Source organism: Mytilus californianus, unplaced genomic scaffold (genome assembly GCF_021869535.1).
Source record: "Mytilus californianus isolate M0D057914Y unplaced genomic scaffold, xbMytCali1.0.p SCAF_3, whole genome shotgun sequence".
Classification (NCBI taxonomy): Eukaryota; Metazoa; Mollusca; class Bivalvia; order Mytilida; family Mytilidae; genus Mytilus; species Mytilus californianus.
This window is the reverse complement of record NW_026262679.1, coordinates 22,994,363-23,066,451: the sequence shown is the minus strand read 5'-3', so window position 1 is coordinate 23,066,451 and position 72,089 is coordinate 22,994,363. Positions and strand designations below refer to the sequence as shown.

Sequence of the window (72,089 nt, the reverse complement as noted above, 5' to 3'; positions counted from 1 at the left end):
ACTGTAAGCAGCAATAATGTTCAGCAAAGTAAGATCTACAAAAAAGTTTATATGACCAAAATTGTCAATTGACCCCTTAAGGAGTTATTGCCCTTTAAAGACAATTTTACACAATTTGTTCATCAAGTTTGCTAACATTTAAAAATCTTCTCCTCTGAAATACAGCTGAGCGATTCAGGCTCTTGAGAGCCTCTTGTTCATATTGAATACTATAACTTTTTGGATATTTAGACATATTAAGTAGATGTTCATAATATCCACTTGAAATTTTATCAGATGACTTCTGTAGTTAGTTATGAGTCTTTGAAGCATGCTCACAAAGGTTCTTTTATTGATATCATTTTCATACTGGTCAAAACTTTTTTTTGCTTTGACCAGCTTTTGAGGAGATATTTTCAAAGAATTAATAAAAAATAACACAGAAGTTTACTTTCTAGCTCATCTAGCCCAAAGCATCATGTCAGGCATTGTCATTACTAAAAATCATTCTAATCTGAGAAACAATTTCAACATCTAAACGAAATCTTTTACTTATGATACTGACGATCCACCACAAAGTAATATAAATAGAACCATACAAATAGTAAGCAAATACATGTTCTCAGATAACATCTCCCATATAAAAAAATCACATTATGAAAAAATGAACCTATTATGTGTTCCTCTCCTTGCTACAAAATGTATCCAAAATCAAAGATGTGGAACATATTCTATCATAATCATTTGGTAATTAATGCAATTAGTGTCTCTTCCATGCCCGTGTTGAACATAAAAAACTAAATATTAAATTAACAACATACCTAATGTTCAGGTTTGTTGTCATTGTGCAGCACAGTTAATACATAGAAAACATAAAACATAAAACATAGAACTCTTTTTGTCATATAAAACACTGTCATACATCCAATCATACTATCCACACTGATCTGTGTCCACACTTGTTTCTTAAAAAAAAATATAATTTCTTCTCATATTTTATTTTAAATTCTATCTCATAGATTTCTATTTATTCACAAAATTGTGTTTTTTCATGAACAATCTATGCAAATTTGTGCAATTTTGCACGACTTGTAGCTTGGAAAATAGTTACCCATACCAGAGACATGTATATATGTCTCTGCCCATACTATTTATTATATTTTTAAAAAAAGCATAGTAAAATCTTCATTAAGGCAAAGTACAAGAAAATTCTATCTGAGGAAATATATACCGCTAATCCACCTTAAATAATTTTCAAGAGCATTTTACGGAATAAGCATTATTTTTTAAGATAAAGAAAAATGCCCTAAAAATTTATAGTATACAGAAATTAAGGACGCCCATCCAGACCCTAATATATATGGCAAGCCGTTGAGGAATTTATTCCCTTTTTTTAATATTGATTTATATTAGAAAATCATTTTTCATATTTAAAAATGATATGATTTTCTAATATTCTAATCAAAATTCCCTAATGACAGCAGTGCTTATTATAAATTATAAGAACTTAATTTGCAAGATAATTTAAGTCAATATAGCATCATATTTTTTCAACCGCTCGCTCAACAGGGGGAGAAAGTGATGATGCCCCTAAACGCACAAATGAGGTTCACTAAAACCAAAGATTTTGACGGAAATGCAACAAACTGGAAAGTGGTCTATTAATGTGATTTCACGGTCTTGCCAATCTCTTTGTATTTATGTCTCTTGTAGAACTAATTAAGTGTTCTGGTGTTCAAAAATTTTTGCTGTTTCTCAATATCTATTATATTAGTATTAAAAAAATGAAAACACTGTAATTTTCATGCGTCTGAAGTTCTTTTCTGGAATAACCTTCTTAAAGAACGCTCAAAGCTAAATATTTGAAAGCCAAAGCTGTATAAGAACCAAAACAGTTGAGCTATTATCACCAAAATGGACCTATTTTGGGTTGATACCACTGCATGTGGACTACCAGCCCCCAAGGGTATCAGTAATCAATACTTGGGTATTGACATGATTATAAGGAATCTGATGTTCAGTAGTTGTCGTTTGTTGATGTGGTTCATAAGTGTGTCTCGTTTCTCGTTTTTTTATATAGATTAGACCGTTGGTTTTCCCGTTTGAACGGTTTTACACTATTAATTTTTGGGGCCCTTTATAGCTTGCTGTTCGGTGTCAGCCAAGGCTCTGTGTTGAAGACCGTGCTTTGACCTATAATGGTTTACTTTTATAAATTTTGACTTGGATGGAGAGTTGTCTCATTGGCACTCATACCACATTTTCTTATATCTACTAAAAATAAAAGCCAGATCCTTCTAAGGTCATCTTTTGTCTCAGGGAGTTGAAACCTAATAGTTTCTTAATAATTTTATAATTTATAAACAGACAATTTAAGAAAAGTTTGTTATAAATCATGTCAATACCCAAGTATTGATTACTGATACCCTTGGGGGCTGGTAGTCCACATGCAGTGGTATCAACCCAAAATAATAAAGAAAAAATTTCAAACTGGATTGTCCTATTTTTTTGAAAATTACATAGAGATAAATCTGAACTATTTACTCTTGCTAGCTGCTTTAATTATTGAAAGTCAAGCCAAAAAGTGCATTTTACCCTAGGCCTATGTTCTTTCTTAAGCATCAGTGGCCAAGTCTTTCTAAACTAGATACTCTAAGAAGCATTCAGATAAAGTCTGGTAAATTTGGCCTTGTAATTTCACAGGAGATTTTTTTTAAGGTTAGGATGGAGGATGTTAAGTGTTGGTATTAAGCTACTTTTCAGCATTTTTTGTGTATTTTGTATGAAAATGAATGTTGTTTTTTTTGTTCAACTGATACACAATACACAATCAATAGGCAATACATAATCTGTTCCTTGAACTGCTTTTTCAAATCAACATGTGACACAAGTCCCACAACATACATGTACACATACTGGCCTCTAAAAACACTGCAAAGGATCTCATTTGTGTAGAGATCACAATGTAGCACAAAAGTGAATAAAAAAACCATGAAGGACCTAAACAACGTGTTTTTATCCCATATGTATGCAGTGTGCGTCTTTCGAAATATTAACTTGAATCCATTTATACAATTTCTACAAGTTCATAAGTTGTGGCTATCCCTTTTGTCTCGATCAGAAATAAAATAGTCATAAACTAAACTTAACTGAGTGATTGAAATAAAATCATGTGAAACACTCCTAATTTCAGAAACCTCTTTCCTGTTACTGGCATTTGCCGTCCAGATTTAATCTAGATTTTTAGATCTAATACCAGGTAATTGAGCAGATACACCTGCATGCAGAAAAAAAAAACAGTAAATGAAATACCAAAATTAAAAATGAATGAGTGAATGATTTCAGAGGAGTTGCGATGACAAGAACAGGACTGACTGACGAACGGACAGACAGACGGACAGACGGATGGGTCAAAAACATTATACCCTCCGCAACTTTTTTGCGTGGGGTATAAAAATCAAAATCTAACTTGACCTGTACTTTTATGGTCCATGACATTCTCAAATAAATTTCATTAACGAGACTTATAATTCATATAATATTACTATAACTTCTATAATCCCTTAAATATTTAGGCTTAAACAAAACTAACAATATATTCATGTTCCTGATAACCCAGACAGCTCATCTGGACACCAGATTTTAATGATTTTTAAAACAATATCCATGTATACAAATTGTAAGCATATATACATAAAAGATAATCATAAAAATTATAATTGATGAAATGCTTCTATGCTGTATTTCAAGTTAAATACTAAATAATGACAAAATCTCTATCATCAACAATCTCCCTGCCAGGAACAACCATGACAACCAACTAAAACGAGTGAACTTGGTCAAACTTCTTTAAAAACTGAATTTGTAGTGGGAAAATGTTGGAAACCTGAGTCCAAAACCTAATGCTCTAAAGACCGTCTCAGGAAGTATACTTTAGACAGTATAAAAAAATGTATAATTATTAAGAACAAAACAATTGATAAAAATATAAATTATATTAAACTCAGCTAAAAAATAAAAGAAGAATGTGTCTGAGGACACGATGCCCTTGCTCAAGCTTTGCAATTTTAAAAATTGAAAAAGGAGCATAACTCTAGAAAAGTAAGTGACTCACTGCCCAAATTTGCAACTTTCCAACTGATAAAGGGGCATTACTCTTAAAATTTAGTGCAGTAACAAAAATGGGACAAAAGGAACAACAAAAGCACAGAAGGACTTCCTTTCCCTATGGCAGGGGCATAAAAAAACAAAAAAAGTCGGAAAAGATATATATTTAACAACGGTGAAAGCCAAAATATACATTTCATTTTTTCTTTTTTTTTTAAGATTCTCCATCCTTAACTTCTGGAAGTGTTTTGACTAGACACGGACCATTATTAATATATCTAAAAGAGTAGGTCTTCAAATAAAATTGGTCCATTTCAATTCATTTTCAAAGTACCAATTAAATCTAGCCACAGGGGAAAAAAAATAATGAATACATGATTGAATCTGAACTATGAACTCAAAACAAAACTATACATACCAAAAACCAATTCAGTATCAATATGCATGACAAAAAAATTGTCAAGAATGGACATGAGTAGAGCTACCTGAATATATCCTTTGGTTTTAATGGTAAAAAAAAGAGAGATTTTAAAATTCAAAATAAGTTATCTATAACTTACAATCTTGTTGAAAATGGAGAATCTTTACACTATTTGTTTTTTTGTAAAAAATTATAAACATTTTCTCAAACATACACAAAAATTGTCTGAATTACATTCTTTACTGGTACAGTCACCCAATCATTTTCATGCAGCCACAGTTAAAGTTACCTGAAAAAGAAATATTCATTCTTAAACATATCTGTCAAAACTATGTGAAAATAATTGAAACAATATTTAATGCAAAAGAATAATTATCTGGGCATTACAATTATGATGCATATAACATTTCTTTACCTAGCTTTAAAGTGACTCGTGGACATAACTTTTAGACTACCAGTCTTTGTTGGCAAAAAAAGATGAAAAACAAGTCGTTGTTTGTTGTCTATCATATTTGTTTTGTTTATTGTTTTATCCTATATCAAGTCATTGGTTTTCTCATATGAATTATTTCACATTTTGTCATGTTGGGGCCTTATATAGCTTACAATATAGAATAGGTTTTGCTCATTGTTGAAGACCATAAAATGGCATTCTATAGTTGCTAACATCCTTGTCATGTGGTTATTGGTTGATTAATATCTCGTTGGCAATCATACTACATATCTTAATTTCTATATAGTGGGATTAATTTAGATAAAAAAAAAACAGAGAGAAGATATCCAAAATTCAAATCTTTGACTTCCCTTACTTGTATCTTGATACCCCCTTCCGAATTATACATACACTTATAACATGAATAAACTGTTGTCACAGAGATATGTCTCAATTTTTTGTAATTTTGATTATGCAAATGTTGAAATTAAAATGGCAATACTTAACAAGTTAGGCTAATATTCAAAGTCAATGAACCATGACTGAAGTACATGGCTAAACCATCTTCATGTAAATGAGATGCGCCAATGCTAATACAACTGCACACCAAATATCATTGACTTATTAAAAGTTGTTCCCTTTAAACAAACCTAAACACAATCATTAACTTGTAGTAAACTATGTAAAAGTTTCAAAGTCAATGAACCATGAAGAGCGGGTGGAGCTATATAATCTCCATGGAAACGATACTTATAAATGCCAATAAATTTGCATACCAAATATCATTAACTTAACATTAGCAGTTCATCTTAAACTGATCTTATCACAAACTAATATATGTAAACTAAGCAAGTTTCAAAGTCAATAGGCCATGACTGAGGGGATGGGGCCAAATATTCTCCATTGAAATGAGATGTGCTAATGCTTATACAACTGAATACCAATTAACATTGGCCTACCACTAATAGTTCCTCTTGAACTGACCTAATCACAAACTAATACATGTTAACTAAGCAAAATTTTCAAAGTCAATAGACCATGACTGAGCCAAATTATCTACATGGAAATGAGATGTGCCAATGCTTATACAACTGCATACCAAATATCATTGACCTACCCAGGGACTTTCTATACTAACGGGACTGGTCACTTATAACGATGTCTATACAAATTATCAGACTGATCTCTGCCGTAGCTGATGTCACGTGACTTTATAGCAAATCATTTCCCATTTACGGAGTGTTCTTCATAACTATATGTTCAAGTTTAACAAAAACTCGTTTTTATGAAATTTTATACATTTTGTCATTGCAAAATGTTGTTTTTCAAAAGATTTCTCGGATCGTTTTTTAAATATTGATCTTTGAACTTTGAGGTATTTGTTCGTTGAATTTTCAGTAGCCGCCATCTTGTTTGATAGGGTAAACCATTTTACACACGTGGGATGTTCTTTAAAACGATACGTCTAAGTTTAATAATTCATCATTCTTTCAAAATATTTTTTGTCATCGTAAATGGCTATTAATCAGATTTTATATTAACAACTAATAATAATTATATAATTACAATGAACTGTAAAATACGCAAATCACTACTAGCATCGTATATCAGAGGTAGAAACTAAGTTTACTGTTGGGTGGTAGCTTTAAACAGGCGGCTTAGTAATCAGTTAAAATCAATAGAGACGAGTCCCGTTAGTATAGAAAGTCCCTGACCTACCACTAATGGTTCCTCATAAACTGACCTAATCACAAACTAATACATGTAAAATAAGCAAAAGTTTCAAAGTCAATAGACCATGACTGAGGGGGCAGGGCCAAATAATCTCCATGGAATTGAGTTGGCCAATGCTAATACAACTGTATACCAAATATGATTGACCTACAACTTGTGGTTCACCATAAACTAGACCTAATCACAAACTAATACATTGTTGACACCGCCACCGCCGCCGGAAACAGCATACCTAAGTCTCGCTTTTTGACTGTCAAGCGAGACAAAAATCTAGTGACATGCTCTAAGTTGAATAGTTCATAAATCTATGTACTAATTCTCTTACCAAAAACGTCAGCTCCAATGGCCATTCCCAACCTCAATCCTTACGGACAAGCTGTGATGTTAACCTGAAATATAAAATGCTTCATCATCAAAAATTGTTTAAACTGATCATTGTTGGTATACTTATATATATTTAATATAAACAATGGTAGTCTATAAATGTGTAATAGATGTTGAGAACATGTGTATAAATTGTGTAATTATAAATCGTCTAAAGCTATCCAGCAACCCAGCAAACTTTTTATGTAATTACATCAGATCCTAAGATTTACTTATATAATGGTAGCTGATAAACGAAAGAGTAGACTTCTGACCAACTCCTAAAAGCCTAGAGAGAATTTTCCAAAGAAATTTTATAATACATTTGGTTTTTTTTTTCTCTTCAAAACTGGAATAACATTCTGGTACTTACCTTCCTTTTAGATGTATTAGACCCCAAAGTTTTATAATCCAACACCATGAAAATCATGTCACAGAAAGGTTACCTAAAAAGGAATTAAAATGGATACATTATTATATATTTTATAAATCCATTTCTGTCAACATTAACATTTACTAAATATTGTTTTGATTTCTTACTACATGTTCACAATAGTATAACATCAACACCTAAGTTTGTAAAATTAATATATAAAGATGGAAAACTAAAAGGAAGTCAAAGAATAATGATTTGAATATCAACTGCATTAAAATCTGCATATTTTACAGAGTTATCTCCCATTGAATTAACAAATCTTGGAAGCTCTATTCCAATCTCAGGATTTACTCTTGCTATTTTTTTCAGAAAATCTTGTTAATATACTTGGTACAAATTGTTTCTTTAAATATTAAACTGGTAAAATAATTCTCGGTCGGGTAGATGTTTTCACAATTTTTAGTTTTCAGTTTTCTAACTTGGAAAATATGTTCTCACCATTCACAATGCTACTGTGAGAAAAACATTTATAATGTCTAATACAGTTATCTTTTAATTTTTTTTGTTTTAATTATCCTGATAAGAATTCAACTGGCCAATGTACATGTAATGGTGTATAATATCATACCATTAGTATTTGCAAAACTTTCTTAAAATGGTGTTGATACTTTATAAAGGTATTTAAGTTGATTTCTTCTGTTTGTTTTATCCCATTAAAATCAATAGTCAATACCATATTTTATTTCTTTAAGACAAACAATTACACACATAGGACATATAAAGACCATCAGAAATAATAAATACAGTATTGTAACCTATATATCTCCGTAAGAACTCTGTAATGGAAACAAATAATAAAGATTAGTGATGTTTGAAAAATTGTTGTCACTTCTATCAAAGCAGGCTCTCTTAAAAGCTTACAGTAGATTTAGCTTCATCTGTGATAAAAATAAAATATATAGAGTATAGAGTATAGAGTATAGAGTTATGGAAATCTATATGCCACTCTTCCTGGTCTGTTAGCCATATTCAAGGTCGACAACTGAAACATCCTCTCTAAGCTGAATCTGCAAAAATCCAAAATTACAAATTAAACATCTGTGAGTGAACTGAAATGAAATATAAATATACTAGTCAACAAAAGTAACGATACACAAGTTTGAACTCTAATTTATCATAAAATATAATAAAATAGGAAAAACTGTTAAATTATCCAATGAAAAACATTCATTTGCAAAGCAAATGCATATGATTAAAAGAATCTGACCAAAATGGAAAGTGAGAAACTACCATGTTATATAAAACAGGGGTCAAATTTATTTTGCGGAACATAGATTTTATTACAAATTTATATTATTGAACATAGATGTTCCTCAAATAGTCAAAAATATCAAAGAGACTTAAGGGCTACAGTTCCACAGCTACCTTACCATCAGTTCTTTGAAGAAACCTATATAAAAAATAAATATATATACAACAATATACATGAAAATATATAAAATGAAATAAATCAACCAATCTTACTATTTGGTGCAGAACCATAGCTCTAAATTAGGTCCTTATGATATACATGTACTATAAAGACCGTAGAGCTATGGTTCTGCAGCTACCTTACCATCAATTCTGTGAAGAAACCTATATAAAAAATAAATATATATACAATATACATGAAAATTTTTAAAATAAAATAAATCAACCAATCTTACTATTAGGTGCGGAACCATAGCTCTTAATTAGGTCCTTATGATATATTATAAAGACCTAAGAGCTACGGTTCCGCAGCTTCCTTACCATCAATTCTATGAAACAAGAGTGCACACGCTGAAATGTCTCGCCTTCTTTACTAATCATTGATATTATGTTGATAGTCCTAAATATAAAGCTTTATTACAACTGTCACATCAACTTAACATTAACCAAGTAAACTAAACATTGACCAATGAACCATGAAAATGAGGTCAAGGTCAGATGAACCATGCTAGGCAGGCATGTACAGCTAACAATTCTTCCATACAACAAATATAGTTGACCTATTGCTTATAGTTTAAGAAAAACAGACCAAAACACAAAAACTTAACACTGAGCAATGAACCTTGAAAATGAGGTCAAGGTAAAAAAAAAAACTGCGTGACTGACAACTAGATCATAAAATATTTCCATACACCAAATATAGTTGAACTATTGCATATAGTATTAGAAAAAACGACCAAAACTAAAAAAAATAACTTTGACCACTGAACCATGAAAATGAGGTCAAGGTCAGATGACACCAGCCAGCTAGACATGTACACCTTACAATCATTCCATACACCAAATATAGTAGACCTATTGCATACAGTATAAGAAAAACAGACCAAAACACAAAAACTTAACTATAACCACTGAACCATGAAAATGAGGTCAAGGTCAGATGACACCTGCCAGTTGGACATGTACACCTTACAGTCCTTCCATACACCAAATATACTAGACCTATTGCTTATAGTATCTGAGATATGGACTTGACCACCAAAACTTAACCTTGTTCACTGATCCATGAAATGAGGTCGAGGTCAAGTGAAAACTGTCTGACGGGCATGAGGACCTTGCAAGGTACGCACATACCAAATATAGTTATCCTATTACTTATAATAAGAGAGAATTTAACATTACAAAAAATCTGAACTTTTTTTTCAAGTAGTCACTGAACCATGAAAATGAGGTCAAGGACATTGGACATGTGACTGACGGAAACTTGGTAACATGAGGCATCCATATACAAAGTATGAAGCATCCAGACCTTCCACCTTCTAAAATATAAAGCTTTTAAGAAGTTAGCTAACGCCGCCGCCGGATTACTATCCCTATGTCGAGCTTTCTGCGACAAAAGTCGCAGGCTCGACAAAAACCTATATAAAAAATAAATATATATACAACCATATATACATGAAAATATATAAAATGAAATGAATCATCCACTCTTACTATTAGGTGCGGAACCATAGCTCTTAATTAGGTCCTTACGATATATTATAAAGACCTAAACTACAGTTCCACAGCTACCTTACCATCAATTCTTTGCAGAAACCTATATAAAAATAAATAAATATACAACAATATACATGAAAATAAATAAAATGAAATAAATCTACCAATCTTACTTTTAGGTGTGGAACCATAGCTCTTAATTAGGTCGTTATGATATATTATAAAGACCTAAGCACTATGGTTCTGCAGCTACCTTACCATCAATTCTTTGAAGAAACCTATATAAAAATAAATAAATATACAACAATATACATGAAAATAAATAAAATGAAATAAATCTACCAATCTTACTATTAGGTGCAGAACCATAGCTCTTAATTAGATCCTTATGATATATTATAAAGACCTAAGAGCTACGGTTCCGCAGCTACCTTACCATCAATTCTTTGAAGAAACCTATATAAAAAATAAATATATATACAACAATATACATGAAAATATATAAAATGAAATAAATCAACCAATCTTACTATTAGGTGTGGAACCATAGCTCTTAATGAGGTCCTTATGGTATATTATAAAGACCTAAGAGCTACGGTTCCGCAGCTACCTTACCATCCATTTTCTGAAGAAACCTATATAAAAAATAAATATATATACAACCATATACACATGAAAATGTATAAAATGAAATAAATCAACCAATCTTACTATTAGGTGCAGAACCATAGCTCTTAATTAGGTCCTTATGATATATTATAAAGACTTAAGAGCTACAGTTCCACAGCTACCTTACCATCAATTCTTTGAAGAAACCTATATAAAAAATAAATATATATATACAACAATATACATGAAAATATATAAAATGAAATAAATCAACTAATCTTACTATTAGGTGCAGAACCATAGCTCTTAATTAGGTCCTTATGATATATTATAAAGACCTAAGAGCTACGGTTCCGCAGCTACCTTACCATCAATTCTTTGAAGAAACCTATATAAAAAATAAATATATATACAACCATATATACATGAAAATATGTAAAATGAAATAAATCAACCAATCTTACTATTAGGTGCGGAACCATAGCTCTTAATTAGGTCCTTATGAAATATTATAAAGACCTAAGAGCTACGGTTCCGCAGCTTCCTTACCATCAATTCTATGAAAAAACCTATATAAAAAATAAATATATATACAATTATATATACATGAAAATATATAAAATTAAATAAATCAACCAATCTTACTATTAGGTGCGGAACCATAGCTCTTAATTAGGTCCTTATGATATATTATAAAGACTTAAGAGCTAGGGCTCCGCAGCTACCTTACCATCAATTCTTTGAAGAGACCTATATAAAAAATAAATATATATACAACAATATCCATGAAAATATATAAATGAAAATAATCAACCAATCTTACTATTAGGTGCAGAACCATAGCTCTTAATTAGGTCCTTATGATATATTATAAAGACTTAAGAGCTAGGGCTCTGCAGCTACCTTACCATCAATTCTTTGAAGAGACCTATATAAAAAATAAATATATATATAACCATATACACATGAAAATGTATAAAATGAAATAAATCAACCAATCTTACTATTAGGTGCGGAACCATAGCTCTTAATTAGGTCCTTATGATATATTATAAAGACTTAAGAGCTTTAGTTCCACAGCTACCTTACCATCAATTCTTTGAAGAAACCTATATAAAAAATAAATATATATACAACAATATACATGAAAATATATAAAATGAAATAAATCAACTAATCTTACTATTAGGTGCGGAACCATAGCTCTTAATTAGGTCCTTATGATATATTATAAAGACCTAAAAGCTACGGTTCCGCAGCTACCTTACCATCAATTCTTTGAAGAAACCTATATAAAAAATAAATATATATACAACCATATACACATGAAAATATATAAAGTGAAATAAATCAAACCAATCTTAATATTAGGTATAGATCCATAGCTCTTAATTAGGTCCTTATGATATATTATAAAGACCTAAGAGCTACGGTTCCGCAGCTTCCTTACCATCAATTCTTTTGAAGAAACCTATATAAAAAATAAATATATATACAACAATATACATGAAAATATATAAAATGAAATAAATCAACCAATCTCACTAAAAGGTGCGGACCCGTAGCTCTTAATTAGGTCCATATGATATATTATAAAGACCAAAGAGCTACGGCTCCGCAGCTACCTTACCATCAATTCCTTGAAGAGACCTATATAAAAAATAAATATATATATAAAACAATATACATGAAAATGTATAAAATGAAATAAATCAACCAATCTTACTATTAGGTGCGGAACCATAGCTCTTAATTAGGTCCTTATGATATATTATCAAGACTTAAGAGCTACGGTTCCACAGCTACCTTACCATCAATTCTTTTGAAGAAACCTCGGTATATAAAAAATAAATTTATATACAACCAAATACACATGAAAATATATAAAATGAAATAAATCAACCAATCTTACTATTAGGTGCTGATCCATAGCTCTTAATTAGGTCCTTATGATATATTATAAAGACCTAAGCGCTATGGTTCTGCAGTTACCTTACCATCAATTTTTTGAAGAAACCTATATAAAAAATAAATATATATACAACAATATACATGAAAATATATAAAACGAAATAAATCAACCAATCTTACTATTAGGTGCGGAACCATAGCTCTTAATTAGGTCCTTATGATATATTATAAAGACTTAAGAGCTACAGTTCCACAGCTACCTTACCATCAATTCTTTGAAGAAACCTATATAAAAAATAAATATGTATACAACAATATACATGAAAATATATAAAATGAAATAAATCAACCAATTTTACTATTAGGTGCGGAACCATAGCTCTTAATTAGGTCCTTATGATATATTATAAAGACTTAAGAGCTACAGTTCCACAGCTACCTTACCATCAATTCTTTGAAGAAACCTATATAAAAAATAAATATATATACAACAATATACATGAAAATATATAAAATGAAATAAATCAACTAATCTTACTATTAGGTGCGGAACCATAGCTCTAGGTCCTTATGATATATTATAAAGACCTAAGAGCTACGGTTCCGCAGCTACCTTACCATCAATTCTTTGAAGAAACCTATATAAAAAATAAATATATATACAACCATATACACATGAAAATATATAAAATGAAATAAATCAACCAATCTTACTATTAGGTGCGGAACCATAGCTCTTAATTAGGTCCTTATGATATATTATAAAGACCTAAGAGCTACGATTCCGCATCTTCCTTACCATCAATTCTATGAAAAAACCTATATAAAAAATAAATATATATACAACCATATATACATGAAAATATGTAAAATGAAATAAATCAACCAATCTTACTATTAGGTGCGGAACCATAGCTCTTAATTAGGTCCTTATGAAATATTATAAAGACCTAAGAGCTACGGTTCCGCAGCTTCCTTACCATCAATTCTATGAAGAAACCTATATAAAAAATAAATATATATACAACAATATACATGAAAATATATAAAATGAAATAAATCAACTAATCTTACTATTAGGTGTGGAACCATAGCTCTTAATGAGGTCCTTATGGTATATTATAAAGACCTAAGAGCTATGGTTCCGCAGCTACCTTACCATCAATTTTCTGAAGAAACCTATATAAAAAATAAATATATATACAACCATATACACATGAAAATGTATAAAATGAAATAAATCAACCAATCTTACTATTAGGTGCGGAACCATAGCTCTTAATTAGGTCCTTATGATATATTATAAAGACCTAAAAGCTACGGTTCCGCAGCTACCTTACCATCAATTCTTTGAAGAAACCTATATAAAAAATAAATATATATACAACCATATACACATGAAAATATATAAAATGAAATAAATCAACCAATCTTACTATTAGGTGCGGAACCATAGCTCTTAATTAGGTCCTTATGATATATTATAAAGACCTAAGAGCTACGGTTCCGCATCTTCCTTACCATCAATTCTATGAAAAAACCTATATAAAAAATAAATATATATACAACCATATATACATGAAAATATGTAAAATGAAATAAATCAACCAATCTTACTATTAGGTGTGGAACCATAGCTCTTAATTAGGTCCTTATGAAATATTATAAAGACCTAAGAGCTACGGTTCTGCAGCTTCCTTACCATCAATTCTATGAAAAAACCTATATCAAAAATAAATATATATACAACAATATATCCATGAAAATATATAAAATGAAAATAATCAACCAATCTTACTATTAGGTGCAGAACCATAGCTCTTAATTAGGTCCTTATGATATATTATAAAGACTTAAGAGCGAGGGCTCCGCAGCTACCTTACCATCAATTCTTTGAAGAGACCTATATAAAAAATAAATATATATACAACCATATACACATGAAAATGTATAAAATGAAATAAATCAACCAATCTTACTATTAGGTGCGGAACCATAGCTCTTAATTAGGTCCTTATGATATATTATAAAGACTTAAGAGCTTTAGTTCCACAGCTACCTTACCATCAATTCTTTGAAGAAACCTATATAAAAAATAAATATATATACAACAATATACATGAAAATATATAAAATGAAATAAATCAACTAATCTTACTATTAGGTGCAGAACCATAGCTCTTAATTAGGTCCTTATGATATATTATAAAGACCTAAGAGCTACGGTTCCACAGCTACCTTACCATCAATTCTTTGAAGAAACCTATATAAAAAATAAATATATATACAACAATATCCATGAAAATATATAAAATGAAAATAATCAACCAATCTTACAATTAGGTGCGGAACCATAGCTCTTAATTAGGTCCTTATGATATATTATAAAGACCTAAGAGCTACCGTTCCGCAGTTACCGTACCATCAATTCTTTGAAGAAACCTATTTAAAAAATAAATATACATACAACCACATAAACATGAAAATATATAAAATGAAATAAATCAACCAATCTTACTATTAGGTGCGGAACCATAGCTCTTAATTAGGTCCTTATGATATATTATAAAGACCTAAGAGCTACTGTTCTGCAGCTACCTTACCATCAATTCTTTGAAGAAACCTATATAAAAAATAAATATATATACAACAATATCCATGAAAATATATAAAACGAAAATAATCAACCAATCTTACTATTACGTGCGGAACTGTAGCTCTTAATTAGGTCCTTATGATATATTGTAAAGACCTAAGAGCTACGGTTCCACAGCTACCTTACCATCAATTCTTTGAAGAAACCTATATAAAAAATAAATATATATACAACAATATACATGAAAATATATAAAATGAAATAAATCAACCAATCTTACTATATGGTGCGGAACCATAGCTCTTAATTAGGTCCTTATGATATATTATAAAGACCTAAGAGCTACGGTTCCGCAGCTACCTTACCATCAATTCTTTGAAGAAACCTATATAAAAAATAAATATATATACAACCATATACACATGAAAATATATAAAATGAAATAAATCAACCAATCTTACTATTAGGTGCGGAACCATAGCTCTTAATTAGGTCCTTATGATATATTATAAAGACCTAAGAGCTACGGTTCCCCAGCTACCTTACCATCAATTCTTTGAAGAAAGCTATATAAAAAATATATATATATACAACCATATACAGATGAAAATATATAAAATGAAATAAATCAACCAATCTTACTATTAGGTGCGGAACCATAGCTCTTAATTAGGTCCTTATGATATATTATAAAGACCTAAGAGCTACTGTTCCGCAGCTACCTTACCATCAATTCTTTGAAGAAACCTATATAAAAAATAAATATATATACAACCATATACACATGAAAATATATAAAATGAAATAAATCAACCAATCTTACTATTAGGTGCGGAACCATAGCTCTTAATTAGGTCCTTATGATATATCATAAAGACCTAAGAGCTACGGTTCCACAGCTACCTTACCATCAATTCTTTGAAGAAACCTATATAAAAAATAAATATATATACAACAATATCCATGAAAATATATAAAATGAAAAAAATCAACCAATCTTACTATTAGGTGCGGAACTGTAGTTCTTAATTAGGTCCTTATGGTATATTATAAAGACCTAAGAGCTACGGTTCCGCAGCTACCTTACCATCAATTCTTTGAAGAAACCTATATAAAAAATAAATAACTATACAATCATATACACATGAAAATATATAAAATGAAATAAATCAACCAATCTTACTATTAGGTGTGGAACCATAGCTCTTAATTAGGTCCTTATGATATATTATAAAGACCTAAGAGCTACAGTTCTGTAGCTACCTTACCATCAATTCTTTGAAGAAACCTATATAAAAAATAAATATATATACAACAATATACATGAAAATATATGAGGAATGATAACAGAAAAGAGTCATGCCCACTGACCTGAAGGAAATTTAATATTTTATGAATTAGATTAGGGATCTCTCAAAGAATTCAAGTAGGAAAATAGGTGATGAGGTATGAGGTGAGATTCCTTCCCTCTATATAATATATATCAGTGACCGCTGTGGATAGTAAACTTGAAATTGATAGAAAATAGCAACTACAAGTTATTTTTAGTATATTTATGTTCATACAACAGAAAAACGCAAAAATAATTGAAATTAATAGAAAACAAAAAAATAAGAGATTCTGGAAAAAAGGGGGAGTGTTAAAAATAAATTGTCCTGTGCCAAGTACCTAATAGGTAAATAGACTCCAAGAAAAAAAATTATAGTACCCTATTGCATAATTTTTAACCAACAAAAAAATACTCACCACATATAATTATAGATGAGGTTCTTGCCGTAACCCTTTGGTAACTACAAAGATAGCTGTTTCACTGTACACATTGCTTGCTCTTCAAGGTCATTGAATACTGTTCTGCTCTGTTCAGTTGTTCGGTTCCTCTAAAATATCAGATAAGTATAAAATATTTGAAAGGATGGAAACTTAAAACTTTATTTTATTTATAGACTTCTTTATAAAATGTTTATTTAATCTAAGACATTCATATAAAAATAAGGAGATGTGGTATGATGAGACATTACTGTCCACCGAAGTTCAAATGAAGTAGATGCAAGTCATTATACTGGCAACTGTACGTCCTTCAACAATGAGATAAACCTAAATCATATGGTCAGGTTTAAAAATATGAAACAATTCAATTGAGAAAACTAACAGCTTAATTTATAAACAGTTTACATAAAAACAAATATGACAAAATTGAACCAAGGACAACCACTGAACTTTCAGGCTCCTGACTTGTGACAGGCACATAAAGAATGAAATGTGTCGGGGTTAAATATGCATGTTTGTAAGTGTTCAACACTCCCCCTAACCTGGGACAGAGGTGTAACAGTACAACATCAAACTGTAAAAATCAGTTGAAAAAGGCTTTACCCATCAGATGGATTATTACAGTAACAAATAGAAATACATCTAACAAAAATGGGTACTTATACATCCCAAAAGCAAAAAGGCACAAAGTACAGATCTGAGAGTACTCACAGTTACTGACAGCTAGTTCAAAGCCAATAACAACTAATAAAAAACATATCATAGGGAACATGTGTACTTAAGTTTCAAGTTCAACTTCATCAAAAACTGCCTTGACCAAAAACTTTAACCTAAAAACTTTAACCTGAAGCAGGACAGACAGACGAACGAAGAAACAGACGAACGAAAGAACCAACAGACGAATAACGGACAGATGAACGAACCGACAGACAAACGAACGAACAGACTAATGAACGGACAAATGAACAGACCCACAGACCGAAAAACATTATGCCCATAAATGGGCATAAAAATCATGTATCTAAGGCTTAAATATCAATCAGTTCACATCCAACATCCAATGGATTAAGGGTAAAGACGTCAATAATAGTCAGAGAAACACATGACCTTGTGCAATGCCAAACTATAGGTATTGACAGATTGTAGAACCGTGAAAGTACACATGTGTAATATTTAGTATGGTTTTAATTCATTGATGACAAAATCAATATTTACACCAATAAAAACAATATTCAAAGATTTATTTACACTGTTGAATAGGTAACCTTTTAGAATAAGTTTATTTAAAGGATTGATAAGTGTACGTAACACGGATTGTTTATGTTTTCTTTAGTACAAAAAATTCTCCTTTAGCCAATGTCATATTTCAATCAATTTCTAATGTATCTATCTCAACAAGAATAACAACATATCCAATATATAATATTAATATTATTCTGTAAAACTTAAACCATAAAACATTTCTTTGCATGTAAATATCATTAAGTAAGATTAAGGTTATTGTTCCGTGACCTATTGCGGTTCATATGGATGTAGATGTAGATGGCTATAAATTATATAATACATGGCAAATATTTGTAAATACTGAATATCAGCTCATAACTAAAGCAAAGAAACAGACAGATATTATTATGTTGAAAAGATATGTTATAATTTATATCTGATTAATCTTTTTAGCTACAAGTATCCAAAAGGTAAAAAAAACAGGGTTTGTAAAAGTTTTTTTGTTTTTGTTTAAACTATTATACCTTTTTAACTGTGTCTACCATTGTTGAAAGTCTATATAATGGAGTTGTAAGAATGTCTGGCTATCCTAAATGCATTTGAATACAAAGTTAGACGACTGTAAGTTCATAGTACTCCAAGAACTGAAAAGAAACATTTAATATTAAAACAGGTCATAAAAATTTTCACATACCGGTAGACTAGAACAATCTACTTGCTGATGAGAGAAGTCAAACTCGCTGCAATACATTTGGATTTTCATTAAGTCAAATGACCCTAGAAATATTAATAAATATAAGGTTTTCAGATCCATGATTTTGAAAAGGGGGGGCCCATAAATGTAGCTCCATATAGGGGAAGGGCAACCCCTTAAATCAGCCTCTGCTTTTGCAAAACTTGTAAATTTGTAGACATGTACGGACATTTGGAAGAGTGTTTAATATATAAACTAATGTGAAGAAACTGTAATAGTCACCATTTTGTTTCACATCCAACCTTATTATGCATGAAAATTTTGTGAAATCTTATTGATTCTATAAAAGTAATTTTCTAGAATTAAAAGCTTTCAAATCCCAAAGAGATCGCATTGAAGCAAATAATTATAACTAATTAATACCTTAAACTCCTCATAAACCTCTTTAGTGTACCAACAAAATTCTAAGGAAATAATCCATGTCTTTATTCAAGGAATTAAAGATCAAACTTATAATTTGGAGTCATATAGGAAATAAAACTGTTCACTCACATCTACTCAATTCACACTTGAGTAACTGGCTGTGTACAAAAATAATTTAACCTGACAAAGGTATTTCACCAAATTATGTAACAGAATTTTGTTCAGATAATAAAACATTCCCCTAAAGGGAAAAGTTTTAATATAAGTTGTACAACTTTGCCCCCAGCATAGCTTAGTAAAAAACAGTACAGGGGTGTGTAACAGGACACTTTGTATGAAGATACACAGACTCTTTTTATGAATAAGTCACTGGTGCATTCATTGAGTTCACTTTTATCTTTTATCATTTTATCCTTAAGGTACACCTTGTGACCTAATTACCTTGATTTATAAATATAATTTATCAGGTTGGGAACAACCCTCCAAATGAGGGACATCCCTTAAATGAAGGACTGTCCCCCAGACAAGGGGTCATTTTGCTGTTGTAGAAAAGAAAAAAGAAAATCTTAGCTTTTTTAACTTAAAAGTGGAAAAATTCATTATTTTTGGAACAACTTTTCTAAAAAAGGGGTCCACTTATTTTTAATAATAAAGAAGATATACATTCAAGTCCATCAATATTACTTCCGTTTCCGGACAAACTATGATAAACAATTCCTAAATATAGAAGGACAAAAGTTAAGGGAATGGTTCCAAGTAATATATAAAGACTCCTTATATTGATAACATCCACCACAACAGCCAATTATCACCATCCTGCCCATTATCTACATTCTTTGACCCAAAACTTGTCGTCATTGTAAAAACTAACAATAATATAACATCTTAATTTTTGACGATCTACCTAAAATTGCCATTGAGAGTGTTACTCAATCCAATCTTTGGATGCCCGACACTGAATTTATTAAGTATAAGTTGCCTGATCAACCAAAACCTCCAACAGGCATTGCTATCAAGGCACCTTTTGAAAAACTTTATCACGATTTGTACAGGCCAGCTGCGTGTATGGTAGCATTCTAAGTTGAATCAAAAGATCGGTTTCTGCTTTGGATAAAAACTTTTGCTTTTCACTACCATTCCCTATTTGGGGCTCTTGACAACTATACTAATGCAAGTGGACAGACAAAAAAAATACTAAAGAGGGCAACATAGGTGTCAGAAATAAATACTGACTCAAACAAACTATATATACTTACATTTCATTTATATATAATTAATATATATCCAACAACCTTTCTCATAACAGTTCAAGGAACACATTATTTATCATGGGCAAAAACAGAGTTCCAATATCTTTAATCAATTGGTGAACACAATAGTCTTCTTGATTCATCAAACACAGAATACACTTTCTTCACAACACAATTAGACCAAAGTGAGACAAAACCTATGAAAATGTCAACCCTTAGAATTGTAACGCCAAGAACACGATACTGTGATAAATAAACAATCTACTGAAAATATTCTTGCATCATTGCAACTATTAGAGAGTAAACTATGTGAAGTGTCAAACACCTGTGCAGGCTTAAAAGATGACAACCCTACAGATAACAATAACTATGATAGCAAAATGTCAGAACTAAATCAAAATCTTGATGACCTGAAAGAAAATCAACAAAATTTAGAAAAAGAGCTTCTTGTGTTATCATCTAATCAGATGAAGAAACAATTTGTAAGTTCAGCAGTCCTTGACAAGAAACTTGTAGACTTTGAAAAGTCAATTTTGACAAAAATAAATTTACAAAGAAACAAAGTTATACTTACACTGTCACATTAAAGGAAAATTCTGACTTAAGAAAGTGTTGACAAATTTGGATCGAGTCGTCAAACTCAAAACTATGAACACAAAATGAGGCTCTTGAGGAGCAAAATCAGTTTTTAAACAAGAAACTATCTGATCTTGAAAAACAACTTCATGAGATCAATAACATGTACCTGAAATTGAATACAAGGCAACCATAAGCACACACAACCGATTTACAGGGCTTACAACACAAAATGATGACATGACAGATATAAGTGAAAAAAATCAGAGATGAACAAAAAGTAAAGAAAGATGATGATAACAGTTCATGAAAAAATCAGAGATAAACAAAAGGTAAAGAAAGATGATGATAATTTTAACAGTATTCCTAAAGAAAAAACATACAGGTATGCTCAAGATCTAGAAATAATTATTGACTCTCATGGAAAGTCTATTGTCCTCAAAACTGTACAGAAATATACAATCCAAAATCAAGGTTCTTGGACCAGGAATGAAGAATATAAAAGGTGCAGGGGAGACTATTCTTGAAACAACCAACAAAGACACCAGACATATTGTCTTAGGTGTAGGAAGCAATGACTTGAGTATTTAAACAACTACTGTATGTGTAAATGAAATGAAAAACCTTATAGAAAACACAAAAAACAGTCATACTCGTTCCCACATACATGTTTTACCAACATTTGATCGTGTGAAACAGCCCCATTTCAACAAAAAAGCAAAAGAATTCAATGAAGAAATAAAGAAATATTGCGAAAATCAATCAGATGTTAAATTCATTTTGAACAGTGACATAAGTGGTATTAACACGTCCATTTTTCAAGAGGATGGCATTCATTTTAATCAATCAGGCAAAAAATGCCTCGTCAGAATCTTAAAAAACACATTTGAACCCAGTATTTAGACTTAAACCTTGTAATGAGTACAAAACTTCTATTTCTACAAGTAAAACACAAAACGGAAACTTAAAACATAAACTACTACCATGGTTGACAAAACAATGACAATCAGTCTTACAGGCAAAACTACATGTACAATGAAAACCAAAACCCCTATAACTATTATACCTGTAGTCAACAATATCATAATGCTACCAAAAAGTGAAATAAACCTACTTCTCAGTAGACTCAGTGAGTAGACTAATATTGAACTTGCACAATAATTCAGCTATAGATTTAACTGAAAAGCTATATAGTACAGTACATTTAGCCATATACTTTAATTAAGGCAAATTAGAATAATAAGCATTTATTATAGTTATTTTTATTTTTGTACAAAAATCACAATAGTATGTTTTAATTTTTTATTTATGTTGCTTGCAAATGTCATTAATTACATGTATATTGTAGTATACACTCTTTAAAAGTATACTGTAGTCTAGGCACTATTACATACATATTGCTATCAATGTTTTATGATACATAAAATTAGCACACATCTCATGAAATAGAAAAATTTAGATTTACTTCCCTTGTCCCATGTTTGAAACTCATTATTGTGTTTTAAGTTAAAGTAAAAGAAACTTATATATTTATATATTATTTTGATAACTAAATGAAATAGAAAATATACACATTACACATATATATCAATGACTTATATGTCCCTGCATATATTAACAAAAAAGATCTGTAAAGTAATAATAATGGAGTTATTTCCCTTTCTCCGTGTCCTTTGTAAATAGATTTTTGACTTACTATATGAATATTGCCTATTGGAATATCCATGGTTTAAATGAAGATAAATTTCAGGATGATTTGTTTATTGAAAATGTTTGTAAATATGATATAGTTTTTTTTTTGCTGAAACTATGTAATTTCTGAAATAAAACAGAACAACTTCTCAATATAGTTAAAAATAGATGGAACTTTCCTCAATTTAGAGAAAGACATATTTTTATGTTTTACTTACATCAAACCATATAATAATAAGGATTTTCTGAATTGACATTCACAAAAATGGAAAATGATATTTCTTTTTTTCTATCTTAAGGTGAGGTGATTACAAGCGTTGATTTTAATGCACGCACAGGTGGGGTTAAATGACTTTATTCAAAATGATGGTGTTAATGACAATTTTACAGACTGTCCAGTACCTGAAGATTATACACCTGATTTACCCTTAGAGAGAAATCAATTAGATCAAAAAAACAATTTACATGGGAATCTACTAGTTGATATTTGTAAGTCCTCTCAAGTGAGAATTGTGAACAGAAGATTTCTTGGTGACTCACTTGGCTACTTTACATTTTGTAATAGTAATGGTAAGAGCACAGTAGATTATATGCTGACATCATAGAATTTATTTTATACCATCAATAACTTTATGGTAAAACCACCTACTGATCTATCAGATCATTGTTTAATAGCATTGAATATTTTTAATTTTAAACACCCTAAAGAAATAAAGAAGGAAGAACTATGGTCCCTTCCTGGTACTTTTAATTGGACCGATCAGAGCAAGGACATTTATATTGACCCTTTATTAGAAGAAAATCGTGTAGAAGACATTCTATCTTTAAACAAACTAATTGACAATAATAGTTTTAATGATACAGACTTCTTATTGACCAAAACTAATGAAATGTATTTAGAAGCCACAAAAAAATCAGTTTCTTTCAAAGCAAATTTTAAAAAATCCATCATTCTATACAATAAACTTAAAAATAAACTAGAAAAGGTTTTTTTCAATCCTTGATAAAACAAATAAATGATAATATAAATCCAAAGAACACCAAAGAATTTTGGGGTAGCATTAATAATTACAAAAAAAAAAGAACAATAACTGTGAACCTGCTATTTCTGCCAAAGAATGGGAGATTCATTATAAAAATTTACTAAATGCTTCAAGTGAAAATGATAAAACTGATACTAATCAAAATATAGAGAACAAAGACCATAACTGTACTAATACATCCCTTAATGTCCCTATTACATGTAAAGAAATCAAAGACAGTGCATTAAGAAGTTAAAAAAGGGAAAATCTGGAGGTCCTAATCTGATAATTAATGAGTTTCTAAAGGTAGGGTCAAACACTTTAGTTTTACTTCTGACAAAACTTTTTAATAAGATACTTAATTCAGAAAAATATCCCAAATTTGGAACATTTCTCTATTGACATCAATTTATAAATCTGGTGACCCATCTGATTGTGGGAATTATAGAGGTATAAGCATAACAAGCTGTCTTGATAAAGTATTTACCTCCACATTACAAAAAAGACTTAAGTGATTTTCTTGAAACAAATAATTTATTATGTTCAAATCAAGGTGGTTTTAGAAAAAATTACAGAACTGTAGATCATGTCTTTATTTTAAAAACAATAATAAACAAATAATTGTTTAAATGCAAAAAGAAACTATATGTGTGTTTTGTATTTCTAATTTTAAAAAGGCTTTTGACAGTGTCTGGAGATCAGCTCTATTCTTAAAATTACAAGTAAAGATAAAGGAATCCGAGGCAAATTTTATAACATACTGCATGACATGTACTCTAATACGTTATATTCATGTAAATATCAGAATATGTTTACCAAGCCTTTTCTTGCTAATCAAGGAGTCAAACAAGGAGACAGTTTGAGTCCTACTTTATTTAATATATTTGTCGATGACATAGGAAAATACTTTGATACCAAATCAACTAGACAAGTGCAGTTAATTTACATGATCAAAAATTGAACCATTTATTGTATGCTGATGATTTGTTATTGATATCTGAATCTACAACTGGTCTCCAGAACTGTCTTGATTCTTTGCAAAAATATAGTGCTGAATGGAAACTGGATGTGAACTTTAAAAAAACAAAAATTATAATTTTCTCAAAAAAAAAAGTAATTCAAGAAAATTTCTACTTTTATTACAGTTCTAATGCAATCGAAATCGTTGATTATTATAAAATTAGTTGATTTTCATAGCTCTGGAAAATTTATACAGGCAGTGTCAAGCCTCTCAGATAAAGCTAAGAAAGCATATTTTGCATTGGTCTAAACTCCCATACAGTGAAAACTTGTCTGTTAAAACTTGTCTCCAGCTTTTTAACTCAATGATAGTTCCCTGTTTTAACTTATGGATCAGAAGTATGGATATCAGAATCCAAACCAAATTTTGAAGCTTTAGACAAAAGTTAATTTTAAACACATAACTCCATATTTAAAAACATACTTAGGGTTCATGGAAAGTCTTCCAATCTAGCAGTTCGGTGTGAATTGTGTACATTACCTATTAGCATTAAAAATGTTATCAACTTATGTATAAATACTATGTGCGTCTCAGTGATATTGGTGAACAGTCTGGTGGTCCACATGAAATTCTCAAGGCTGCTTTTGAAGTGGACAAAACTCTAACAAGTAGAGAAAATTCATGGTCTAATAAATTATCTGAATTATCAAAATATATTGGAATATATCCTTAAACAAGCATTGTAATATTAATTTCAAACAGAAACTAGAAGATTTCTACAAAAACAAAATTATATTTGAACTATCTAAAATAAAAGATGGAAACTGTGGCAAACTTTTATTTGTTAGTAAAATTTATACTAAATTTAAACAAGAAGAATATTTAAACTATAATGTTCCTAAATATCTCAGAAAAAAAGTCCCCAAATTAAGAATAAGTGCATACTCATTAGCAATAGAAACTGGTAGGTATGCAAGACCAATAATACGCTCTAATGAGAGATTTTGTAAATTTTGCACAGGACAAATTGAAAATGAGATACATTTCTTGATTGAATGTTCTCAATATAACAAAATTAGATCTAAATATAAAATCAATGAAATAAATTCAAATAATTCGAATGAAAATTTTATCAAAATTTTAAATCCCAATTCTGACAAGAACTAAAACCAATTTGTATGTATATTGAAGAAGCTCTTGATTTGAGAGACCACCATATGCATACTGTTTCATCGGATAATAATCCTTTATAGCCGCTTGTGCATATACACATATATCTTATATATATAGATGACTGTGTTTTTAAGTAAAATTATGAAAACTTAGAATAATCATGATGTATATGTGTATGGTATCATGAAGAATTCTGAATGTTATATGGTATCCATAGACCATATCTAGAATTGACTTATGACTTGTTGTTACATTGATCTTTATTTCATTTATAGTAGATGTTATTGTTGAATATATATTATTGTCTGTACTTGGATCACGCCTCTATTGTGCTCTTTCCAATAAAATTTTGAATTGAATTGAATTGAATATTACAAAATTCTTAGACATGTTTTAACCATATAATACCAGATAGATGTATAGTTACTATATATATAATAAAATATTAATTTTCGCGAACCATTTAGGTCACAGAAATTCCAAAAAATGGCATCAGTAAGGAGAGTTGTACAAATTATGTGAATACACAGAACCCGGATCCAAATTATCTTTTACTAAAAGTATTCATCATTTTCTGTTTTGTATGTACTAACAACATTTCATTTTTCTACAATTTCGATTAAAATATTATAAAACCTGCAGTTCAATAGGTCACATGCCCCAAATAAACATTCCCCGATTGGTCGAACTACTGTGGCCTCGGTGTAAAGCAACGCAAGCCTCGATGTAAAGATCGCACGCTTCCAAAAATAGAGGTATGTCCCAACTTAACATTCCCCGATTGGTTGAATTGCTGCTCGATGTAAAGCAACGGAAGCCTTGATGCAATGAAGAAAAGGGGTTGACAGGATAAACGTAATCGTTATAAATTTTAACTTCATGGTTCTTATGCAAGCAAATTTAATAAACAATGATTTTATACAGTTGTGTTATTGTTTTCATCTTACATAGGGCGTTAATTCTGATCTTATTTCTGTGTACACAATTCTGAATCTACATATTTCACCTATATCAATATTAGGTAATCTGTTTGGACGATTCCTTATACTATTATGTTTTAGCTTCAGTGTCGAGTTGGTGTATAGTAACTGCGAGAAATAAATCCTTTTTTCTGATAGATTAACTAAATTCAAAACCAACATAAAAATAGTTAACACATATATTTTATTTTAACTGAGTAAATTGATCGGAATGTGAATGATACATAAACCTAAAATTCGTTTTGGTCTATCCCAGTGATGACATTTGCGCGGGAATTTAGTCCATTGACATAGTAATATAATTTTGTTTGGATTATAATTATCTTTAGATGTAATGTTACAGGATTTAATGTGAAATTATTTGTCTCTTCTTTTATAGTACACGAGTTTGACGTCAGGTTTGTACACATGAAGTCTCTAGTCTAAAAAAAAGCCAGTGACAGAACGAAAAACAGATAAGCAACTGTCTAGGGCCAAGTAAGGGAGGTGAAAAAGCCAGTATTACGCAGAACGATAAACAGTTACATAGACTGATCCAGGGGGTGGGGAAAATTTGGTAGATTTTATAGGGAAGCAGTGGCGGATCCAGCCATTTTATAAAAGGGGGGGTTCCCAACTCGGGACAAAGGGTGGGTGGGTGGTGGGTGTGTTCCAACTATGTGTCCCCATTCAAATGCATTGATCGTCCAAAAAAGGGGGGTTCCAACCCTCGGAACCCTCCCTTCGGATCCGCCACTGGGGAAGCATGACAGGAGTGGGCAACCCTTAGGTCAGTCAGCTGACACCCCCTTTTATGAAAAGTTGTGGATCCGCTACTGAGATTTATATAAGCAGGCTTTCTTTGTGTAGATACCTTAAAATATCACCAACTGTGACTGAGTACACAATTTGATTCATTTTAGCTCATTAGCTGGGCTCACTCGCTAAAAAGGTTCATTGCGGGCCTGCTAACTGGCTAACATTTTACGATATTCATGACTCTTGTAGAAAAGCCGATAGCTGTTGTCTGTTCTATGGTCGGGTTGTTGTCTCTTTGACACATTCCCCATTTCCATTCTCAATTTTATGTGTGTGAGGAGTAGTTATCAAGCTTGCTTTTGTCTGTAAAAACTGTCTTAGGCCAAGTTAGGGAGGTGAAAAAGCCAGTAATAGAACGATAAACAGATGATCAGGTTTTCTTCATATAGATCCCTTAAAATATCCCCCACTGAGGACACAATTTGTTTCATTTTAGCTCATTAGCTGCGCTCATTCGCCATAATAGGTTCATTGCGGCTTACTTGCTAATATGTGTAGAAAAGCTGATAACCTATACATACATGTACATGTATATGGTCAGATCATATGTTTTCGTACGTCATATGAATTTGTACTATGCATGCCTTTTCAATGGAAATTGTGACGACAGTATGCATTCTTAATAGCACGAAAAACGATGAGAAGAGGATACATATGTCAACCAAAATTTTTCAGCAACGTCAAAATATGTGAGGACACCCTATCAAGATCTATAAAGCTTGCGTTCATGTTGTGTTAAAACTGTTTTAGGAAGGTGAAAAATACCAATAATATAACAATAAATAGATAATCGATATTGTAAAATATCCATGTGTTGAAAAGCCAATGATCTACATATATACTTAAATATGTCAACCATAAAATAAAACTGATTTAATTTACACCACAACTGTTGAAAAAACTTTTATGTTTATATAACTTATCTCATTCTAGTCCATTCAACTGACAGAATTGGTGTACATTTCATGAACTCTTTAATAACAATAATCATCATGGACTATTCTTTATAGCAATATCTGTTAGCCATTTAGGGGTCTTTTGCATTCAAAGTTTAGTTTTAGTGGGTTTATTTTGCGAAAAAGAACTCAATTTCCAGATCAAAGTTAACATTTTCTATATATTTTGCTGTGTCAAAATGACCTAATGAATATAAAGGACAGTACCCATATAGACCCAAAAATGGTATATCACATTCTACACATGACATTTTAGCAGGAAAGACTGCCATTGGAGTATATAACTTTTAACCTGTGTATATATAATTAAAATATGTTAATAAAATCCATGTCTTTTTCAGGACTTCTGATCGAACCATGTAGTATGGCATGTTTGTGAGATATAGTTTTGGTGGATAGGATGTTCATGAAGGACCTGTAGTACAAAGTATATCACTGGATTGAGCTCTTTGTCTAAGTGTATTATTAAAGTGCTTTGCTTTGAGCTCAGTTCATTGTTATGCAATTCATTCTTTGTGAAATAAAGATTTGACAGACAACTCTCATGTACAAGGATTTGTCAGGGTAGTATCCATTCTATGTACAATGTAAGTAATAAGGAGATAAAAGCATTTTATTATGATTTGAACCAAACATTTTTTGTCCATTAACCAAATTTAAAAAAAAGAACAAATTTACCCGACAATGCTACACTCGCTACTAGCAATATGATGCTAGGTTGTTTTAATACATCTGTACTGCCTACTGATGACTCGGTCCTGAGTGTAATTCTGTATGTTCAAAAAAAAAAAAATTTATAAGGCCTATCTGGCATAATATATTAATTGATTTCTAAAACTATATTTCATTGTACATGTTCAACAATTTTCATTCATTTGTTTATTTCTTAATTTGTGTGAATTAACATTGTTACAGTAAATGTTAATTACTACACTTTCATACCACAACAAATACTGTATTGGTATCACTTATATTTGTATCCATATAACAAAAAAAATTGAAAAGAGAATAATTTTGCAATACCTTTTTCATATTGAATACTATAACTTTTTTGATATTTAGACATATTAATTAGATTTTCATAATACCCACTTGACATGCTTGAAATTCTATCAGATTACTTTTGGAGCAGTTATGAGTCTTTGAAGCATGCTCACAAAGGTTTTTTTTGTTGATATCATTTTCATATTGGTCAAAACTTTTTTTTGCTTCGGCCAGCTTTGGAGGAGATGTTATCAAAGAATTGATAAAAAACAACACAGAAGTTTACTTTCTAGCTCATCTAGCCCCAAGCATCACGTCAGGCATTGTCATTACTAAAAACCAATAAATGTCATCTAATCTGAGAAACAATTTCGACATTTTAACAAAATATTTTACTAATGATACTGACAATCCACCACAAAGTAATAAAAATAGAACCATACAAATAGTGAGCAAATACATATAAAAAAGATATGGTATGATTGCCAATGAGACAATTCTCCACAACAGGCCAAAATGACACAGAAATTAACAACTACGGGTCACCGTACAGCCTTCAACAATGAGCAAAGCCCATAACGCATAGTTATTTATGTACACAAAATAATCGAAAAACAAATATTATGTACCACATAGACAAACGACAACCACTGAATTACAGCCTCCTGATATCATGTTCTCAGATATCATCTCCCATTTAAAAAAAAATCACATTAAAAAATGAACCTATTATGTGTTGCTCTCCTAGCTACAAAATGTATCCAAAATCAAAGATGTGGAAAATATTCTATCATAATCATTTGGTAATTAATGCAATTAGTGTCTCTTCTATGCCCTCTTGAACATCAAATCTAAATATTAAATAAACAACTCTCCTCATGCTCAGGTTGGTTGTCATCGTGCAACACAGTTAATAACAACATATAGGAAAAACACAGAACTCCTTTTGTCATATAAAACACTGTCAAACATCCAAACATACTATCCACATTCATCTGTGTCCACACTTGTTCTTTGGGAAAATATTCTTCAAATAATATAAATATGTGCCCTTTTGTACTAAGAAGTGGTTTTTACAAAAAAATATTTTTTTATCACTTGAAATGTACCCCTCATAAAAGGGATAGTCATTACATTGAGGGGTTGTTCCCAACCTGTTTATATGAAAAGTGTTCATAAGAATTATATTCTTCTTCTTCTTTAAGTTTCTAGCGATCCTTCAATTATTGAAGATTATTCGCCGGGCGTCGACTATAAAATTTTATAATTTACATTGTAGCAAGAAAAATAAAAAGAAACAAAATCAAAAAATCAAAATAATGTATGTGCATTTGTAAAATTTCATTTAGATAAAACTATATACATTTGATAACAAAATAGTTAGGGATAGAAAATGGGGATGAGAGCAGATTCTGAGATCATACTCTTGAATCCCTGTACTGTACTGCATGATACTATTTGTTGTGGCAGAAGATTCCAATCTATAACTGTTCGTGGATAAAATGAATATTTATAACTGTCTTTAGATGTTTGTATTTGCCTAAATGAGTGTGGATTGCTATGTCTAGTTCTATTGTCTAGTGGGATCAAAAGGTTAAATGTAGGGACTGCAACAATTTCATGTATAATTTTGTAGAAGAAGACAAGTCTGTATCGTAAACGCCTAATTTCAAGTGGGTACCAATTTAAGTCTGTCATCATTTCAGTAACTGAGCTGGTGTTATGGAAGCGGTTGCATGAGAAGCGCGCTGCTCTTCTCTGAACTTTTTCAATTTGTGAAATTTGCTGTTTTTGATGTGGATCCCAAATAGTTGAGCAGTACTCTAGTTTTGGTCGGACAAGAGCTTTAAATGCATGTGCTTTAACTTTAGGTGAGGCTATTTTAAGGTTTCTACGAATAAATCCAAGAGACTGATTTGCTTTTGATGTCATGTTATTGATATGTTTATCCCATTTTAAATTTGATTGAAGAGTTAGGCCTAAATATTTTGTAGAGTCAACTTTTTCTAGAGAGTGATTGTGTAATTTATAAGTGAAGTCTAAAGGTTTGCGTTTTTGAGTTACACTGAGAATGTTGCACTTATCAGGGTGAAAATGCATGAGCCAGTCCTGCTCCCATCTGCCGGCCGCTTCCAAGTCAGACTGTAATTTATATGTGTCATCTGGTTTTTTAATTTCCCTATAAATGATACTGTCATCTGCGAAAAATCTTAATGTACTATGTTCAATATATTCTGCCAAATCATTTATAAATATTAAGAATAAAATTGGACCAAGCACTGTGCCTTGAGGTACCCCAGATGTTACAGGAATTTTATTTGATGTTTCACCTTCAAGGACTACTGTTTGTGTTCTGTTTGTTAAAAAATCTTGAATCCAATGTAATGCATTGCAATTTATACCGTAGAAACCGATTTTATACATGAGATGGTGGTGTGAAACTTTATCAAATGCTTTTGCAAAATCCATTATTATGATGTCTGTTTGAATGTTTTTATTATTTGAATTTGCAAGATCTTGAATAAATGATATTAGCTGAGTTTCACAGGAGCGAGATGATCGAAAACCATGTTGTAAGTCATATAGAATTTTATTTTTTTCCAGATGTTTCATTATATTACTAGCTACAACATGTTCTAATAGTTTGCAGCAGATGCAAGTCAATGATATGGGGCGATAGTTTATAGGGTCGTGTTTGTCGCCTTTTTTGAATGCTGGACATACACTTGCGTGACGCCAGTCATCTGGGATCTTTCCAGAGTTCAGTGATGTTTGGAATATGATTGACAAGATGGGAGTGATAGATGTCTTACACTCTTTTAAAATTTTTCCATGGATGAGATCAGGCCCAGCTGCTTTGTTGATATTGATGTTATTTAGAAGTTTTTCTATGCCCTGTTTTTGTATTTTAATATCAGGCATCTGTGGATGTTTACTGACGCCCTTATCTGGTATTGGATCATCTGTTACAGGTGTGAATGCTTTTTTGAACTGCTCATTTAAAATATTAGCTTTTGCTTTTGAATCAGATGTAAGTGAGCCCTCTTTTCGGAGTGGTGGTATGTTAGAGCTTTCAGACTTTTGTGTTTTTATATAACTGAACAGATTTTTGGGGAAGCTCTTTGATATAGTAGTAGGGTTGTCATCAACTGGTATACCACATATCATATTTTCAATATAATTCCAATAAGATGTTCTTTGTTGTTTTTGTATTTCATGTTTTAATTTTTTGAGTTGGTCTTGTTTCCCTTTGCCTTTCAATTTGTACTTTTGATATTTTTTCTTGTACTTTTTCATTTGTCTTCTAAGACTGTCTGTTATCCAAGGTAGATTTTTGCTGTTTCTCATCATTTTCTGTGGTATGTTCTCAGAGATAGTGTTTTGTAATGAGTTTTTAAATATTAGCCAAAGTGTATTTGTATCTTCACTATCCTTTTTATGCATGATCTTTTGATATGTTTGATCTATATCCTCTTTTATTTTTTGCCAGTTTGCATTTTTATATTTATAGATTTTACGTGGCTTGGTTTGGCATCTTTTTAATGATAATAAACATTCTATATATACAATATCATGGTCTGCCTCTCCTAATGGTGGTATGGTTTCAGTTTTTTCAATGATGGCTGGATAATTTGTTAACACAAGATCTAATATTTTATCATTTCGAGTTGGTATGTTTACAACTTGTGCTAAAGAATAGTCATTTATTATGTCTAAAAATTTCTGATGTTGTTTTTGATTTGTTTTTCCAGGGATGACGCTTGTTGTTTCCCAATTGATGTTCCCTAAATTAAAGTCCCCACCAATAATTATGGCTGACTTTGAGCTGGCGTTTATTCTACTTATTGATTCATTTAGCAAATCTAAAGATGTATCATCATCTGGCTGAGGTCGATAATAAGCACATATATAACATTTACGTGCATTTGATATTAAAAGTTCTACCCATATCATTTCACATCCTGTGTCTAGTTCTTTGATTTCTGTACATAAAAAATTATTTGATATAGCTATGAGTACGCCTCCATGACATTGGCCTTTTTTATTTGGTGGTCTATCTTTTCTAAATACCGTATATTGATCTTTTGAAAAATATTCATAAGATGATGTTTTAGGATCTAACCAGGTTTCAGTACCTATTATTATATCAGGCTGTGTGGTATTTATAAAAAGCTAACTATGTACCAAAATTCTGAAATTAAATAATGTGTCAACGAAGTTACTGACTACAAGAGTAATTTAACGATAAAATATTTCCATGTACAAACCTCTGCCAGGGACGTAAAATGAAAACAAAATGTATGTCACGTGATCAATATGTGGGTCTACTCGAAAAGAATAGTAAGCTGGTTCTCGGCTGACTACTACACTTTGTTCATAGTTTGAGTGTAGCGTAATACAAGCGGATTCCAGTTTAAAAGAATAGAATAGAATAGAATCACAGGCACTTGTCTCAGAATTTTTTCCGCCTATATACCTTAATATAACGTTTAATATTAAGGTATATAGGAAATTTTTTTTCTGAGACAAGTGCCTGTGAATAGAATAGAATATTTTTATTTCCCAAATTACAGAGCCCATAAAAAGCATAAAATCAGTTGCAATTTGTTTGTACGTATTGATGCTTTTATCTTGGTGTGGAGGGGATATATAAATTCAGGGGTGTAGGGTACCATACCAATTAAAGTGAGGGACAAAACTATACGCCCCTCTCCCATTTTGTCATTTTTTTTTAAATATTAAGTGACTACGAAAGAGGACATTGGCTTATTTCTAGACTATTAGACTATTATGATATAAAATATGGATTACATGTAAAGGTCTTTTTTTTTTTGCTTGCCACTATAAGAAATCCCCCCCCTTTTTCTCAACTTTTCTAGTCCTACTTCACTGATATGTATAAAAGGAATAAACAAAAATTTTACTCGCACATAGCTGATAGAATTGAGAAGCGCTAGTGTTAACGCAAAATCCCTAATTTATTAAAGACTAAATATCTCCAAACATCGTGATACATAAACCAGTACGCATTTTTTTTTATTTGTTTTTTGTGTTTAATCTTTTTCATTATGGTGCAATCGTCTCAAATTTGTGTAATTTTCTAATTAAAAACGGCGTACAAGTCAGATACAAAACAAAAGCAGAGACATATATACATGTATATATGTCTCTGACAAAAGTAACAAAATATACTGGATGGTAACAACCAGCCGTTTAGATTTTCTGCACTTGTAGTCCGGTCAAGGTCCTCGGCTATCGCCTCGGACTTTACCTGACTACTCGTGCAGAAAAAGTATACGGCAACGGTTGTTAACGGCCAGTTTTACCTTTGTTCTGTATCTAATACTAAAACCTAAAACCATGAGGCTCCAAGAACCTGCATTGTACTCTTGTATAAACTATGCATGATATTGGCAAAAGCATTTAAGTACATATCTTTGTAAGAATCATGCAGTGGGGGATACATGACAATGTCACTAAATTCATTTTTTTGGTCCTAAATTATAATGAGAACACAGGTAGCTAGATGAGTAAAATTCATTATTTTCCCTGTATAATGTGCATTGCCATGGCAACAGCTACACAACATTTTGCCTGAATTATGAGTTATTAAAGTACGATGGAAGTAAAGTTCATCAATTAAAACAATATGGATTTTAACAAATTTGACTAAAACACAAAACACCACACAATTCAAAAATGTTAAAAATTCAAATTTACTTATAGTTTATTTCCATAGCAGCTAGCTATTTATAAATAAATTAAAATTTTATAATAAAAAACTTCAAAATCGCCAAAGGATCTTCCCAGATGTAAAAAAAAAAATAGACTAAGTGCATGTATCTCTGACTTTAGTTTATGGAATCCCATTGAAAAGTTGAAGTCTTTGTAAACACTTGCAGTAGTGTAAATATAAGGCAAGAAATGAACCAAAAAATTATTACTTTAAAAATTTCCAGATTTATAATGAGATTGATTAAAAGTATGTTGTTATACAGAAAAGACATAAAGACATATTGAGGGTGGGTCATAAATATCAAGGATATATATGTTAAATGAGGAGCAGTTATTTTCTTTTGCTAAAATTAATGCTCTTAGGTCTGATATTATTTCACCTTAAGATAACCAAACTTTGTTTGGTGCTTCTATAAATAAGAGGGCGCATTACGTTTGATGGCAATTGGGAATTATTATTTTTTACGTTTGCGCGCAGCTTTTGATTTCATTTGCGCGCATTTGTTTAAACAGGTAACAGTGGTAAAAATAAAGATGATTCATAATAAATATGACTTTAGTTACTATGAAATTTGAACATATTTGTAAATTTAAATTATATATTTATACTAATGAATTCTAAAAAAATTAGAAAAAATGATCATAGCTCAAGACATACATAGAAACAAATCAGGGGAACACATCATTAGCGTACGACGGATTTACTCTCCATATCCACAGGACACATAAGCCAGGGGATATATACAATTGCGAAGGTATTTCACCAGATTCCATTTTCCTTCAAGTCTTTAGACACCCAAGCGTGCTAGAACGTTCCGGAATCATTCCATGCTCACTACAATGAACAATTTTATTCAAATGTGTTTTCTTAAAGTTTCCAATATTCAGCACGTTAGTTACGATACATAATTTTATAAGATCAGTACTTTTAATCATTAAATTTGCTATGTTTTTACATTTCTATCTATATTTTATTTCCAGGACTAGTGCTTGTGCATAAAATAACAGACTTATCCTGCTCCAAAATCACAGTCAAATACATATATAAATCTACATGTATTTACCTGAGTTTACCTGTAAAAACATGCGCGCAAACGTAATCAAAACCTGCACGCAAATATTATGGTAATGTGCGCAAATGGAATGCACCGAAATAAAATACTTTTCCAATGTATTTGTTATAAATTATAGCGAATAGGTATTTTAGAAAGTTGATCAATACCAGAATGGAAAACATTTCGTTTTGAATTTTAACGCTAATAAACAAGCTATTATTTGAATCCAGGATAATTTTTAACTTTGGAAAATTGATACGAAATGAATGATGAAAACTAGGAATGGAAAGGGGGGTGCTTAGTAGTTAGTTCGTACTGATATATCAGTGGAAGTAAAATGAACCATGACATGCCTGCATGGCGCTTTAGTTTGGTTAGTTTTCATCATAAATTTCTCCCCCCAAGGGTGACTGGGGAATAGAAGTATGGTCACCATTGGTCTTCCTCCGACCGGCAGTAAAACCCTTGCTAAAGTGGGGCGTCCGTTTGGCTGTGCGGGATGTACAAATTTGCAGCCACGTCCGGTCAGAATGGGGACGTTAAATCCGATGTCTCGTGTAAAGAGAGTGCCACGCTCTTTGCACGTTAAGAACCCTTGCAACAACTCTTTGAGGGGTCCGTAGGTGACCTGTTACAAGGCTAATTTTCTGTCCCTATTCAATATACCCTTATTTCCCGTGGCGACCTTAATCCCGGACGCCCCCTTTACAGAACCTACCTATTGTATTTATTGTTAATTTGTTCTCGTCTTGAATATGCATGAAATATTTGCCACTGGACGTTAAGCAACCAACAATCAATCAATCATAAATTTCTTATCAATTTTACCGAATTCATAATTTATAAAGATTCAAATAATTCCTGGTTTTAAGGTCCTGGCTGATTGGAATTGTAATGAAGTCTCCGGATACAAATTCTATGTGTGCATTTTTTCCCTGTCAATGTCCATGTCATGAAACTGATTTTGTTATACACTGAACAAATTGGTAAAATAAAGCGAGTAACACCTCACCTGTGCTTCGGTTGATAAAATAATCTGTCTATGTTACAAGTACCCTCCCACGCGTACGTCCACTCTGTGTTTTAGTTAGATGTACTTCTATTTGTATCTATCTGATGAGTAAAGCCTTTGTCCCAGGTAAGAGGAGGGTTGGGCGCCCGCTAACATGTTTAACCCCGCCACATTCTATATGTGCCTGTCCCAAGTCAGGAGCCTGTATTTGAGTGGTTGTTGTTTGTTGCTGTTGATCATATGTGTTGTTTGTTTATCGTTTTGTACGGCTCTTGTATTGTACTGTTGCACCACTGTCCCGGGATTAGGGGCAGGTTTGGGCGCCCGCTTACATGTTTAACCCCGCCACATTCTGTGTGTCTCTGTACCTAGTCAGGAGCCTGTAATTCAGTGGTTGTCGTTTGTTGCTGTGTTACATATATGTTTTTCGTTTATTATTTTGTACATGAATTAGACCGTTAATTTTCTCGTTTGAATTGTTTTACATTTGTCACAATTCGGGGCCTTTTATAGCTGACTATGTGGCATGAACTTTGCTCATTGTTGAAGGCTGTACGGTGCCCTATAGTCGTTAATTTCTGTGTCATTTGGTCTCTTGTGGAGAGTTGTCTCATTGGCAATCATTCCAAATAATTGACTATTACCCTAGGCTAGTGATATGACTTTGTTAACTGGTCATTCCAGATAATTGACCACAACCCTAGGCTAGTGATATGACTTTGTAAACTGATCACTCCTTATAATTGACCACTACCCTAGGTTGTGATATGGCTTTGTTAACTTGTCATTCAAGATAATTGACCACTACCCTAGGCTAGTGATATGAATTTGTTAACTGGTCATTCAAGATAATTGACCACTACCCTAGGCTAGTGATTTGGCTTTGTTAACTGGTCATTCCAGATAATTGACTATTACCCTAGGCTGGTGATATGTCTCTGTTAACTGATCACTCCTAAAAATTGACCACTACCCTAGGCTAGTGATATGAATTTGTTAACTGGTCATTCCAGATAATTGACTACTACCCTAGGCTAGTGATATGTCTTTGTTAACTGGTCAATCCAGATAATTGACTACTACCCTAGGCTAGTGATATGACTTTGTTAACTGGTCATTCAAGATAATTGACCACTACCCTAGGCTAGTGATATGACTTTGTTAACTGGTCATTCCAGATAATTGACCACTACCCTAGGCTAGTATATGACTTTGTAAACTGGTCATTCCAGATAATTGACCACTATCCTAGGCTAGTGATATGACTTTGTAAACTGATCACTCCTGATAATAGACCACTACCCTAGGCTAGTGATATGGCTTTGTTAACTCGTCATTCAAGATAATTGACTACTACCCTAAGGCTAGTGATATGACTTTGTTAACTGGTCATTCAAGATAATTGACCACTACCCTAGGCTAGTGATATGAATTTGTTAACTGGTCATTCAAGATAATTGACCACTACCCTAGGCTAGTGATATGACTTTGTAAACTGATCACTCCTTATAATTTACCACTACCCTAGGCTAGTGATATGGCTTTGTTAACTGGTCATTCAAGATAATTGACCACTACCCTAGGCTAGTGATATGAATTTGTTAACTGGTCATTCAAGATAATTGACCACTACCCTAGGCTAGTGATATGGCTTTGTTAACTGGTTATTCCAGATAATTGACTATTACCCTAGGCTGATGATATGTCTCTGTTAACTAATCACTCCTAAAAATTGACCATTCCCCTAGGCTAGTGATATGTCTGTTAACTGATCACTCCTAATAATTGACCACTACCCTAGGCTAGTGATGTGACTTTGTTAACTGATCACTCCTGATAATTAACCACTACTCTAGGCTAGTGATATGGATTTGTTAACTTAACTGATCTGATAAATGACCACTACCCTATACTAGTGGTATGGCTTTGTTATCTGGTCATTCAAGATAATTGACCACTACCCTAGGCTAGTGATATGACTTTGTTAACTGGTCATTCCAGATAATTGACTACTACCTTAGGCTAGTGATATGACTTTGTTAACTGGTCATTCCAGATAACTGACGACTACCCTAGGCTATTGATAGGACTGTTGACTGATCACTCCTGATAATTGACCACTACCCTAGGCCATTGATATGACTGATGTCTGATGACTCATGCTTATTGACCACTAGCCTGGGCTATTGATATGACTTTGTAGGCTGATATGACAACCATAATTTGTGTACCTTCAATTGCTGCTGTCTAAAACCATTACCAATCTCTCCAGTTTCTTTTTCGATTGATGAATATTATCAACCTATCCAGTCACTCAAAAGTGTTATAGTCAAATTAATACACAACACATAATAAGTAACTGAAAGGTACAGCAATTGCTGAAACAAGAAATGTAGATAAATAAATACTCCTTGCACTTTAGTTTTTCATATTAACATGATTAAGTGGACAAGTGAAATTTATATATTTGACCTTAGGTTGAAATAAAAAAAAAAAATGTCTAAATTCCCTTAGCAGAAAATTCCCTTACTCCTAGTTTTTACTTAGAACTAAACAAAAAGTAATCAGCTTATTTTGAACATAATATATCATTTGTAAATTTACCTTTTAAGAGCATATATATATATAAATTATTAATAAAGATACTTCCTTTATTCACAAATTTAAAAGGACAGAATAAACTTAAAGGGGTACATAACTGGACACTGTAAATGTTAACTAACAGAAAGGGTTTATGGGGCATTCCCTGCTCAATTTGCACACCTCTTAGCAGATTTTTACGTCATTATGTCCAAGTTTTCAAGAAGACTGTTTAAACCTGAAATAATTTTTACACTGATAAATTTTGATGTCACATTTGTAAGGCTACACTTATAAATATTTTAGTTTGCCCTTACCCTACCCAAAGATACATTTTAGAGACAGTGGGTAGGTTGGTAGGCATTTTCTTTTTTCTCACAGCAAAGGGAAATTGAAGTGTCAGATGTGTTTTAGTCTTCATGCCTATCAGATTAAAAGAAAACTTTTTCACATCAGAACAACAAAAGAATTTGGGTAGGCAGCTATGTTTTGGGTAGGTAGGGTTAGGGCAAACAAACAGATATTCTTTTGTATGGTCAATGCATTCCTTTAGAAATAAACAGAATGCAAGGATTACTACAAAAAATTTATAAAATCAGTTAAAGTTAATAACCAGATAGCATGTCTAAATGTTATGATAATCTTAGATGTCTGTAAAATTGTGTACTGATGTTTTTGTTCAATAATATGAAAGAACCCAGGTTTTTAGTTACATCTAAAGATGTCATAGTTTATTTTTATGATAGCTTGGAAAATATATATTTATGGATCAATGGGTAATGATTTTCTTCTGAAATTTATATGAACAACGGGTACATGTATATATGTACAGATTCTTGCAAACAAAAATACATGTACAATAAATGTATATGATTGGGGTGTCTGGTTTACAACAACAGCCAGATGTCTGTACCAAACCCTGTAACTGTGTGCAAGATGAAACAAACACCCTAGCCCTACCCCCTTCGACCATATGTTAATGATGGGATCATAGGTAGCAGTAGTCCAGATAATTATGACAAAAAAAAATAAAATAGCCTTTCAAGACATCATAATTATTGGTCTAATCAGTAATTGAGTAAGGCTAAGGTTTGGTTTTACATTGGTTTATTCTGAGACATATATACAAGTGAATATGTGTCTCTCAAACACTGATTTAGGGGGTGAGCAGGGTGCATTGGACCCCCCTCTTGTAGGGAAAATTTGGTGGATATATAGGGAATCACCCAGGCATGACTGGAGCATATATAGGGACTGGACTACAGATCAGATATATAGCCAATAAATCGTCTACAGTAGGGGCATACGTTTTTTCCGTTTTTTTAATGTATGTAGACGATTGACGCGCTATAATATATTACATATATTTGACCTATAGTCAAGACTGAAGTCCCTATGCCATGGACTGGAGCAGCCCCCCCCCCTAAATGAAAATTTTGATCTCTTACTGTCGCTGGTTTAATATAGCTCTTCTGTATGTTTTCATATGTAACACATAGGGTAGCCCTCGTATGCATTCGTTGCGTGTAACTCCCCCCATCCCCCCCCTTTTTTAATAATCGTCTTTTGAGTGCCCAGATGCCGTGTTTGTACACAATATCTAAAGTTGATTCAGTATTCAAAATACTTATTTTGGTATCGTCTCTGTTCCAGTGATATATGCCCTACATCTTGGGAAATATCTAAGAACTTCTGAACATATCATGCCAAGAAATCCTCGCTAAAAATTCCGGTCGACCTCCCACGGCATCCATTAGTAGTTAAAGATTTAATTTCATTCAATAAATTAATTTATGACCCGCGTGTACGTCTCACTTAAAACACAGCCATATACCAAATGGTCAAAATTAATCATCCATGTAATTTGCTCTATGGGATGTTTGCAAAATTTCAACGGAGGCAATTTCTTGGCATGACCGCGAACAGCAAGCTATAAAGGGCCCCAAAATGACTAGCGTAAAACAATTCAAACAGGAATACCAACGGTCTAATCTATGTAAAAAACGAGAAACACTTACAAACCACACCAAAAAAAAAAAAAAAAAAAAAAAAAAACGACAACCACTGAACAACAGGCTCCTGACTTGGGACAGGTGCATACATATTTGCCTATATAATGCCCCTCATGATTTTTCTATATTACATTGTTGGTAATTTCAGTTTTTTTTAGTCTTTCGGTGTAGCTTATTAAAATAAGAATATGTGGTATGATTGCCAATGAGAAAACTCTCCACCAGAGACCAAATGACATAGAAGTTTACAAAAATAGGTCACCGTCCGGCCTTCAACAATGAACAAAACCTATACCGCATAGTCAGTTATAAAAGGCCCCGAATGACAAATGTAAAACAATTCAAACAAGAAAACTAACGGCCAGATGTATGTATAAAACAATGAACGAAAAAAAAAGATATACAGCAACAAACGACAGCCGCTGAGTTACTGGCCCCTGACTTGGGACAGCCACATACAGAATGTCGCGGGGTTAAACATGTTTGTTGGCGCCAAACCCTCCCCCTAACCTGGGACAGTGTTGTATCAGTACAAAATAAGAACAAACTATAAAAATCATTTGAAAAAGGCTTAACTCATCAGATCGATACAAAGCAGAAAAACATCTAACAAAAACATAGACCGGACGTGGCAGGGTATTTATACATCTTCCCCAAGTACAGATCTGAGAGTACTCGCAGTTACTGACAGCTAGTTCAAAGCTAATAACAACTAAGGATTTGTATCACTATACATCCTTGTTCTAATGTAGAACCTCTAGATATCGTTTGCGTCGATGAGTTGCTGTATCATATATGCGAATATCCCCATGACACCCCTTTTAATAAAAAAAAATCATGCATCTAAGACTAAAATATCAATCAGTACACATCCAACAACCAATGGATTTAGTGAAAGAAGTCATTAACAGTCAGAGAAAAACATGACCTTGTGCAATGCCAAAATACAGGTATCGACAAATTGTAGAGCCAGTAGTTTATTCTTGGAATAGTCAATATATTATATCCCAGGTTTATTGAAGCCTGGTATTTGTCGTGGTGTTCTTTTCTGAATATTCTCTGTTTAAGTTTATATACATACTTTTTTTTCAAAATGGACAAATACTGATTTAGCATAGTTTAAATATGTTCTCACTTTTAAAAGTGTTGTATAGTGGGAGGAAGATTTCAGCATTTAGATTTTTTTAAGATCTTCTTAGTGCAGTAAAACATTGGCCTTATTTACTTCGTCGCAGGTAAATGCTTATCAAAGGCAAGCTTTTCTTCATTTGTCGCGCATATGTCTTTATCTTCTTTAAATCTGCTTATATTTTGACCCAATTTGTGCATTTGTCTCTTGAATATTGTCATGTGCTTACATTTTTCTGGATGAAATTTTTTTTAGAGCCACGTGTCACTCCAGTTTTGTAACTGTTTCTGTTGCTCTTGTCTCCTCCTGAATATTTTAGTATCACCAAAAAATAAGTAAGCATCTGATTGAAAGAAATCTGGAAGGTCATTAATATAAAGTACAAAACAATCAATACTGTTTGTTGGAGAATAATTTGTTGAGTTTCATGTGTGGTATTAAATGTTCTCTTCCGATTTTTCTACATTATTTTAAAAACAACTGTTGTAACACTAACAGGTCTGAATTTAATTTTTGCTTGTGATTTATTTTCTTTTTTGAATATTGTACTAGAGCCTTCTCACATTCTTTATGTACTGTTTAAATTAAGACTAAAGATTGGTTGTAAATTAGCCTCAAGGGCTCAACAACACCTTCCTTTACCTCATGTAACAATCTTGTATGTAAATTATCCGTACGACCGTTTCTGATATCGGTGATATCTACACATAAAATACTTTCCAGTCTTTGCAAAAGCAACTTGTTGTTTGTTTGCTTTTTTGGGAGCTATATGTCCATAAGGGACATTAAAAAGAATAACCAAAATCCATTTAAGGTAAAGTTTGCCTGAGGGAGTTGAGAAATCTTAGTTTCTTTATAATTTCTAATTTTTTGAACGGAGAATAACATATTCACATTTGTTAAAGATAGTACCGATACCTTTTCCTGGCCTCGATAACAGGGTGTTATCGCTTTCTTATGATATATGCTCTTTTGAATATAAATGATCGACAGGAAAAGGTCATTAGAAGTAGAAAATTACCATATATACTTCTGCCGAAAGTAGATTAAGTCAAAAAATATTAGCCCAACAAAGACTGAAAACAGCATGTTCAAAATAAAAATCAGACAACAACAGTCTACAAAACACTATGTGAAGATTGAGCAACACGAATCATACAAAAAAAAAACCAAATGGGGTTTTAATTTGTTCTTCCAAATATTGTTTGTGAACATGTCCTAGATTTTGAATTTATAAATAAACTGTTGTGGAAAAACACTTTGTGTGTCTATCCTAAGCCAGGAGCCGTATTCCATTTGTTGTCGTTGGTTGCCGTCTGCCAAAATTGTTTTTTTCGTTTAATGTTTTTTACTTAAATAAGGCCGTAACCGGTAGTTGCTCCTTTTTATTTTTTTCACATTTATTTTAATGGGAACTTAAAGAGCTCATTATACGTGATGATTTCCCCACTCGCTATATAAGGTCGTACGGTGATCTGTTGTTGTTTTCATCCCGTCCTTTGTTCTTTGCTCAATTAGATACAAATTCTAGACACGTTTAAAAATAACGACGTTTTTCGTTTTTTATATAGACTAGACCGTTGGTTTTCCTGTTTGAATTGATTTACACTAGTCATTATGGGACCCTTTATAGCTTGCTGTTCTGTGTGATCCAAGGCTCCGTGTTGAAGGCCGTACTGTGACGTATAATTGTTTACTTTTTACACATTGTGACTTGGATGGAGAGTTGTCTCATTGGCACTCATACCACATCTTCTTATTTATATTCATAAGAAGATTGGAAAAACCTGACCGTGTGCAATGCCAAAATATATCGACAGGATTCAGGACCATACGTCTTAATAGCTGGATATCAATATATGTTTAACATAAGCAAGTTCTTGTGCAAACAAACTTTAGCTTTAAGGAATTAATTTCACCAGCCCAGTAGCCAGTACGCCGGTACTTGCATGAAAATACGGATATTGTGTTATAAAAATTTGTTATAACAAAATTTTGGAAATTATTTTAAATTAAGGAATATATCTCCCTCACCAAAGCTTTGATTCCTTGTCCGGCTTTGGTTATACATTTTGTCCTTTTTGGTTTATAAGCTCTTTAAATGTTTAATAAGGTTTGGACTTCATATATTTTGGCCTCGAACATCAATGGAGAGACATTTATTGGCGAAATGCGCATCTGGTACAGAAAATTGGCACAATTAAATGTTATTTCACATGTATAATTTTGATTTTCTTTACATAATTTTTGTAAAGTAATAGTTGTGTTTAAAGTACTTCTTTCTGTATCTAAAGCCTTACAAGTCATGATATTCATCATCGATATCATATGACTCGGAGATGGGACACAGTGTTTAGTTTCAAGGCAAACATCACAATCCTCCCCTCTCTACTAGTAATTGCAGACTACTAGTACCACATCTAAATTTGGTTAAAAAATAATAGATAATTTAGTAACATGTTGATACAATTTTCAATGTGTATAGCCGGTATTCTGTATCTTTTACATATTTTATAAACATAGTATGCAAAGTGACAATAAGCACGTACCTACATATTTCATCCGCCGTAAATACTTATTTTTATACTCTCCATTACGAAACTTGAAAAGGTTTTGTCATCAGGTTTTGAATATTTTATCCAACATCATCATGTAGATTTCCTTTGTTGAACATTGTTACCACCTTTAGTTGCCTCATAAACTTAAAGATGTATAAAAAGGTAGGACCAATTTCCCTATTTTTTTTTAAACCAGAGCCATTTTCAAGTAGTTTAACAACTTCGCTAGTTTGAAGTTCTAACAATATACTATGGCGTATTTTTTGTCATACACAGATTATAAGTGTCTTGAGATAGGTGAAATTCTCAAATTTGATATATTATGGCAAATTGTGAGTACACTATTTATACCAAAAAATATTTTTATAATGATACTCCTAACCAAAACCTAAATTTTATTGGATGTAGAGCTATAGTATAATTACTTTACTGATACAAAGACAGTCATTGTGCTTAAAGATGCTTAACTTAAAAAAAGAAAACATTAAATAAATGGTATGTTTTTCTTCAAAGTTTCTTCAACAGCAACATCTAAGAAGATATTGATTTTATGGATAAACTTAAATTGCAAATATGTTCAATATCTAGCACCGTAAAAGATTTTTTAACCCGGTTTTTGATGGGGTTTGTGTTACTCAGTCTTATATTTTTGTTTGTTATAGACAATTGTTTGCCTTTTCGTCGTTTTTCGCTTTTCCCATGGCATTGTCAGTTTGTCTTCGGCATATGAGTTTGAATATACAATGATATCTTCCATCTCACTTGAATAATACATAAAAAGGAAAACAGGGATTATCAAAAATACTGGACAATACAACTGACCACACTAACCAACAACACATAGCGACCTTTCCGTACAAAAAAAGATGTTACGTCCAACTTTTGAAACCGCTGCTACTCCTGAACTTCTTGACAGAATTTTGTAAAACTTTCACAGATTCTTATTGACACTATGTATACTTTTTGAACCTCTTATTTCATGTCTTCATCTGAACATTGTTGGGGTTTACTTTGGCATGACATAGACTTTACCATGACCACACATTAAATCATTAATCATTGTTTTAATTCTGGAAAGACCACACTTATTTTCCAAGTTTTCATTTATACCTTCCATGTCGAGAGAAAAAAATATACCGGATAGTAGGATCTTTAAAATCCCATAGAAATAAAAATGAAACAATTTAAAAGAAACAACTTCCGGTTACGGCCTTATTTAAGTAAATAACACTAATCAAACAAAACCAACAATTGTAGTAGACTTCAAAGACGACAACTGGAATACGGCTCCTGGTTTAGGTTAGACACATACAGTGTTTTCACAATACAATTGTAAATTCAAAGTCTGAACAGGGTCATAAAAAATAATTGGAAAAACAAAGCCAGCGTTTTTTTGGTAGGGTTCGTGTTGCTCAATCTTCAGATTTTCTTATAGTGTTTTGTGGACTATTGGTGTCTGTTCATCTGTTTTATTTTGAGCACTTTGTTTTCTTTCTTTGTTAGACGCATAGTTTTTGATTGACCCCTTCGGCATCTTTTCTCCATATTTTACGTGCTGTAACTTTTATTTTTGCGTGCCTGTGAGATTTGGCATACCTTACGTTTTCGTTTTTATCAAAGTTGATTTGATATTTTACAATGCCTTCACTACAATATTATCAAAAACTATAGGCTGGGTTAGACGGACGCTTCAGTAATAGAACCAATAAACGATAACCGATTGGACCAACCTCATCTATAACCAAATAATCATTATTAAGATTGCATGGAAACTAATATCATCACTTTTCAGCAGACAGTAACTTATGTTTTGCAAGGAGACACCTTTCCTTATCATATTGTTTTTTGTTCAGACTAAATCCACTTTCTACTGAAGAATATGGTTCTATCTACATCTAAGGACCTTCTTCTGTCGATCATTAATATTCAAAGGAGCATTGAATAGATGTTATCATAAGCAGGCGATAACTTTCTGTTAACGAGGCCGTGAAAAGGTACCAGTATTATTTTAAGCAAATGTGCACATGTTTTTCTCTGTTAAAAAATTTAGAAATTAATAAGAAACAAAGGTTCCAACTCCCTCAGACAAAGTTGACCTTATATGAATTTGGCTATTAGTTTTACGTCCCTTATGACCATAATTATATACAACTCATAATGTTCTCAAATTCGTATCCATCCGTGGCTTTGAGCGTTCCTGATGCAGGTAAATCCAGAAAATCGTATCGAACGCAACAACTTTCTAAAGCGTTATCTGCATATACTAGCACTGGGTCGATACCTTTTAGTCATAGTACTTAAACATCACTGGCTTTCAAATTTTGGTTTGGAACCATCAACCCGAAAAAAATTTAACATAAAACCAAGAGATACCATAAAAACTTGCTGTTGCGAAGACTTAGAAAATATGTTATGTTTAGATATCACTGATATCTGATACGATCGTCTATACAAACTTCTTGGTTGTTGGTCTTTATCAGCAACATTTGTCATTTTTGTGTGTATAATTGGCTTAATGTCTCTGTCGTTTCATTGCGATATATTTAAATGCTAAGTGATCATGTCATTGAGCTTGCCTGGACATGAACATGTACAAAAATAGAGAAAAACGTATCAAAGTCACCCCGAACAAAATTTAACATAAAACCAAGAGATACCACAAAAACTTGCTGTTGCGAAGACTTAGAAAATATCTTATGTTTAGATATCACTGATATCAGATACGATCGTCTATACAAAACTTCTTGGTTGTAGGTCTTTATCAGCAACATCTGTCATTTTTGTGTGTCCAATTGGCTTAATGTCTCTGTCGTTTCATTGCGATATATTTAAATGCTAAGTGATCATGTCATTGAACTTGCCAGGACATGAACAGTTGCAAAAATAGAGAAAAACGTAAACAAGTGTTACTTTTAAAATACAGAAACATTTTTTTTTTTAAGGCTAACACAATTTCTTTCACTGTAGGTGATGGAATTCATTTTTTTTAAATGTAGCGAATGTTTGCAAAGGCAAATGGTAAGGATTATCTAATTCAAACTGCACCTTTATAACCTATTACGATTTTTGACAGCACCTCGTCCTCACTTGTCATCGTAGACACATAAATGTGTCCGGGTAAAAGCACCAACCGCATAAGGATATGACATACGACAACCGCTTACGATTTTCCTGGGTTGGTTGAAGGGGTTAAAAAATCTTTTAGATGTCTACCCTCCCACTGTTGATCTTGATCAGTAAAATAACAGCACAGAAAAGAAAACACAATAAGAACCAGTAAGAAGAAAAGCCTAGACTAACGGTAAAATAGTGCAAAAAACAAAAAAACAAACCAAAGACAAAAACAATAACACATTATCATATCAAAGAATGCTCGCAATTACTGATAGCAAGCATACTATTATAAATAGTAATAAATTGAACTATTCGGGGAAATGGAAAAAGAATACCAAAACATAATATACGTAGAAGATTTGATAATTTTCCTCAAAATAAGTTACTTTAGCATTTGCTTCGCAAACTTTGCAGTCAACTCTTTTGTAACTTTTTCTGCAACTTCCCGTGCTACCTTTTGAATGCTGTCCCGTGCATCTTTAGCCATGTCTTCTATTATTTGTTTGTATTCCTCTTCCTTTACATGCAGAGCATGTTCAGCTTTATTGATTTTTTCATTTAATGACTGTTTTTGCCTATTTGATTCCGCTTTCATCTCTTTTAATTTTTTAATTTCCTTCTTTAGATTTGATATCGTTTGTTCCAGTCTCTGTATTTGCCCACCATCTTCTGTTAAAATAAATAGAATTGTATTACCTAAATTCAGGTTTCAAAATATTAAACTTTTACATTGGCAGATTCAGAGGGGAGTCCCGGTGATAAGAAGCCCCCAATTTCATCGGATTTTCACCTTCTTTCAACGGTGGAAAATCTAATGTCAAAATATCACCTCTCCTGTAAACACTGATAGGCATGTTTTCCGGGAGAACGCTACTGATTATAAATTTACACAAGAAAACGTTTATAACCGGTGCTATCTACACTGACATATGTCGTTTATAGCGGATTTTAATTCGATAGTTTGTTGTTATTCTAAAAGGCCTTTCAACACTGGAAAGAAGAACTAAGCCAAACCTCCTTGCATTCGGTACTGAGACCGATTTTAACCACTTCTTTAAAATGCTGCGAGCATTATGAACAATATCCTCGTTGTAAGCTCCGTTCATAATGGTTGTAAGGTGGGTGAAAAGTAAGCTGCTCCCTTTTTCGTTGTGCATAAACTTTTTGTATCGGCTTTCGTTTGATAGCTAAGTCGTTAATTTTCGAAATCATCACGATACTTGTTCAAAGTAAGCCAATAGTTGTTGAATGTATCGCGATACATTTTGAAAAAAGTTGAATCGGTGCAAGTATCACAATTTAAAAAAAATGTTTTGACATGAACTGTCACGGATACTCGCGTTCTGCGAAATTATTTGCACCGCACATAATTAATTAAAACCCTAATGTTATCTGAAGATAATAATCACCCATCACGTAGACTACTCGTGAATTATATTACAACTTATTAAAAATACGAACAAACCTTTAGTGACTTTTATCAAAGGGACAAATGAATCATGTCCCAGTAAACCAAGCTGGAGCGTAACATCGGCTTTTGCGCCATAAAAGTTTACCTCCTCATAGGATGGGAAACAAAGGACACGAATGTTTACAGATAAAACGTCAGAGGCGTATAGTAGACAAAATGGTAACCCTGATGTGAAAACTTTATTATTTTCTACATACTCCTTCCAACTGGTACCTCCTGGAAGGCATTCGTTCACAATCTGAAAAAAGCAATAGAAAAACAACAGCAATTAGATAAACGTTACTAAGTGAGGATACTGCTTATATTTATGGAACAATATAGCAGAAGAATATTTAACAATGTGACAACGTGTAAAGCCAATAGGGGACGACCATTTGATTATCTAAGGGACCAGAATGATTTGTTTTAAGTGGAATATTCATTTTAACTTGTTACTAGATTATATTATTCTTTTCGCTCGAATATCGTTTATATTTTCACTTTTGTACACAATCATTCTCTGCATTTTGATGGGAAGAATATACGTTTTCATCCTGTCTTTGGCTAGATCCTTTTTTTTCAGTTTTACTAGTGATATTCATTTTCAAAATACTCCCTTACTTACGTCGCAGAATAGTCTCACTTGTCAAGATGTGCAGTAGGTATTTTGTTTAACCACAGGGTCTTATAAGAGTTACTTTCAGGGACCTAAAAAAGGGTGGGTTTTGCTACAAAAACCTATGAGAATTTTTTATCATGTTAAAATGGAGAGAAGATAAAGACATGAAGTCTTCGGTAATGACCAAGGCACTATATCATCTTACGAAATCAAAAGACCAACGTTTACCAATGACACTGACTTTTTAACGTTGGATATTATTTTCAAATTACACAGTAACCGTTGTAGATACTATGAAATTGTAATAAGTGGGAAATGTTCAAAATGCCAAGACGAATAAAATTACATATTCTATTCCCATGCTATTTGAGAATGTTCAAATACTTTGAATAGTTGACATACTATTATAATATTATATATAAAAACACGCTGTGGATAATAAACTAGCGTTTGATAGTAAACAAGTAACAAATGTTCATTTTAGTATATTTTTGCTACACAGAAAAACACAAAAAAATGTGTAGGACAAACAATAGTTGTCATGACCCCAAGTACCTGTCAATATGGACGTAATAAAATAAGCGTTGTGACATCAGAAATGCACGAGAAAAAAGCACAAATTTGAAAGTCTTCTCTGAGGTTAATGTTTTAGGTAACGTGTGATAACAAAATCCCTGTCCTAAGAAATTATCAGTATAATATGACAATTTCTCTGAAACGGCGTAAAATATTGGGCATCTGTAAGGAATCCACATCACCACACTCCTTCATATGATAGAATATCATAACACAGAGCTGACTTGGGTGTAGAAGTATATGTATATATAGTCATACGCTTTTTGAACACTTGATAACTCTTGCAACAAGTCTTTCAGAGTTTGTGTAAACAGTCAAGTTGAAATCGTTTTAAAGACTTTGTCTCGCCCGATTGTTGTCTATTTAATTTTGGTTGGTTTACCTTTGATTGTAAAACATTGTTGAGCATTGCAGATTTCAGTTTTTGCTGTAGGTCATCTTCTCCATAAATGCCATGATCATTTATATCCACATATTCTTGTTTACATGCCTCTAGAATAGAGGGAAATAAAGAACTGCGCTCGCTTTTTTCAGAATTTTCTAACGGTTTCACACATAATTCTTTGAACCACTCTATTGCTAGTGATTTGTCAATTTTTTCATGCTTGCTACTTTCTTTAACTTTTAGAATTTTGATTCCTTCGATTTTTTCCCTGAGTACAAGTTTTGCACAATCTACAAAACGAGAAAAGAAAAAGATAAATAATTTATGTATCATACAATACTTTTTACCGTCCTAAAACAACATGACTTCCTATCTATTTACAAAAGTGCTTTCGTGTTTGTACGGAATGAATCAAATAATTAATTAGTCTTTGAGAAGGCTGTGCCAAGAAATTGCCAAAATCTTAACACGCAAAAGACCATTCATAACGAGCAGACTCATTTGAAGCAGATGCATCGGAAATTTTCCAATCCTATTGATCTAACATTTACTCCGGTGACAGCCAAAGGTCGTTCGCTTTTGTGCCCCATTCAACTCACACTTTCCTGATTTCATTTCATGTTCATTCATCAATAGCATATGAAAAGAAAAGGTGGTTTGTTTTCCAATAAGACAAATATCCACCAGAGAACAAATACGCAGATGTAAGAAACTACAGGTCACCGTATAGTTATCTGTAAAGGCATATGCATGCCAAAATGTAAAACAATTCAAACAAGAAATTCAACGACCTGATTTATGTGAAAAAACAAAAAACGTAAAATAAATATGACAGGAAGCAGCGAAAATCACTGGATAACATGCTCCTGACTTTGCACGAGCAGAACGTGGCGGGGTAACAAGTATTTGCGATCTCTCAACATTCCACTGCCATAGGTCAGTAGAGTAACAGCATATCATAAGAACATAAGAACAAACTGTAGATATCATTAGGATATGGCTTGAGTCACCAGATTGTCACGAAGTAACCCCCCTAAAACCCAACTAATAAAAAGACAAAAACATCGTGAAGAGTGAAACGGAATCCGCTGTTTCGACTACCAATAAATAAGACCATTCATCAGTAAAATACGGAGGAAATCTTTTTTCTTCAGATGCAATTTCTTGATGTTGAAGTAGCTTATGTCCAAGTTTCACACCATTTCATGGAGGTATAACAAAGTGATTGATATTTGAAAAGATAATCCCAGACATGCAAATATTGACTGCAATGTTTTTAGTTCATCTTTTATAAAATAGAAAAAAAAAAGAATTAAAAAAATATATATATTTTCAAATTTTTGCTTCTGACAATATCTTTTTATCATAAAACATTGTTTTGCAAAGATTCATAAATTATAAGAACTTGAAGGGTTGACAAAGATCTTAATGTCTAAAAATGTGTTAACCCCAGACTGTATCTAAAAAAGTCCATTTATTAGTAAAATTCGGAAATAGGGAAAAAAATCAATTTAAAATTTTGTTTCAAACGTTATCTCTTAACCATCGAAAAGCTTTTGCTAAAATTTCAAGAAATTCTATGAAGGTTTTACATAATTGTTGATGACTAAAAAAGTTTAACTCTAACATTTATCTTGTTGTTAACTGCCAATAAAAACCCCGAAAAAACCAAAACTTGTTCTTTTATCAGTAGAATACGGAAAAACGAAAAAAAGATATTTTTGAAAATTTTGATTTGGATACTGATCATGAAAAAGTTTGGTAAAATTTCATGAAGATTTGACAAAGCTATTGATAGATATAAGAATATGTGGTATGAGTGCCAATGAGAGAACTCTCCATCCAAGTGACAATTTGTAAAAGTAAAAAAAAGCTATTGATGTCTAAGGATAACTTTAACCACTTACTGAACTTAAATGTTGAAGCCATCGACGCGGATATTAAGAATAGCTGTGTCTCGCTTCCGCGTCAAAATGTCACAGGCTCGACAAAAATACAATATATACAAGCTATAAGAGTATTCGCGATTACTGAATGCTAGTTCCATTCAAATTACAACTATAGATACATCATGTTTTCCAAGACTAAACGCATACAACGAATTTCGTGTTAAGACCCCAAAAACAGTCTTAGAAAAACAAGATCATGTGCAATGCCAACATATATAAGCCTAAGTTTTGTTTATACGTAGCGACATAATGTAGTATCATAAATGTTCATAACTGTATAGCAATACATATAACATTTATTATGATTTATTACTAACAAAATCAATTATAGTACCGACAAAGACAATATTTAAAGATCTTATGACAGTACCTTAACTTGTAACCTTTAAGAATAAGTTTATTTGAAGGATCAATTAGTTTTCAAAGATTGTATCTGAAACATACGGGATGTTCATTTAAATATAGCTTTTTGTGATGATAGAACTCAATCAATCAGTTGCCCATGAATCGCTAATGCTCCATATGTATAATTACTTCTTACCCTTTCAAAGCATCTGATTATTAGTTCATTCCCAGTGCGTGTAGCTCAATATAATGTTCTTAAAACTGTTGTTATTTTTTTTTCTTTTCTTTTTCTATGGTGTAATTTGTCCTGTCGATATATTTTTTTCTTAGCCACTTTTGTATCTCAACTCTTTTCAGGAACACTTTTTAATTACTAAATAAATAGGCAATATGCATATTGTTTTTGAAAATTATTCAATCGAAAACAAATTAGCTTGTTCAAAAGAATTTAGTAAATGGGATCGATCATTGATATACATCCCCTTAAAATACATGCTCTGAATTTGACCGTGAATGCATATGACTGTATATCGTTAAACAATAGAAGAATACAAAAGATTTTTCTTCCGCTTTTTGTACACAACACCGATTGAAGACATGCATACTCTCTTTTATATACTCTAAAATCTCTATTATATAATTACGAACGTATGGGGTAGTAAATTGAATAGAAAATACAACATGTTGACAAATTTTCATGTTAGTCATTATTATAATAAATAGAAAGAATGAATGTACTATTCTATTTTTGGCATGCTATTCTCCAATTTGACAAGCAATCAAATGATATAAAAGGGTTAAATACCGTCCTTTTATTTAATTCTATTTATATGCTATGCTTGTTTTGTATCACTAGAACACGACTAGAATTTTTCATCTGAACGTGTGGTTGAGATTTTATGGGTAACTCGGTGTGAAATAAGAATTTGATTGAAAAGGAACGATTAAAAACAACTTGACAAATTGTTGAACATCGATTAAACAGAAAATGTATGAACATTATCAAATAGTCTTCACTATTTCTTAAAAAAGGCTTTTGACTGTTGTATTGAGAACTATGACGTAAAGTTGCTTAACAATACTTACATGACGGGTCTACAGATTGAAGCCACGTTATCAACACAACTCTACAGTCCTTGTTTTTCTTGATTACTCTAAAAATGTTTCCAAGGTAATTTAGAGGTTTATCTTTCTTTGGTGTTTTTCTTCCAATATAACACTGATTTTTTTCAAGCGCTGACGCCAGCATCTCTACCTTGTCGCCCTGAGATGAAATTTTATGAGGTGTGTGCGTCAGTAATTCGTTGAAAACCTCATCAATAGCAACTTCAAGTTGAGAATGTTTTACTTTCATTAAAGTTGCCATATCTTTGGCCTGTGGTGTTGTCACATATCTTTTAGATATCAATGATTTAACAATGTTTACATGTATATTTGTACTACTTTTACTTCCTAGTCGACTCTATCAGTCCTGAAGACATAAAGGATCTTTAATATTAAAACCTGGTTATAATTGAAATGATTATTCGCACACAATCAGACTGTACAAAAGTACATAGTATTGGATAACTGGTCCACTTTAATCAAATTATATTTGTTTACCAGACTATCTTCCGTCTTACTGTTTTTGAACATCGGTAAACTGCTGTTGCCTTAATTGACTACAGATGACATCATTTTATAAAGTTTACAAAGTAAGTTACTTCCAGTACTCTTAATTTCTTTCGTATATATTTTATGTTATGATAAGATAAATATTAATGTAGAATGTCGATTTTAAGTGCAGGTGACATTTGATAAAATGCGTGTATAAAGTGATCGTTTTGTCTACATAAGACTCATCAGTTGCACTGGATAAACATGTAGAAATAAAAGACACTAGTTATCAAACAAGATGTGATGACCACATGATTTTAGGTTTCTTTCTCGAGTTTGTGTATTGTCTTTTTAACTGCCGAAATTTTAATATTTCGTGCTCTTTTTTAAAACCTACTGTAGTTAGAAAATGGTCTCCCGCCAGGTATAGAGATCACTATTTGATCGGTTAAAAATGAACACTTCTTTTTTCATAATCATCATCTAAATTTGAAAAAAAATATTGACAGTTATACTTTTAATAACAGAAGTATGATTAAGATTTTTGTTGTACAAAACGATTTAATACTGCTGAAAAGATATAAGTATAAACACCCCGCAATCGACGGAATAACAAAAATAGTTCTAGTCTCCAATTCATTTGATAATATACAGATCAAAATTCTGAAGTTAGTTTATATGCTTCTCAAATAAAACAAACCAGTCATATCCAAGTTAAGAGTTAACAATCATTGGGCTACAAGAATGGCCTCTTAATCCCCACAATGTGATCTTCCTTTAGTCAAACGATGTATGTGAACGTCATAGTCTTAGGCAGATTGTATGCCGCTACTAGAAAAAGTAATTCTGACCAAAGATTTCACATAATTTGATTTGTCATAAATCTTAGTCTAGAATAGTAATTTGATCTGTATATACCGATTGTGTCTTATTCCCGAATATGATATTTTTTCTAAGTGTGGATTCGGATGGTGGATGATGCAAGCATACCAGGAGACGCTTACCCTGTCGAAGGACTCGGTCACGCTCCTCTTGGAGTTTATGCAATTCCTTCAGCTTTTATTTGTTACCTGATTTGTCTCTTCTAAATAGATTTACGAGATTGGAACATCGGTAAACTACTGTCGCCTTAATGTGTTATGATTTCGTCGGCCTCTGTTCAACTTATGAGTGTTGATTCTCCTTTTTATATTTTCAGCCTCTTTTGAAGCTAGTGGAATTAAAAAAAAACATTGTTTCAAAAATTAAATAGGTGAACAATGCGCTTAAATACATTTACTGATTATTTTTGGGTAAATGTCATTGAAATCAATTCACTGGTTTAGAAAGTTGGAGATCCGAACGAGTTAAATATTTAATGGATACACAGATAGCTGTCAACTATTTTTTACACATAAAACTATATGTTTCATGAAATATAAATATCACGATAATTTGAAGGTCGTTCATAAAAGAGAGCATTAGAACATTAAAAAAACCAGAGCCACTGAATATAATTTTGGCCTGGATGAATTTACTTATAATATCGTCTGGATAAGTCAGTAATAGGTTTATTATGGTACATTAATGTTAATTTGTTCCCATAAAAACTGCATTAGAGAGGATCACAATTAATTAAAAAAAATTAGCTGCCTCGAAATTCATTCGACAATGTATGCCAATCGTTAGGAAACATATTTGGATATCTGCATGAAACACACTATTTTATCATTGTACTTCCTTTATGAAAAATTCAGAATAGCATTGACAATTTTAGTCGTTTCAAGAACAAATAACCAAATCGGGTTCAATAGTCAGCAGATCATTTATAAACTTCACGAGTAAAATGCTTTGTTGTGTTTTGAATTAGTGTATACAATGATTTAAAGTCAAACATTAAATTTACCATGTACAGTTTATAGCCGAATGTGATAAAAGGTATTAACATGAATTCGTTTCTACGTTTAAGATTTTATCTTGCTAAAATGAAGATCAATTCAACATAACCCAGGTAAATATAATACCATTGGTATTAAAAACGAATTCAACATAATCCAGGTAAACATAAACCCATTGGTATTAAAAAACAAATTGAACATAACCGAGGTAAAAATGATACAATCGGTAGTGAATATTGGCGTAAAAGAAAAATCATTTCATTTACATTACATTTGCACAGAAAAAAAATCATCAAACCTTTCACGAATTTTAAGTCATTCGTTAAATACCAAGCTATATCGGCAATTTAATCGGGTTATTTTCTTCTGGGATATATTGGAAATTGATAGTTTTGGACGTATTGTAGCATAAGATGCACTGTGAACGCTACTCCTCTGAAACCATATGACAAAAAGTGTTTGTAAACATTTGTTTTTGACTAAACGTTATCATCGTTTCGAATTGAAAATTTTTCCAAAGATTATTAAACCAAGGGTGAAATTGAAGTCATCCCTTCGAAAATTGTACGGTCTCCATCACGAGTTGATTGACCGCTATTGAATATCTGTCTCATTTATGTCGACGGATATGTGTCAATTGTCGTAACCACAACAACGTCCTCTTTTTCTCGAATGTGACATCCTTTTTCCTCGAATATGACCTCACAGAATAAGACATATCCCAGCGATTGTATTTACATGAGCAACACGACGGGTGCCACATGTGGAGCAAGATCTGCTTACCCTTCCGGATCAACTAAGATCACCTCTAGTTTATGGTGGGGTTTGTGTTTTTTTTTATGATTTGTGTTTGTTATACTTTTGTTTGTCTTTTGGGTTTTTCCTTGTATGCCATGAAGTTGTCAGTTTGTCATCTATTTATGAGTTTGAATTTCCTTTTAGGTGTCCTCCTCTCTTTTATGGAACTTCGATGAGTCTTATTATGAAATACTTATAACATTTTTTATTTTTATAGTGGAACTAAAAGCACATAACATTAATATTTTTATAGTGGAATTAAAAGCACAAGATGAAGAATCAATTATGATAATTCAACTCCGAAGACTTTTTTCCAGCAGTTCCAAAGGTGACTCAGATACCATGAAAGAATTAAAAATTCGACTCAAGCATCATCTACCAAAAGACGTTCAAGAATCTGGAAAAGAATTTCAAGAAGTATTTGACGCTTTAGCTTTAGGAAAGAAAATATCTCTCGGTGACTACAGATTTCTAACTGAGGCACTGTTTGACATTCACACAGAAGCAGTAATGGTAATAGAGAAATATCAAACAAAAATCAAAGATATATTAGGTTGGTATTAATTTGAATGTTTCAAAAAACCATATATACATATAAAAGGAACATGACGATGCCTGATTAAACCATCAATGTTCATTTAAAAATGTACTTTTGCAATTCTAAATAAAAACAATTATGCTTTTGTATATATTTTGATGGTTTTTACATCAAGTTTAGAATCGTGTGCATAACAGTGTAGACGAAACCATTGATTGGCGCGCTAAAATATCCCATTGACTGGGTCAGATTAGGTGAACGTTCGTCTGTAACGCCCACTACTCATGACGTATTTATTATAGACATTTAAACTGTGGGGTCACCAAAGGGTCTCAACGCCTAAATAAAATAATTCGAAAAACTAATGAGGAATAACCTTTGTGTTTTGATTTATATTGAATACTTAAACGTTCTTTACTTGTGTTTTTGTTATGTTTTGATAATCAATTCATATGATATCGCACGTTCTTTCAGCAAAAACGGGATTTATCTGGCTTTAAAAGTTACAATGCATGTGTTGATTACTTTTTGCTTATCTTTTTTTCGGACGTCAAAGCGATTTAACAATTGCGGTTGTCCATTTATGTCATCTTTTAACTTTTATCTGGTCAAAATTTTATTTTAGAACGAATGCATGATCAACTTTAAAAAGTGTGCAAACACAAAACATATAGACAAAATATACTTCTGTCCTGTCTTTTTCGTACTTATAAGTTATTAGACAGTAAAAAAGATATTTGGATCAAGCCTTGTGAAATTTGCATTTACGTTTTTGAATAGGTAAAATGTACAGTTTGGTGAACTTTTCTGCTAACTACTATACTTGTGAAAAACCCTTGGCAACAGAAACATATTCAGTTTTTTTTAATCGACCAAATTTACATAGTAATGGACGACTTCGTACATTTTATGATCGCAAATAAATTATGTATATAATATGCAGTGCTCTGTAGTTCCTATATTCATTTTTTTCTTTTGTTAATGGATTTTCCCGTCTTTCTGGGTGTGGTTATTTGTTATTGACTCCTTAAGCTTACTCGCAAATAATTTAAAACCAAGACTTGCATTATAAAAATGTTCAAACAAAGCTTGATTTTCCTTTTTTTTAAACATACATCTCAGCCATAGATAAGGACTTAAATTCGCCAGGTCTTTAATTCAAGTTAGTGAGTTGACCAAAGTAATATTGCGGACCATTTGCCAGTTTCCATGCGGTATCCATGTTTTTTCACTCGCTCTGTTCTGCATCCACTCAACTTTCGTGTTTTTCATAACAAGGCCATTTGAAGCTTTCATGCTATACATAGTGTGTTTTGCTTATTGTTGAAGGTCACACGGTGACCTATATTGCTAACGTCTGTTGACCACTGGAAGGGATTTGTCTGATTGTCTATCACACCACATATTCTAATTTTTATATGCAGTTATATCTATAATAAAATTCAGAATTGAAACGGGGAATGTATCAAAGAGACAACAATCCGACCAAAGAGCAGAAAATTTGTTTTTCGTTAATTGTTTTGTTGTAGATTAGGCCGTTGGTTTTCTCAATTGAATTGTTTCATATTTTTCAGGTCAGGAACTGTTGTAGCCGACTATACGGTATGGGTTTTTCTCATTGTTGAAGGCCATACGGTTGCCTATAATTGAATACATTTAGGACTTTTATCTTATTTAGGAACACTCCCAAACGTGTCCATCCCCCCAAACGTGTCCGATTCCCCCAAACGTGTCTATTCCCACAAACGTGTCCTTAAAAATTGTGATATCGCCCAAACGTGGTCGATTTCAAAGCCCTAAACGTGTCCGATAATTGTTATTTGGTAAAATGTGTCCACTTTAAAACGCTGGAACGTCTGAAAACTTTAAGCGCTATTATATTCTCAGTGACGTCTATAACATTTACGGCAATTCCATAATAGGGGACATTGAAAATGTCGGGTTTTTGTTGGATCCTAAATAAGATAAAAGCCGCATTCAAAAGACATAAATCCTGTGAAACTAAAAAAGGAAAGAAGTAAATTATTTTGTACTAATAAACTGCCGTAATGCCTTACTATATTAATCATGAATGAGGATATTGCACGGCCGGCTTCCTGCAGAAGTGTTTTCTATTTTTTTTCAACAGTTCTGTTTCTTTAAAAGCTCTTGAAATTATAAACTGGTATTCGGTTTTTTTTTAAATCACTTAACAATGCTTAAAGACACACAAACAAGAGACATTGCGTTCAGTGGAAAATATTTCATGCATTATCATGACGACAACATATTACAACAAATACTATAGGGAGGTTCCATAAGAATAATTTCCGGGACTTTGGGATTGTGCCATTATTCCGAGAATTTGGGATTCGGTCTAAATTTGTAAGGTTATAATAGACACTTGCACTAATCGGGACTTGGAATTAAATAATAATTTTTGAGAGCGGGGAAAGACCGCTTTATTTTTTTCGGGACTTCAGTATGATACTCCTTCATTCCCCCTTATATAATAGAGGGCGTTTGAAATAAAAGTTGGGGAAATTCTAACTGCCACTAGATAATATGGGTATATGGATAGGGACAAAAATGTTGCCTTGCAGCATATCACCGACGCCATCCTTAAAGCGTTGTTACAAGGATTTTAATGTGCAGAGATAGGGCATTCTCCCTACACGAGGTATCTGATTTAATATCAACATTATAACATGACATGGCTGTGTACTTTTACATCCCGCACAGCCAAACGGAGGCCCCACTTCGGCACGGGTTATACTATTAGTTTGATAAAGGACTATATTTCAATTTGCAATGAAATAGTAAAAGGAGTATTTTTATGATATGGACACGATTGAGCTTTCACGTTTGTGAGATTGGACATGTTTGGGCGTTAGTATAAAAATGGACACGATTCGACGTTGATAAAAATGACACGATTTGGCGCCCTTTTACATTTAGATATGTTTTGCAGTTCAGTGACGTCATGTGGACACGTTTGGGGGAATCGGACACGTTTGGGGTAAGGACACGTTTCTGAGTGTTACAATTAAATTGCAGATAGTTTCGTAATTAAACGGCTTTAAATCTGTTATACGACAATAATACATAAAAAGATAAAAGGTAAGAAAATTAAGAGACCACAACAACAAAGACCATCGAGTCCTGTCCATAAATATATAGTAAAATAGACGTTTAATCAACAATTAACAACACAAAACCCGGATAGCCGGACGTTTGGCTAAAAATTTAGTGGGCTAATGCAGTTTAACATGCAACCCCTCCCTGGCTAGAAATGATGCAGGCACACAATCCAGTGGGTTAAATCAGTATAACATGCACCCTTCCCAGCCCGAATTTGGCACAATATGTAGCGGTGTATTGCTGTGTGTTTGTTTAATCTGCATTGGCTAGAGGTATAGGGTGAGGGTTGCGATCTCACTAAACATGTTTAACCCCGCCGCATTTTTTGCTCCTGTCCCAAGTCAGGAGCCTCTGGTCTTTGTTAGTCTTCATTTTGTATGTTTTTTAATTTTAGTTCATTTATTTGTTTAGGAGTTCAGTGTGACGTCCATTTTCACTGAACTAGTACACATTTTTGTTAAAGGGCCAGCTGAAGTGCGCCTTCAGGTGCGGGATTTTCTCGCTGTGTTGAAGACCCATTGGTGGCCTTCGGCTGTATTGTTTACTCTTTGGTCGGGTTGTTGTCTCTTTGAAACAATCCCCATTTCCATTCTCTATTTTAACATGTAACCTTTCAAACTTTGTTTGTCTGTCTTGACTATATTTGCAATAAACAATAAACGAAAAATAAACTACACAGCGCAGCTTCCAACAGGATTACAGCAAGAAAATTAATTTTAAAAATGCGGTCAAAAGTCAAAATTTGCCCCCAGCGGAAAAATGCAACAGCTTCATATTCATTTGGAATAAAATAATTGTAATGATTTACACAACGTTACTTTTTCCAATATAAACATTCAAATTATTTTGTTTTTTGTTGTTTTTGATTAATTTACAACATCTTTACAAAGACCACATTTTGACTTCGATATTAAGTAGACCATAACATGTTCATTATCTTTCTTCTGTTGTAAGTTTAACTTAGTTATTTTGTGTCATGAATTGGTATTGATGTCACTCGTATGTTTTTAAATATGAAGAAAGGGGTAGTCCGGTTGTCTTATATGTCAATGAGACACAAAAAAAAAAAAAACGACAAAAAATAAAAAAGGGTCAACATTCATTCTTCAGCAAAAGAATACATCACAAGAATATAATTTTTATAAAAAAAAGACCAAATTCGTGAGACGTTGTGTAGGACTTGAATAGCCAAGACAAACTGATAAATATCTGAATGAATGAATCGATTTATGTAAAAAAAAATCAAGGTATTAAACAAACAAAAAAATAAAATGATTTTTTAATTATCCTGAACTTTTCACAAACAAAACCTACATAAAATTGAGAATGGAATGTATGCATTGAATAAATAGTAGGCCACTCTTTTAAAATGATTACAACGTAGAAGTACTTCTTCTCGTAATCAATAAGATATTTTGTGAATTAACCCCATGAACTTCAAGTTTTTTTACAATGAATAAACGTATTTTTGGATTATTTAATGATATCAGCTCTGAACATTATTATTCTTTAAAATGAAACTGTTGTATGTGATGGTATAAACAAATATTTAAAACAAATATTTTAAAGTGTTGTGAAAAGAAAGTTTCATTTTATGTATCGAAATGTGTAACAAGTGATCATTATTTGAATCCCCACTGGAAGGCCTCTGACAGACTGAGTGAGCGTAAAATCATTGTTATCGATAGCCAATGACAAACAAGTTAAAGGTAACTCATTCAGTATTATAATCAACAAAAGTTTTACGGTTGTCTACGCTGTTATGAAAACGATTCTATATAAATAACATTTTTTACCATGAATTTTATCCCCAGTTAAATACCCACCTCGAGAAGAAAAATTAATTAGAAATGACATACTTCCCAACTGCCCAGGGTACAATAAAATGAATGACTTGAAAAAAATCAAAGTTCATGATTTTTTTCTCAAGGAAAAAGCCATAATGTAAAGAATATTGAAATATAACCACAGCAACGTCAAAGTTTTGGTATATTTTGTATATATATTTGCAAAAGTTTAATACTCAACCACTGTATCTAAAAGGCTTAGAAAACAAAATATTCAGTTAAGGACTGATAACTGCTAGAATTTGAGTTTATGTTCGAGGTAACTTTCAATAATATATTCAAGTTGATATTTTATATAACGGCATGTGAAAATCTGCAAAGGACGAATTAACTAGACTAATTTAACATTTTTCTTTCATGATGTCTTTTATTTAGATGCTCATACTTAAAGGGTGAAATAAAACAAAACAAAGGCAACAACCACATACTAAGACATACACACGTTTTACAAGTGAACATGTGGTTTGGTGTGTTCTTCTGTATGTTCTTTTATTTTTGTAAACAAATACAAATAGATAACATGTTATATTGACTTGGCAGATTCTACAAAATTAATAGAGTAATAGTATACCCTTAGTGTTAAGTAGAGAGTTTCACACACCGGAACAATTTTAATAGAATCAGACAAAAAGACTTTTGAATTATATAATGTAAGCCTTGACCTTGATACTGGAAAATTATTGAATTTCAAAAAGTATCTGAAATTTCGGAGTCTAATGGATAGTGGACCATACATTCATACAAGACATTTGTGACAATACACGTTACATATATATTTACTTTCTTTTCTGAGCTAGTTTGAATCTAATACCTTTTTTGCCTGTTATGTCTGACTTTCTTTCCCCACAATGAATTATTTTTGAAACCGCGAATTCAGGAAGGTGCTGGTAGATTTTGCAGGTTGTCTTTTCGTCATCACCTAGACTGTAATGAAAAAAATCAAGGTTGAACATTTCAACAAAATCGACTGTCATATATGGACACAATAAGGCGGGATCAATTTAATTTGCTGGGAATCAAAATGGAACAAAAGCAAAGAGTGAAGATGATATTATTATGATTGCCCTTCACTGAAATACACCTTTTTAAAATTGGGAATAGTATAGAAACAAATTGGTCTGTTTCATATCTAAGTTTTATATCCCTGAAAACAAGCGTTGATGATCAACTTCATACTAGAACCTATGACAAACGCTATGATTTCCGTTTTCCTACAGTTAATTTCACTTTCTTGACCATTGCACCTGATTATGTGGTTCACGTTTTTTCAGTTGACACAGTATGCCATAGTATACTCATCTAGGTTGTAATCCCCCCAAAAAAACGTGACGCAAGACTGTTTACGTCTACTTGGTTTTTATTCATCTGAAGCGGTTTTGGCTTTCAAAACGTTTTTTCCGAGTCTACTTACTTAAGGGAGGTTATTCAGGGTTACTGTCGTGTGCAAGGACGCTAGTTTCATACAATTAGTACAATCTGAACTTAAAGTGAAAAAGACACTTTATAAACTTTGTGCGTTCGAAGAGTTTTCTGGATTTACCTTCCTCAGAAACGCTCAAACCTAAACATCTGAAAGTGAGGGGTGTGTAAACGAAGAGACACATTAAGGGCTATATGACAAATAAAAAAGACTACCAATTACAAGTAGCCAAATTCAACAAAGGTCAACTTTACCTGAGGTTTGAAATGTCTCCAGCAAGATTATCAAATAGACCGACTGAAATAATCACTTTTCAACACTAGATTTTACCAATTTGTTGAATGTTACAGTTTTTTCAAGTTTTTCAACTTACAACAAACATTTTAACTCGCAAGGTAAGATATGCTCCCCCTTATAACGTACCTAGTTTCACTGCGATTGGAGCTAAAACAAACCTCCAGTTGTTGTCTTTTTACACCCCTGGATATATGTTAACTAACATCTGTATTCTAAGCAGTCTTAGTTTAAAGTAAGTTATGTTAGTCTCAATGATGAGCTCATAATAGTACAAATACACAAAATCAATTTAAAAATAGAAACTAAATCGATACAATTATCATATGAATAAAAGCAGATATTGGGCATCCTACAATGAGTTAGCTATTCAACGACAAAATAGACAAGAGGCATCAGTAGATTAACAAAGTGTATAAAACATGTGATAAAAACACAAAAAGCATCTGTAAAATAACGGTATAACAGATAAGAAATTCACACGATAAAACGTTTAGTTAGTTACATTTGCATGCAGTTGAAAGTCTTGTTTGTAAATCGTTTGGTGGTTATTTCAATTTCGTTAGGAACTTTGAAATTCTATAGCTAAGAAAAGCTCGTGCCAATTTTTCAATCAAATTGAGAAATGAAAATGAACAACAATCACGAAATATGTAGCTAAAACAAACTAACAAAATATCAATCAGTCTTGAAAGCTGACTCAACTCCTGGACTTTCTTGATCTTTAGTGTCAAAACAATTACAACTTTCCAAGTGATATACTCGACTATTGACTCAAAGTGTATGGATCAAGTCGAATATATTTTACTTTAACGTACCTTCTCAACTTACACCTTGATTTTATATCATTATAAAGTGGTTTCAGAATATCTGCCATAAACTGAGAAATGGTAATATTTAATGTAAATAGAGATCAAGGATACTTTTTATAAAGTATTGAGCATTTCTGGTTGCAGTTTAAGGTGTACGTCTCAGATTAAAGGGAAAAATATATGTTCAAGAGTGAGTGTCACAGATGATAATTTTTATTTTACAATTTGATGATAAAATAACGTTTTCAGCTTTAACTAATAAATAATAAAGATCGCATTATTAGTGATAGCAAATTAGACATAACGGTTTAATCAGAATCTCTGTAATATAGATATAATGAATAAGCGTTGATTCTTGAAAAAGAAACCATGAGCCCGGAGGGAGAATGGTTTGTTTTTCATGAATCAACGCTTATCCATTGTATCTATAACTTAAACTATTGTGTTAATGTATTTTCAAAATCAAGGCCTTTTCTTAATTAGAAGGTATTGTAAGTGAGTTTAAATAACCATGGTATCATGTTCAACGATGCATTACTAAATATAAGATCACAACTATCTGGTTAGATAAATACAAATATAACACAACACGTCTGCCTTTAAAATATCAGGCATCTGAATATTATCTGTGTTACAAAATAAGACATATTCGAACTAATTTCTAATAAAATTGAGAATGGAAATGGGGAATGTGTCAAAGAGACAACAACCTGACAAAAGAGCATATATAAAGTATAAGTATGTTACCGAAATTTCTAGCAAGAAGCATAATTCTAGGCACATGACGATTTACTCGCATAGGAATTTGCGAATAAACATTTGTAAAATTGTGTAGTAAAACAGATGAAATCTTACTATACTTATAAAACAAAAATGGACAAATTGAATGTAATCATTTTCGTTTCAAATATGTGAAATAGCCAATAATAATCCAAAAATAAACCGTAAAACTCGCTATTATTACAAAAATATCCACAATTACATACAAAATAAGAAAAAAACAGAAAAACTAAAGAATAGGGACAACAAAGAGAATACAGGGATTCGAACCTAAACCGACAAGTCCCTACCTTTAACTTGACTCTTTAACTCATTAATCTTAACCATGCTAACCTCGCGGCTACCAACTTATACTATACGATTGCCTATTATGTATATATAAAGGTAAAAGCCCTGTGTGTCCGTTGTATATCATATGTTCATTTATATATATACAATAGACATTTAAATTGTAACCAATTGGTAGCCGAGAGGTTTCGTCGATATGTTGATGTCAGTCACACATAACAGATTTCAAGAACGGGTTCGATTCCCAGTGAAGGATTACAAAAATTACAAAAATTAAAGGTAAGTTTATAAATTAGTTCCATTAGTGAACAGAAATCAGTAAATTAGCTAATTCAAACTTAATGATATTAGGCACACAAAGGAAGCAATTGAATATAATTTGGTGAATCCATTTCAGCGACAGATTTAGAAAGCGTTGATTCTAGAAAAAGAATCCACGGTAAATGAATAGGCTGACGCCACGACAATGGTTTAAGAAATATTATACTAATTTTTTAACACTCATCGGAAAAAATAAGATCAAAACAAAATGTATTATCATAAATATATGACGTTAACAAGGAAGGTCTTAAGCAAACGGCCAAGCTATTTGATGGTTAACTTTGTCTGAAAGAGTTTTTCTAAAACCAAAAAAATATCTATTGATTTAAAAGCGCATTTCACAAGTAAGCTTCCCATTTTAATAAATACATAAACATTTCTCCGATAATGCACTGCACTTTGATGATATGTTATTGAAATGAATAGTACAAACTGATCTAAGTGGTTTTTCTGCGATTGTGTTATAAATTTCGTCATTTATTGTTTTTATTTTAGATTTTAACTTTCAACGAACATCTCACAATGCATCTATTTATTTGAGATATTCTGATACCTTTAACAATCGTATTATCTTTTTTTTTCAGGAAATAACGAGGTTAAAAGTAAGAACATAATGCATGAAGCTGATAAAATTTCAGATTTGGAATGCACTGAGACAGAATCTGACATAAAAATCGACGTTTCAGATATTGTTGAGAAACATACTTTACAATTGCAGGAAAAGTTTTCAAAAATAGGATCACATAATTTAAAAGCAGCCCAAGTTGTGAAACCAAAGACCAACTAATCGTTTAAAAAAGTCTTTAGGAACCATAAATATCTCAAAATATGTTCAGACAAAATACTATGCATTGCTTGTAGTCATTCAAATTGGTTGTTGCAGAAAATCATAAATCTTTCATAGTGATTTATTTGAAATGCACTCAAAACTTACCATGTTGTCAAAGTTCGAATCACATCGCAGCTATTTCATTTCTGACCAAATATACAGCATATTATATTTTGCACAGGAAGTGAACAAGCAATGCAGTAAGAACATATAATTTTTTCATCATCAATTGAATTAAGTGACTCATCTTACTAATGTGTGAGATATTTTACGGGCATTTAATGTCGGTGTATCCTTGACTGGACTGTATATACATGTATATGTCGTCATGCACTATGCATAATTATTTACCGTTTACGCATAATAATCTCAGATTGTACAGTATATCAATATTCATTCTATTGTAGATATTTGATTTGTCTATAGGTAATAATGCATGTATTGATAAAGACATTACTTATTTTCCCTATATTCAGGTTTTCAGTAACAGCTCTCAGTTACCAGCAATTACCAGCGGTTATTGGGAGCGAAGCATAAAAAAAACCCCTCCCCCCCCCCAAAAAAAAAATAAAAAAAATTGAAAAGCAACTCTTATCATATCTGGTGACAAGATAATATTTATTTTTCTAGCACTTGAAAGATGTATATAGAAAAAATCATCACCAGTATACCAATTGTGAACTGAAACGGTTATTTTGATCTGAACAACTCTTGAAAGACGAACAATAAATTATTACCTCATTTTCATTTTTCAGTCAGTTTTCGGATTTGTCCACTACAGTAAATTCAGTACTGTTGATACATTTCTCTTGCAATCAATTAGGATCTGTTCAGACCATATTCATTAGATGCTATTTACATGTTCACATTAACATCATACTGAATGTCTTAAGTGCTATTGAATAGTACTAAATTGACAGCAAGCGAATTGTCTGAACAGTACTGAGTTTACGCAGTGAATAAGACTGAAAATTAACTGAAAAGCTGAACATGACTTAATGAGTTATTTTTCAGACTTTTTAGATGCTGTTAAGATCAAAATAACCGTTTCAGACTAAAACAGTTTACTAGCGAGAGTAAAACTTGACAATGCTTTGCTAGGAAACAACAAAGCAAGATGATGCAGCCAACTTTATTGCAGATAAGACCGAGACATCGTGATTAAAGTTTCGCTATTTTCTTTTACATTTGATAAACAGTAGATAACGTTTTTCTATGTACATTTTATGAGCCAAATTATATGTCTTATTCTTTTATACAACGTTGTGCTATCTTCTACCCGGAATATAATGAAAAATAATTTGAAGACCAAATACCTTAAACAGATTCTGATACTAGGGTTCTAAATGCTAAAGTTCAAGTCATCCCTTCGACATTTAATGTACCCCATCAAATTTTGCTTGAACGAAATAAAATATTTGTGTCATATATGACCGCGGATGTGCGCAACTTGTCGTTGACGTAATTTTGTCCTCTTATCCTCGATTGGACAACACATAATGCGACTTGTCACAGGATTTTTCCTGTCTTAAGCGACATAATGAGTGACGCTATAGGACAAGGGATTGCTTTCCCTAACGGAATATCAAAATTATACCTACAGTGAGGTTTGCGGAGCTCAATCTTTTGTTTTCTATTAAGTTTTATGTTAAATGTTATTTATAAAGATAAAGATGATATCTTCTAACTGAGTTATACAAGTTTGTGTCCTTTGTATATAGAATCTATCGCATTGGACTTGATATAAAGTATACCAAAGTACAGTTAGGGATGACTCCTATCTTCACTTAAACACGGCAATTGACATTGAATTTCGATTGAAAACTAAAACTTAATCACAAGATGGTTTCAATTTTACTCCCCATAAAAGTCAAGGCTAACCCTGTTCATTATGTTTGACTTGCCTGGGTAAAGACAGTTTTTGGCGATTATCCAAATCCCCCGTTCTTAGTCGATACATTTAAAGATTTTTTTATAGAACTAAGGCATTGCACGTTTATTTGCTCAATTATACCATTTCACCTACCCGAAGCGGAGGAAAGTTAATTTTAATTGTTATTGTGTGTTACACTTATAGGTTTTGTCTAGAACAATTGTACTGTTTTTCTGTACAAATGTCATTACCTCCAGTCGTTTTGAGTATGAATATAATAATCATATGTACCACTGATCATAAACCAAGTAATGAGGTATGATTGCCAATGAGACAACTAGCCACCAAAGTTCAAATAAAGTGGATGTAAGCATTTATATATAAAAAATTTGGTCAACTTCAAATGATGGCAAACAATCTACCATGTGTGGGATCTTTCGGTCCCAGGTTATTAGAGGAGCTACGTTCATAAGGTGTCATTGTGGTAGAATATTTGCCAAAAAGTCAAATAATTCCACTAAAATGATAATATAAAAATGCATACTGTATGGACAACTACATTTGATGATAATCAATTTTACTAAGTATGCAAGCTTTTTGATAAACTCGATTTGCGTTTACAACGCGTCAAAGTGTTACAATAGTCCAACAAATAATTAAAGCCAATAACCCTCGTAAACATTGTTCAATCAAACTAACGGTATATTACAGTCAAGAGAATTTAATGACAAATATTCCTATTTTTGTCAAATGATCTCTGAATTCTGATGCGTTTTGGACTGACGGGCGGAAAAACAAGCGAACAAACACTATAACTATACCTCATGAGGCGAGAGCAGCGGGGACGATAAGCACACCGAATGCACGAGTTAAAAGCAAACGAACGAATTAATAAAATAAATAAAGAGGCGTCATCTGAAACAGGTTAACCAATCGACATAAAATTAATATGATTATGATAATTGATACGAACATTTGAACAAAATTATCTATATATTAATATCTATCTATATTTTCTGTCAAAGGGTATCAAAGGAGTTGTGGTGATAAGTAGTCATTGTGGTAGGATAGTAAAGTCAAGTCAACCAACTCTCGTAAAAATATGCACAATGACGTTCAAATATTATCAGCTACATGTACATATCATGGCAAACAGACATACCAAAATAATTGAAAACAA

At 32.1% G+C, this 72,089-nt stretch overlaps 1 protein-coding gene and 2 long non-coding RNA genes across 3 annotated transcripts; 1 reads left to right on the top strand and 2 right to left on the bottom strand.

Moving 5' to 3' along the window:
- Positions 1 to 3,577: 3,577 nt before the first annotated feature.
- Positions 3,578 to 7,910, bottom strand: LOC127734173 (uncharacterized). The gene is made up of 3 exons (XR_007997456.1): positions 7,411 to 7,910; positions 7,000 to 7,063; positions 3,578 to 4,796 (listed from the first exon to the last, which is right to left on the bottom strand). It is a non-coding gene; the product is annotated as an uncharacterized LOC127734173 (long non-coding RNA).
- A 41,627-nt stretch (positions 7,911 to 49,537) lies between these two features.
- On the bottom strand, positions 49,538 to 55,998 carry LOC127734155 (uncharacterized). Its single transcript, XM_052243868.1, has 4 exons — positions 55,603 to 55,998; positions 52,220 to 52,512; positions 50,658 to 50,901; positions 49,538 to 49,861 (listed from the first exon to the last, which is right to left on the bottom strand). The coding sequence occupies exons 1-4, from the start codon at positions 55,880 to 55,882 to the stop codon at positions 49,575 to 49,577; spliced, it is 1,104 nt and encodes a 367-aa protein (XP_052099828.1). The 5' UTR covers positions 55,883 to 55,998; the 3' UTR covers positions 49,538 to 49,574.
- Positions 55,999 to 56,033: 35 nt separating this feature from the next.
- On the top strand, positions 56,034 to 69,603 carry LOC127734175 (uncharacterized). Its single transcript, XR_007997458.1, has 3 exons — positions 56,034 to 56,210; positions 59,041 to 59,340; positions 68,792 to 69,603. It is a non-coding gene; the product is annotated as an uncharacterized LOC127734175 (long non-coding RNA).
- The last annotated feature ends 2,486 nt before the right edge of the window (positions 69,604 to 72,089 follow it).

What these genes read in the sequence shown, in the direction of transcription:
- LOC127734155 (XM_052243868.1), bottom strand. Translation starts at nt 55,882, where the DNA reads ATGGCAACTTTAATGAAAGTAAAACATTCTCAACTTGAAGTTGCTATT. An exon ending in ACAATGTTTTACAATCAAAG is followed by an intron (nt 50,902 to 52,219) that starts GTAAACCAACCA and finishes TGCTTTTTTCAG; the next exon opens with ATTGTGAACGAATGCCTTCC. An exon ending in TTTGATAAAAGTCACTAAAG is followed by an intron (nt 49,862 to 50,657) that starts GTTTGTTCGTAT and finishes TTATTTTAACAG; the next exon opens with AAGATGGTGGGCAAATACAG.